We start from the raw sequence: 67,281 nt of genomic DNA on the forward strand, positions 1-67,281 counted from the left end.
TGGCAGTCCATTACCTATTTTGCCATGTTTCAGAGCCTTGTTAGCAGCAATGTGTAAAGGCGTGTCCCCTTTTTTGTCTTTCAAAAGGATGTCGGCTCCATTTTTCAACAAAAGCCGGAGGATGGCGTCATCACCAAGCGAGCAGGCCAGGTGCAGGGGAGTCCTGCGCTTTTTCCCCTGGGAGAAGTTGACGTCAAGGTCGGAGTGTTTCCGCAAGTATGACTTCAGCTTCATTAAATTGCCCTCTTCCACGTATCTTATCATCTTTTTCTGTGTACGAGTCACCATGACTTGCCTCCGTATGGTGATTTACTGTAATCTGCTATAACAACAATAGCTAGTAGTTTGCTAATTCAGCTACCCAAATTAGCTAGTCAACAACAAAAATAATAGTTAGCTATAGCTTGTCATAAAATACCAAAAATGGATGGCGTAATCCTATTACCCGTCTTTGGTGCATAAAGGCTTTTGCCAATTGATTAAACCAATGTCAATGGCTCGCATCCCCCAATAGTTGGCTAGTTTGCCGATTAACTGATGCTTGTAACCTCGACCAAATTTGAGGTAGCACGGACAAATAACAATGTAACACAAAGTCAATATCATGGGAAAATCTCAACTCGATTTCTTGCGTCCTCAAAATCCATTGGATAATAAAGCCAAAGATCCCGTCTCCCTGACCTTCTCTTCCAATGGGGGTTGAGAAAGACGCGAGGAGGATTCAATTGAGGTTCCTCCAATGTCCTATCGTTAACTCCCCCTGTATATTTCTTCCGAGTCATTCAGTTCCGGGTAGGTTGTAATTCTGTATTTAATCACTAAGTGGCGGTATACTGCTATAATCAAAACGTTAAATTACTGACTTTATGCACTGCACTTAATTGATATCATAATATCTTGCTCTGATTGCTCGTGTTTAAAGTTTATGCAATTTATTTCACCAAGTAGATTGGTAAACTAACGTCTGCTTTTAATCCAAGTGATCATACTTTTCGAGGTAGACCGCTTTAGCAGGGGGGAGCTGGTGATCCCCTGTGCTGCTTTAAATAGCAATGTGAATTTGTGTCATTGATTGATTGTGTGTAGGCAACTGATATAAATCTTAGCCATAAATTACATAACATATGATGTAGCTATAGAGCTGAAGTTTGTTGAGCAAGTGTATTTTTCTCTTTTTAATTGTTGGTTGGCCCCCTTACATCTTTATATTAAATTATTTTGGTCTGATCATCGTTTCTCATCTCAAGTTCCTCCTTTCCTCTCATTTGGGGGTTGATGCTCTGCCATGAATCTGTTCTGGAGGTCCTTTCAGTTTACCACCTGTCAGGAAGAGGAGACTATGTAGGCTATGAGAGAGCATCTGTCTGTATGTGTGTGGGTGTTGTGTGTGCGTAGGTGTGTTGGTGGGCAGCAGCTAGTTATTGTCACAGGCACCAACATCAATGGCTCCAGAAATAACAGAATAACATAACCAAAATGCAGAAATGTGGAACATCAGACTTAATCAGTTTTTTTTTACAAGAGTAATTTGTGTTTCAAGTTTCAACGTTTATTCGCCACGTGTACAGGATACAATGGGTGTAAAATAGTAGAGTGAAATTATTACTTTGAGAGCTCTTTCCAACAATGCAGTGATAATAATAATATTTTGTATCTGTGTGTGTGCATTTGAATGTGTGTGTGAGGGAATTTTGATAAACACAGATTCCACCACACATTTTAATGCCGTCTCCCATTTGTATTAATCATAACTCATCTGAAAATGTCTATAAATAGTAAACAATGCATACAGTGCATTCGAAAAGTATGCAGACCCCTTGACTTTTTCCACATGTTATTATGTTACAGCCTTATTCTAAAATGGATAAAATTGTCCCCCCCCATCAATCTACACACAATACCCCATATTGACAAAGCAAAAACAGGTTTTTAGAAAATGTTGCACATGTATTAAAATAAAAACTGAAATATAACATTTACATAAGTAATCAGACCCTTTACTCAGTACTTTGTTGAAGTACCTTTGGCAGCGATTACAGCCTTGAGTCTTCTTGGGTATGACGCTACAAGCTTAGCACATCTGTATTTGGTGAGTTTCTCCCATTCTTCTCTGCAGATCCTCTCAAGCTCTGTCAGGTTGGATGGGGGAGTCGTTGCACAGCTATTTTCAGGTCTCTCCAGAGATGTTTGATCGGGTTCAAGTCCGGGCTCTGGCTGGGACACTCAAGGTCATTCAGAGACTTGTCCCAAAGCCACTCCTGTGTTTTCTTGGCTTTGTGCTTAGGGTCGTTGTCCTATTGGAAGGTGAAACTTCGCCCCAGTCTGAGGTCCTTAGCACTCTGGAGCAGGTGTTCAACAAGGATCTCTCTCTACTTTGCTCCGTTCATCTTTCCCTTGATCCTGACTAGTCTCCCAGTCCCTGCCGCTGAAAAACATCCCCACAGCATGACGCTGCCACCACCATGCTTCACCGTAGGGATGGTGCAAGGCTTCCTCCAGACGTGACGCTTGGCATTTAGGCCAAAGAGTTCCATCTTGATTTCATCAGACCAGAGAATCTTGTTTCTCATGGTCAGAGAGTCTTTAGGTGCCTTTTGGCAAACTCCAAGCGGGCTGTCATGTGCCTTTTACTGGGGAGTGGCTTCCGTCTGGCCACTCTAACATAAAGGCATGATTGGTGGAATGCTGCAGAGATGGTTGTCCTTCTGGAAGGTTCTCCCATTTCCCCAGAGGAACTCTGGAGCACTGTCAGAGTGACCATTGGGTTCTTGGTCACCTCCCTGACCAAGGCCCTTCTCCCCCGATTGCTCAGTTTGCCTGGGCGGCCAGCTCTAGGAAGAGTCTTGCTGGTACCAAACTTTTTCCATTGAAGAATGATGGAGGCCATTGTGTTCTTGGGGACCTCCAATGCTGCAGAACTTTTGTGGTACCCTTCCCCAGATCTGTGCCTTGAAACAATCCTGTCTCGGAGTTCTACGAACAATTCATTTGATGGCATGGCTTGATTTTCACTCTGAATTGAATTGACCACAGGTGGACTCCAAGTTGTAGAAACATCTCAAGGATGATCTATGGAAACAGGATGCACCTGAGCTCAATTTCTAGTCTCATTGCAAAGGGTCTGAAATACTTTATAAATAAGTTATTTCTGTTTATTTTATACATTTGCAAAATTTGTAAAAACTGTTTTTGATTTCTCATTATGGGATATTTTCTGTAGATGAATGAGGGAAAAAAGTAATGTAATCAATTTTAGAATAACACTGTAACGTAACGTGGAAAAAGTCAAGGTGTCTGAATACTTTCCGAATGCTGTATTTGTATTACAAACTTACCCTGTGGTCAAATAAGGATGGAATCAGCTGAGCTAACTCTTGTCCTAAAGTGCAGCAAACTTCACACATTTGTATCTGTCTGTCTGTCTGTCTGTCTGTCTGTCTGTCTGTCTGTCTGTCTGTCTGTCTGTCTGTCTGTCTGTCTGTCTGTCTGTCTGTCTGTCTGTCTGTCTGTCTGTCTGTCTGTCTGTCTGTCTGTCTGTCTGTCTCTGAGATGCAGTAATGTTATGCTCATAGGGCTTGAATGAGTCCAGCTGAACTGCCTCTGTGCTGGGGCTGATGACAGGGGCTTCATTTAGCCCTCTGGTGGGTCTGAGGGAGGGAGAGGCCTTCTGTGCAGAGAGAGGGCTCCCTCACAATGGAGGGGATAGAGAAGGAGATGAAGGGGTGCTTTGTGCCCTGGAGAGGAGGATCTGTTCGGGATAATTCAGTTCCTCACACCCGTAGATCCGGAGCGGTCCCCCAGTCACAACCCCCTTCCACCCACATGGCTGTCGGAAACGACGTGACTCCTTTAACGATACCCCTCTTGTGTGAAAGCCTTTGAAATGTCAGAGAGAAGGCTCCACTCTGTCACCTCAGGTGATTGGGTCACGTGCTCACCTCAGGTGTTTGGGTCACATCCTTAATTCTTTGTAGAGACTGGGCTGAAAGCGATAGATGTGATTCTCACTGACAGTCTGTTTCAGCAAGATGAGCTCGATCACCTCCCCCCATACCATTGCCTCAGAGTGGGGTCATGTGACAGGTTTGATCAGATCACATCACAGTGTTACATAGCTGTTCCTGCTAACACCCTGAATTCCCATGGGGTTAGGCAGGGCATGCGTCTCCTGGGCCAGGGGAATGAAGCGGAGCGATACTGCTGAAAGACAGGATATCCCTGGACAGGAACCCTTACCTTGCCCCAGCCGCCTCTTGTCTGTCCTGCCTGGCCTGCTGACTCTATCCTGTCCACTGAGGTCCATCACCCTGCAGACGGGGAGGGGAATGGGGGAGGGGTAAGGCAGGCAGCAGGAAGGCGGGTCCTACAAGACGCTCCAAGGGTCATCTTCCCATACCGCCAAAGCACAGCCAGGTCTGGCCCCAGGTCCGGTTTGTGGCCTGGGCTACCTTCTCCCCATTGTTCAGATGGAAGAGAAACGTCCACACACTTCCTCTGGATCTGTCTTTGTCTTTTTTGCTATGATTTAGGACAGCTGGAGATATGTGTAATGTATGACATCCCTGTTTTAATAGCATTACTCCATTGTGAAAGTTGGCTGGAGTCACTCACAGCAGGTAGAGCAGTTGTGGAGGACTGTTGTGAGGGAAGGGTGTTTGTCTGAAATGGCACATCTCCTAAACAAGGGTTTGAAGAGGGCCATTTCAATTTCACCATTATTGGATGTCAAGGCGGTTTTCACACCTCACATGCAAACCACAGCCTTATATACAACTATTGTAAAAACACACTCCTGTTAACAACATGTCAACAAGGAATAAACTCTTATTTGACCCACAATGTGCTATGGTTGGTAAATATTCCTTGGAGTTTTCCTGGGTGTGGTAACACCTCCCATACAGTCTATCAGGGGCATGTCCACTGATGACAGCCATTAGGCTAAAGGAGATCATCACTAGGACACTACAATTCTACTACTCTCCCCTAGTCTAATGACATTCAGTGGTATATTCAAGCCTGACTATTTTCTAATGGTGAAAGGATTTATATGCTGTTTGACATTTTACTGTGAGGATGCCTTTGCAGCTGGTGTGTACTGTGTATTTGCCATAATTTGTAATCCATTGGAAATGGGTGAGTTGATATCGGTAAGGCAGAGTGGTCTTGCATTTACCACTCATACTGCTTGAAAACATTTAAAATAGTTCAAGTACCATTTGATGCTTGCCTTTACCCAGGTAGGGGCTACATTGGTCGTCTAGATGGCTCAGTGGGGTGTTGATGTGTTTATCTTGCAACAGGAGAAGGGGCAAACAAAAAAGATTAAAGATCAGTTACACCAGTGTCATTGCAGAGCTGTACCTGTATACCTTGATCAATAGCTACAATGTACAGTGTTCATTTTCTTGCCTGTCAGAAAAAAAACCGTTGTTCATACTGGCGCCACAATCTCAAATGAGTCTGTTTTCTACAGTGTCAGCAAAGCTATGTTGAGAACCCAAGACTAAGGCCTCTGTGGGTCTACAGTAGGGTGGCCATTTAACATTTGAGCTACAGCGGAGTAAGCAGCATCTATGTAAAAAAAATATGTTGAAAATCTTGCACATGCATAGAAGCTTCATACCTTTAGCTATTGGAAAGAGGGTTCCAGAGAATTCTGATCTGCAGCCATTACATTTGAGGTAATGCCCCTTTGAAAATAAAAACTCTACCACTGTCTTTCTCTCTTTGTTCGATTGAGATGTTTGTCTGTACAGTCATTTTGTGAACTTCTTTGTCATCCAATGCAAAGTCCATTAAGATAATCAAATGAGAGGGGTTTTGAATGGGAAATCCCCATGTTACGGCTGCTGCTGTCATAAATATAGGCCCACTTGAATCTCACACACTGTTATTACATAGGAATGTTGATTTGAAATCGCTTGTGTAATCTATTTTGAAAAGTACTCTACGACATACCATCTATGCCATCTCACACAGGGACCAGAGGGGTGCAGGGAACAGACACACAAATGCTTTTGATGTTACTATGGCTAAATGCCCTCTCTAGCTCAAAGAGAAACCATGTTGCCCAGCATATGCAAGGTTCCGGCCGTGAAATCTGTACAATATGATCAAATTACCTCCATAAAGCTTGAAAACCTCAGAGCATAATCTATTCAGATTCTTTCACACTTCTTTTTTTTTTTACCCTTCTTTGACCCTCCCGAGTGGTGCAGCGGACTAAGGCACTGCATCTCAGTACTAGAGGCGTCACTACAGACCCTGGTTTGATCCCGGGCTGCATCACAACCAGCCGTGATCAGGAGTCTCATAGTGCGGCGCATAATTGGTTCAGCGCTGTCCGGATTAAGGGAGGGTTTGGCCGGGGTAGGCCATCATTGTAAATAAGAATTTGTTCTTAACTGACTTGCCTAGTTAAATAAAGGTTAAATAAAATACAATTGTGGAGTCAGCAGATGGGGTCATATTTTTACATGGTGAGCGATGCCTGGTGTGTCTGATGTGGACCAGGACAGCTGCTGATGAGGAAGACATGGGGGCTTTGTGTGATGGGTGAAATCTCCTGTCTGATAAATGACCTAACCTGTATCAGACATGAGATTAGTTCATATTGTAGCAGTGATTTCAATATATTTGCCTGTGTTCCTTGCGATGGGTTTAGCATGCATGAGAAAGAGGCTGAATAAATGTGTTGGGCTTCAGAAACATGCAGAGAATTCCAACATGGTGGTATAATGACAGAGAGCATGTTTGGGTTGTAGATTTGAGACAGGGATGAGGTTTTCTAATTTGGAAGAGTTTTACTGGTGTCTGTACATTTGAGACGATGAGAAATAACTTCCAACTGGCCTCCAGGGCCACACTTTAACTGTTGAATCAGGTTCAGGCTCCACCAAGCCCAATCTATCCTGTCAACAAAGGCCAATATTGTCTCACAGGAGGAGTGTGGTGTCCATAAGTGACCCAGGATTAGTAGCCCACTCCTCCTGTCCCCCCTACTGTCACTGATTATATCCTGAAGCTCATTACAGCCAAATCAGTTAATCATGGTGATCGTCTCTTACAGGTCAATGACCCGCTGTACGCACCACGTTTGTTTGCAAATGTCTCGTACAGTATTTACATTATCGTTATTGGCTTGAACTGGATTCAGTGCAAAGCATCCCAACAATGGAACATGATAATAGTACACTACAATATTGGCACTTTCAAACAAGGAGTGAATCTTACATTTTATTTTCAAAGAAGCTACTGAAGCGTACGTGTTGCTTGAGGGAGTGAGGGAGAGATGTGGTAGCATGGTTGCAGTGGTTTACATAATTAACATGTAAGTTCTCTGAGAAGATTGTCCTCTGTGAGTTTATACTGTATGTCCAACAAATCTTCAACAAATTTCTGTTAATCGTCTAAGGGGAAAAACTGCCGCAAAGGAGCAAAGAAATAAACAAGTTGGAGGGGGAAATAGAACTCAAACATGTATTTCCTTTAGACAGCTTTGATTATGGTCTGACTGCACACAATGGGAGGGAGACTGCCACCCTTCAACCTTGTGTGCTAACAGGAAAAAGCACATTCTACTGAATAGTGTTTCCATGACATCATAACCAGCAACGGAGTGACATGAAGATTTTAGTTAAAAAGAAACCTTTTTTATTAGAAATCACACACATAAAAGCATTATACAGCATGTATTCACTTCTTTGTCAAATAAAGACAAGTTAATTCATGCCTTTTCCAATTCTAATTCAATAAACACACATACACACTAAAATGTAATCTGTCAGAGCAGTCACCTATTAGTTAGCCCTTCTCCCCCTCAACAACATTTGTCAGCTGCCATCTGTCCGTCTGGAACCCCCACTCGCCATGCCCTTGTCTCCCCTTCCAACCCTTTAATCAAGCGGCAACACCTTTCTTTGACTGGCTGACTGGGGCAGATAAGACAAAGACAGTCTGGACGATAGGGTCTCACCTCTTTCCAATTAGCAAGTGCTTACAAAATAAAAACACGAACAGCATGGTACAAAGGCATGAATAATACATTCCACCAGTGTTAAAAGCCAGAGCCTTGGGACCCCCATCCAAGAGCTTGCCTTAAGTCCACACAGGACACCAGCAGAACAATATGAGCTGCTTGTCCTTTTGAAATACATTCAACTCTGTCCAAAATGTCTGGGGTCTGGTTTGCATCAGCCTAGTATGGAGCTTGGTCCCCTGTATCAAGCAGTTCAAGGGATTTGTACAAACTTCCCAGTCACTGAGAGTGGGCTTGGAGGATGTTAGTGAGTCTATCAGTTTCTCACTCACTCTGTCTGCAGTCCACATGAATGGGGCAGGCAGATGATGACACCCCCAGGATCTGACTGATAGGTAATTATGTCATGCACCTCTGAAGTCTTAGATGTACCTGCAGTGTTCAGGTGGAGGCAGGACAGGGCAGCTGGGGACCCATTCCCTCTGGCTGGCTTCCCTCTCCTATGCCCTGACCACAGCACAAACATCACATCTTAGTGGCCAGCGATTGGGCCTCTGTCTTCTGGGAGGACAGGGAGCTATTTGGGCTGGCGTGCATGGCCTTCTTCAGGTTGAGCAGACAAAGGCACTGGGAGCGGAAGCGCAGGTCGAAGAAGGCGTACAGGAATGGATTGAGGCAGCTGTTGACGTAGGCCAGGCAGGTAGCGTAAGGGTGGGCCAGCAGGAGGAAGCGGAGGAAAGCACAGGTGTTTGGAGCCAGGTTCAGGTAGGAGAGGGCATCAGCGCTCTTCAGCATGTGGAAGGGCATCCAGCAGGCAGCAAACACAAGCACCAGGGTGGTGATAATTTTCAGTAGACGCCGCTTCCTCTGGTCCTCCTTACGCAGACTGTTGAAGTGGCGTGTCACGGTGCAGCCGATGAAGCAGTAGCACACCATCATGGCCAGGAAGGGCAGGAGGAAGCCCAGGGCAGAGGAGGAGATGCTGAGCCCTGCGATCCACATGAACTCCTGCTGCTTCAATATATTTGATTGATTGATTGTTTGATTGTCACCCAACACCAGGCTGAAGTCCATGCCACAGGAGATGCGGTCACTGTTCTCGTCGTACTTGGTGGTGCGGAAGATGAGGGTGGGGGCTGCCAGCAGGCCGGAGAGGAGCCAGATGGCCGTCAGGGAGGACTGCAAGTGGACACGGGTACACAGCTGGGTGCTGGACAGAGAGTGCACGATAGCTAGGTAGCGGTCAAAGCTCATGGCGGTGAGGCAGAAGACGCTGGCGTACATGTTGAGCAGCACCACGTAACTGCTGATCTTGCAGAGGGCCACACCGAAGGGCCAGTGGTAGCCTAGCGCAGTGTACACTGCCCACAGTGGCAGAGTCAGCACGAAGGTCAGGTCAGCCATGGCCAGGTTGCCTATGTAGATGTCTGCTGTCCGGCGCTTGGCCTGAGACCTCCACACAGTGAAGATGACCACGCCATTGCCAGAGAGACCCAGGATGAAGATGAGCATGTAGAGGACTGGGATGACTGAGTAGGACGGCTCCCACTCAGAGTAGTCACACATGGTGCTGTTCTCCTGCTCTTCATAGTCATAGTCATAGTAGTCAGGGCTCTCAGCGGTTGTCCATGGCTCCATTCTTTCTTCTCAGAGTATCCTTTCCTTTTCTTCTTTCAAAGTTTCTATTATTTGATCAGTTTAAATAATTTGATCTAATGTATTAATAAAATGTACAAAGCAATTAGAAACCTAGTCCAAATCTGTGTGCAAGAAGTTCAGAAAAAGCACATGAGTTTCAAAATAGTTCCTGCTCAGTCGAGGGCAATTTTAGGTCTGGTGTCACAGTTTCGGGGCAGGCTGCCTTTTTAAACCTAGGCAGTTCTGCACACACCCCTCTGTCCCCTCCTCCCAGGCCGATCCCAGCACTCCCAACCCCCCTTACCCATACGCGCTCGCTCTTTCACCAGCACTCATTCCCCCCGTGACTCCCTCACATGCCCTTGTGAAGATAACTCTCCAATAGCCGGTAAGCAGGGCTCAATTTAAAAGCGAAACCGTAATGAAAATACAAATTGGGCATGAAAAGAAACACTATTGCACCTCTTATGAAGCACACTTTTACGATCTTCGAGACTGTAGCTTATTTGTGAAAGCGCATCTTGTGGATCTGCCACACATTTTACAGCCTTCAGAAGTCATAAGAAGTAGATTTAATTAATATTGAATTGATTTTAACACCATTCGTTTTCTTGCCTGTCTCGGCAAGCCAGGGCAAGCCGCTAGTCTAAAATTAGACAATTACAATAATAAAGTGATGGCATTTGAGGGGAAACCACTGATAATCTGGCAATTGTACACCCAAATTAGAATATACACTACCGGTCAAAAGTTTTAGAACACATACTCATTTAAGAGTTTTTCTTTATAATAGTGTAGACATCAGAATGATGAAATAACATATATAGAATCATGTAGTAACCAAAAAAGTGTTAAAAAAAATCTAAATATATTTTATATTTGAGATTCTTCAAATAGCCACCCTTTGCCTTAATGACAGCTTTGCACACTCTTGTCATTCTCTCAACCAGCTTCACCTGGAATGCCTTTCCAACAGTCTTGAAGAAGTTCTCACAAATGCTGAGCACTTATAGGCTGCTTTTCCTTAACTCTGCGGTTCGGCTCATCCCAAATCATCTCAATTTGGTTGAGGTCGGGGGATTGTGGAGGCCAAGTCATCTGATGCAGCACTCCATCAATCTCATTCTTGGTAAAATAGCCCTTACACAGCCTGGAGGTGTGTTTGGTCATTGTCCTGTTGAAAAACAAATGACAGTCCCACTAAGCACAAACCAGATGGGATGGCGTATCGCTGCGTAATGCTGTGGTAGCCATGCTGGTTAAGTGTGCCTTGAATTCTAAATAAATCACAGACAGTGTCACCAGCAAAGCACCCCCACACCATAATACCTCCTCCTCCATACTTTACGGTGGGAAATGCACATACAGAGATCATCCGTTCACCTACTCTGCGTCTCACAAAGACACGGCGGTTGGAACCAAAAATCTCCAATTTGGACACCAGACCAAAGGACAAATTTCCTCCGGTCTAATGTCCATTGCTCATGTTTCTTGGCCCAAGCAAGTCTCTTCTTATTATTAGTGTCCTTTACTAGTGGTTTATTTGTAGCAATTCGACCATGAAGGCCTGATTCACACAGTCTCCTCTGAACAGTTGATGTTGAGATGTCTGTTACTTGTACTCTATGAAGCATTTATTTGGGCTTCAATTTCTGAGGCTGGTAACTCTAATACACTTATCCTTTCCAGCAAAGGTAACTCTGGGTCTTCCTTTCCTGTGGCGGTCCTCATGAGAGCCAGTTTCATCATAGCGCTTGATGGTTTTTGCGACTGCACTTGAAGAAACTTGAAAAGTTCTTGAAATGTTCTGTATTGACTGACCTTCATGTCTTAAAGTAATGATGGACTGTTGTTTCTCTTTGCTTTTTGAGCTGTTCTTGCCATAATATGGACCTGGTCTTTTACCAAATAGGGCTATCTTCTGTATACCCCCCTTACCTTGTCACAACACAACTGATTGGCTCAAACACATTAAGAAGTGGAGAAATTCCACAAATTAACTTTTAAGAAGGCACACCTGTTAATTGAAATACATTCCAGGTGACTACCTCATGAAGCTGGTTATAATGCCGAGAGTGTGCAAAGCTGTCATGAAGGAAATGGGTGGCTATTTGAAGAATCTCAAATAAACATATCAAAATATATTTTATATTACTTTTTTTGGTTACTACATGATTCCATGATGTGTTATTTCATAGTTTTGATGTCTTCACTATTATTCTACAATGTAGAAAATAGTAAAAAAAACTAAAAAAAAACCTTGAATGAGTAGGTGTTCTAAAACTTTTGACCAGTAGTTTATATCTCCATGTCAATGATCACACAATAGCGGAGGTGCATAAAGTTGGTGGCCCCCATGCACTTACCACAAATTCCTTGTTTTTCTAGTTCGCTGTATTGTACATTGCTCTCCGTTAGTGTTTTTTATGTAAGGTCATTAGCAGATTATACATGATCCCAATTTTAGTTTCAAGACGCTGCTGGCAATTAGAAAAACTGAAAAAGTAGATTATGCTGATTTATTGGCACATTGAACATATCGCTCGCCGTAGTCTTAAAACTCTTTGTGAATAGTGCTAAAACAATGACGTCAAATCGGAATTTTGCCACCTTTATGCACATTCGCCATTACAAAGGTCTGCTTGTTCAAACATGTTGCTTGTATCGTGTGCAATGTATCAAATGAAATATTCTGTTATTACTGCAGTGCTATATGAGTATAACACAGTATTTAACATAATAAATGTTAATAAATGATAAATTATCCTGGTCTAGCAAATAGACATTAATGGAGAAAATTAGCTCATAAAATATTATAAATATTATATTCTCTTTTAAATGGGAATTTGTTGTTCTGCATGAAATAAGACCGAAAAGGGTCTTTGCCCTTGTATTATGTACAGTAAATGTTTAGCTTACTGTTTTCTTATCTGACCATTAGATGTCTTTGCGTGGGGTCTACCCTATCAGAGTGGGGTCTGCCCTATGTTAGTCCTAAAGAACAAGAAAATATTATTTATTATAATTTACCTAAAAAACAACCCCATGAAGCACCATACTTTTTGGACATAGGTAGCCAGGAAGACTTGGTCTGCGAGGGCTCATCAGCTCAGACATATTCCCACATCGAGGACAATGTTATTGTTGGCCATCACTGCCTGATATCAAATTACACTACATGACCAAAAGCATGTGGACACTGCTCGTCGAACATCTCACTCCAAAATCATGGGCATTAATATGGAGTTGGTCCCCCTTTGCTGCTATAACATCCTCTACTCTTCTGGGAAGGCTTTCCACCAGATATTGGAACATTGCTGCGGGGACTTGCTTCCATTCAGCCACAAGAGCAATAGTGAGGTCGGGCACTGATGTTAGGCGATTAGACCTGCCTTGCAGTCGGCGTTCCAATTCATCCTTAAGGTGTTCGATGGGGTTGAGGTCAGGACTCTATGCAAGCCAGTCAAGTTCTTCCACACTGATCTCAACAAATAATTTCTGTATGGACCTTGCTTTGTGCACGGGGGCATTGTCATGTTGAAACAGGAAAGGGCCTTCCCCAAACTGTTTCCACAAAGTTGGAAGCACATAATCATCTAGAATGCATTGTATACTGTAGGTTTAATGACTTCCCTTCCCTGGAACTAAGGGGCCTAGCCCGAAACATGAAAAACAGCCCCAGACCATTATTCCTCCTCCACCAAACTTTACAGTTGGCACTATGCATTGGGGCAGGTAGCGTTCTCCTGGCATCCGCCAAACCCAGATCTGTCTGTTGGACTGCCAGATGAAGCGTGATTCATCACTCCAGAGAATGCCAATGGTGGCGACCTTTACACCACTCCAGCCGAGGCTTGGCATTGCACATGGGGATCTTAGGCTTATGTGCAGCTGATCAGCCATGGAAACCCATTTCATGAAGCTCCGGACGAACAGTTCTTGTGCTGATGTTGCTTCCAGAGGCAGTTTGGAATTCGGTAGCGAGTGTTGCAACCGAGGACAGACAATGCGGTACACACTTCAGCACTCGTCAGTCCCATTCTGTGAGCCTGTGTGGCCACTTCGCGGCTGAGCCATTGTTGCTCCTAGACATTTCCACTTCACAATAACAGCACTTACAGTTAACCGGGGCAGCTCTAGCAGGGCAGAAATTTGACGAACTGACTTCTTGGAAAAGTGCCATCCTAAAGGTGCCATCCTATGACGGTGCCACGTTGAAAGTCACTGAGCTCTTCAGTAAGGCCATTCTACTGCCAACGTGTGTCTATGGAGATTGCATGGCTGTGTGCTCAATTTTGTACAACTGTCAGCAATGGGTGTGGCTGAAATAGCCCAATCCATAAATTTGAATGGGTGTCCACATACTTCTGTGTATATATATATATATATATATCACAACAGACTTGCTCATCATAAAAAAAAAATCCCTGACTTATCTGGTGCTTTGGGGGGGGACAGTCAGACATACTTATTATCCTGTGGGTCAGTGTGTAACTGTGAGGTTGAGACCTGGCCTTGTATTTAAAATGATAAGTGCTCAATAGTTTGTCTTATATCCACTCAGAAAAATTATTTTGTCCAAATGGTTTAGTTGGTGAGAATCATCAGTTGACTGATGTAAAGTGAATCTGATCTAGTCGCTGTAGATCCACGTTGAAGGAGCCCAGGTGGGAAGGCTCATTCTCCACCCTCCTCTGTTTCTCAGTAGTGTGGCAGCAGTGGCGCCACAGCCCTGACCCTCTCAGACACAACTATCACTCAACAATCTGCTCAGCTGGTTCCCTCCTCCTCCATCCCCCTATTCCTGTCTCACCCACAGCTCTCTCTCGCTCTCCATCCCCCTACCCCTCTCCACCCATCTCTCTCTTCCTCTGACGACGAGCCAGAACCAGGATATGTGAAACTCTCTGGTTCTCGTCAGTACTAGTCTTCAAGCGTCACTTACCCTACATTGACCAGTTATTTTTGTTACTTATTTTAGTGGTTTGTGTGGTGAGTAACCTGGTCGAATTGTCTTTCTCCCTTTGCTCTGTCTCCTAACCCACTCTCTCTCCTTGGAGCTGTCTCCTGAGCTCTCTTGCAGCTCGGAGCAGGAAAGGAGCAGAGTGAGTTGAATCAAAGCAAGCTTCCCCTGTTCTAATGGGGCTCTATTTATATGTGAGGTTGTAATTTGTGCAGCATTGTAGGGGCGTTGGGAGGATATGCTGGTCAGGGCCGTGAAATCTAAAGTTAAATAAAAGATTACACCTAATCCCATTCACACCCACCCACCATTCAGCACCATAGACTTTATCAACCCTCTAACGAGCAGATAGGCTAATTTGACCGAGATCAGATATAAGAAACAGATGGCTAATGCTGATGATTAACATGAACGACACCTTCCAATCTTCCTACGTCCATTGCAATGTTGCCCGATGTGTCGACCCATGTTGCCCTGAGAGATTCACTGAAATCCAAAGGAATTCAAACTTTTCATTTTGTCAGTCAGTGTGAGCTTAGTTGTGTTTTTCCAACATTCCATTGGTGTTTTCGCTCTAAATTGCCCACCTGTTTTTTAATAGATTGTTTTTGCTACTGTGTGCTGTTTATTTAGCTCTCATCCTCTCCTGTGTGGCCTTAAATCATGCACAGGCAAGACACCATGAAGCTTCCGATACATGTGTTATGCTGTTGACCACATGACATCTCATGTCATCTCCTGTTCTCGCCCAAGGCCTTCATCTATAATCCGTTGGTCTACATAGCACGTTTTGAACAAGTTAAAAAACATTGCTATATTGAAAAAGAGAGAGAGATAAGAATGGAGACCACACACAACCAAACAAACGCATGCATACACTCACACACAAATTCAAGAATGTACAAACGTACACACACACACGCTACACATACAGACAGAGGGTCTACATATGTCTGCATGGCAGCTGAGAGCTCCTTTGATGTGTGTTTATGAGCCAGGGTTCTGTTGTGTTTTTTTTTCACCAAATGAGTAGGAGGTGATACGGCAGGGTGTGTGTGTTTTGTGTTTTGGTGCGATGTGTGTGTGTGTGTGACAGAGAGAGGGAGAGACAGTCAGACTGTGTGTGTGTGTGTGTGTGTGTGTGTGTGTGTGTGTGTGTGTGTGTGTGTGTGTGTGTGTGTGTGTGTGTGTGTGTGTGTGTGTGTGTGTGTGTGAAGTTGTCAGAGACCACATACATTTGCCCCCTGTAACTGACTGTGACAGCTGGCTCTGCGGGGATTGATTTGTGAGCTGACCAACACTGAGCCAGTCAGTCACTACTACAGACAGTGTCATACATATCTGTTTTATAAATTTATATTTACAGTGTACAAACACATAACAAACACTGAGGAAAATAATATTGAAGTCACACTAGTGAAGTACCATCAATGTCAAAATAAGATGGATATAGTGTACAGTCTCCAAGACTAACACCCCTTCTCGGTTGGAGTGCACGTCTGGGCACCTTTATGGTTCATCCACCTGTCCTCTCCACCTCCCTTCAACCAGGGGATGAGATGGTTCACACCAGCCTGTTAGGCACTGGGGCCACTGCTGGGGAGAGGAAGACCACGTCACGGAGAGTGTGACCGTCTGTTTGGACATGTAAACAATCATAATGCATGTGATTGATTGGACATGTCTCTGCTTCTGGGAGACCTCAGACTGCCTGATACCCTTGGCTGGTGTCGAATGTTCATGTGAGAAAATGTCATAACACTTGGATGTGGTCTACCACACAACACACACCCATATGACTTGCTGCTCAAAAGCTAGATGAGGAATAGGCCAGGCAGTGTCATGTCATGTCATATCATGTCTCATGTCTGCAAGGAACATGGGCTAGCTGGGAGAAACACTTGGACAACCCGGCCAGGACCTGTGTCTTGTTTCACTTGTTAGGAAAGAACCCATAAGATAGTCAAAGAGGGGGGATCCAATGAAATGTGAATAACTGACCTCATAACAGGCCTCCCTATTGAGTTCACCTCCAGGCTGCTTTGGAGGGTTTAAAAATGTTAATGAATGTGAAAAAACCTAGTTAAAATGAAATGTGCATAATTTCCTTATTTTCTTAACTGCTTCCTGCAGCCAGAGAGCTATACAGAAAGCTATGTTCTGTCCGAGATTTTGTCTTGTCCCACAGTGACCCAAGCGCTGAGAATACTGAATGAGCTTTTTGAGGCTCATCTCGTTTTTTTTTTCTCTGCTTCCTCTATATATAAAAACTTATGAAATCATTCTACTGCACCATGAGGATTTCCATTTCAGCCTTCCCCAGCAAGACTTTTTTGTGTGCCCTACACACTTTAAGGAGTAGCCATGCATTTAAGCCCCTCAACATCCCAAACACACACGTGTGGCTGGATGACCACACGCACCCAGACCTCCGGTCTTCATCGTCCTGATGACGGAGCACCGGTGATTAGAAATCTGCATGATTGGGCCTTTCCCTCTGTCAATTAGATGAGGTGAAAGATGGGAGCTCCCAGCTGCTGAGGAGGAAGCATGCAACCAGTGCTGTGTTTACTTAAATGCCCCTTATCAGCCCATGTCAGAGGACCTGCGACAAGGGTTGCAAAATTCCCCGGAACTTTCAATAAATTCACTGGTTTTCCCGAAATCATGGTTGGAGGATTCCCGGAATCAGGAGGGAATGAGCAGGAAAACCAGTGAATTTATTGAAAGTTGCTGGAATTTTGCAACCCCACCTGGGACAAACAGAGACGATAACGGGCCCAGAGCATGTCCCCTTACTACAAGATTTCCTCCCTTGCTTTTTATGGCATTCCATGTGCATAAGCGACATGCGAGTGGAAAGGGAAGTCCACTCTCAGTGGGTGCATACTTTCTTTGTCTCATACTGAAGCTTTCTTATGGCATACTTGAGAACAGAGAGGGTATGGTGGGAGTGACAGTTTAGCCAAGAACTTTCAGTGATCCTCAGTGAAAGTAGAGCAAATATACAGTAAGTGAAAGTAAGACACAACAACACTTAAATAAATATAGGCATACAGTATGTAGACATTGTTTATTTTGTACGTTACAATGATGTGAAACTAAACTGTACAAGTTAGTGCCAACATAACTGTAACTTTGTAAGGATATGCCATTTCTGCATTTGACAATACACCACAACCTTGTAGCATAAAGTTCACCCCTAAACGGTTTGAGCTTAGTTGTACAGACAAAGTTGTATAGACAAAGCTACCCAGACCCCTTTCTATGTCAGAAAACAACATAAAAAGACCCTCATAGAGTGTATCCACTGTAACCACTCTGTCACCCCAAGAATAAGGTTCACAAGGTGTTTTTCTGACCTCATTGCCCCCATGCCCACTTCCTGCCCTTTGGACAGACAAAACAGCGAGAGCTATCTTGAGCTTTGCTTTAAACCCTGGTTGACGGACCAGTGTCCGGTCTCTGTTTGTGGGCCACACTTCACGACGCTGGCTACCTTGTTCAGATTAATCATCTTCCTTTCACTCAGTTGTTGTCTTTATAAAGGGGGACTGTGTAATAAAAATATTTATAGCAAATGTGTGCACAACAGCGGAAATCCCGATTCATTGTTTCAATATTGGGTAAAAATAAATAGCTCACTGTTCAGGGTCAGCAGTGAGAGTGCAGCAACTAGCATGTGAAGATGGGGAGCCAATGTGTCTCTTATACAGTAGAGAAGGCAGAGTTTAGACCCGAGAGGGAAGAGGAGAGAGCGATTCAGAGCTAGTTGGCTATAACAATTGGGACAGCAAAGCAGCATCCCAACCTAGCTGGCCCACAGGTCTGTTAGCGCTGACAGACATGACCACAGCGGGGTCAAAGGTTCAATAGGGACTTCCTGTCTGGCACAGGATGTGGACCAGTGCTTTAGGAGATGATCTTTGTTTGGGTACAATAAGATGTTGTTTTTGGGGACTAGGTAAGGCCGTGTATAGCAATAGTCATGTAAACACTTTACTCTGCTTATCTTAATAAGCGTAAGGTCAAAATTGAACTAAGCATACGCAGATTAAAATACCTGGTTTTCTGAGTAATCTTTCAAATTATTAGGACATGTAAACAGCTTAATTGGCATTCCAGCTGTGTATTTGATCTGCGCATGTGCCAGTAGCGCAAGCCTCCCTCTTACACAAGAGTGAGTTCTGAAAAACTGAAAGTGTCTTAGAAATAGTTTTCACATACAAACTTCATATGTCCCAACTCAAATACGCATTACAAAAATAACATGGTCGCTGTGGTAAAACATTTATTTTGATTGCCGATTTTCTGCCTTTACCCTGGGAGTCACTTAAATGGCTATATTGGTTTGCTTAATTGTTTATCAGGGGCTTTGTGGAGATGTAACAATGAAGCATTGAGGCAACATACACACAGCAGACATTACGTTTTATTACCTGGTTGATCACAATGAGGATGCAAAGCACTGGCTGATTCCTTTGGATTTTATTTCATCTAGGAACCGGATTTGCATCCTAAATGGCACCCTATTCCCTTTATATTGTACTCCCATTTGACCAGGGCCCATAGGGAATTGGGTGTAATTTGCTACGCAACCTGGGTCAAGATAAAATATGACTCAGGGGGCATAGAGAAGAATAATCTAGAGTAGAATATGATGGACATTTTTCAACATTTCTAAATATTGTTTTGTTTTTTACTTTCCTAAAACAATAATTGTCCACCTCATGGTTCAGCTGTCAGAGATTTGAGCACTAAATGCGTCAGGGCATTGCATGCATAGACCTATAGGCGTCCACTGTATGATTTTAATATTTCAAATATAAATGCATTTCTTTACAGGCTACTTATCAGATAGGCTACTGCTATACAGATATAGGCAAACAGAAGGAGACTAATTCCAAAATGTTCAATCAGAATGTTTTATAAAGATAAGTATTATATTAGATTAAAGGAGTAACTCTGGTAGGCCTAAAATATTCTTCCTCGCCTCAAGTTCAACTGTGCGCACTGGAACCCTGGTGTGTACTGTCTTCATAGGCCTTCATAGCTAAGCCTAATAATAGCCATACTGCACCAAACCTTCACAAAAGTTTCTGAACTTTATTGGGGGTAATATCAAAAGTCAAGTCATTGTTTATAGGAAAAATATGAACAGGTTATTATATAGCTGCATTCAATTAAGTTTTGCATCTTGCCCTCTTTTGGTTTTTCATTTTCATGGTTTGAGTGTGAGTAGCCCTATAGGCCTACCGGTATTTCTAAATATATTGCGGCAAACACAACATGAACATAATTTGGACAAAGAATATGGATTGGCCTCTCGAGTGTCGCAGCGGTCTAAGGCACTGCATCGTAGTGTTTGAGGCATCACTACAGACCCGGGTTTGATCCCAAGCTGTGTCACAACCTGCCGTGACCGGGAATCCCATAGGGCGGCGCACAATTGTCCGGGTTAGGGGAGGGTTGGGCAGAGGGCTTTACTTGGACTCCTTGTAGTGCGTCGGGCGCCTGCAGGCTGACAACGGTTGTCAGTTAAATGGTGTTTCCTCCAACACATTGGTGCGGCTGGCTTCCGGGTTAAGCGGGCGGGTGTTAAGAAGCGCGGATTGGCGGGTCATGTTTTGGAGGACGCATGACTCGACCTTTGCCTCTCCCAAGCCAGTTGGGGAGTTGCAGCGATGAGACAAGATCGAAAAACTATAATAATAAAAAATGGATCAACAGAATGAAACAAAACACTTGTTCAAATCAAATCAAAGTTTATTTGTCACGTGCGCCGAATACAACAGGTGTAAACCTTACAGTGAAATGCTTACTTACAGGCTCTAACCAATAGTGCAAAAAAGGTATTAGGTGAACAATAGGAAGGTAAAGAAATAAAACAACAGTAAAAAGAAAGGCTATATACAGTAGCGAGGCTATAAAAGTAGCGAGGCTACATACAGACACCGGTTAGTCGGGCTGATTGAGGTTGTATGTACATGTAGATATGGTTAAAGTGACTATGCATATATGATGAACAGAGTAGCAGCAGTAGCGTAAAAGAGGGGTTGGCGGGTGGTGGGACACAATGCAGATAGCCCGGTTAGCCAATGTGCGGGAGCACTGGTTGGTCAGCCCAATTGAGGTAGTATGTACATGAATGTATAGTTAAAGTGACTATCCATATATTTACATTTTACATTTAAGTCATTTAGCAGACGCTCTTATCCAGAGCGACTTACAAATTGGTGCATTCACCTTAAGATATCCAGTGGAACAACCACTTTCCAATAGTACATCTATATCTTTTTTTAGGGGGGGGGGGGGGTAGAAGGATTACTATATCCTATCCCAGGTATTCCTTAAAGAGGTGGGGTTTCAGGTGTCTACGGAAGGTGGTGATTGACTCCGCTGTCCTGGCGTCGTGAGGGAGCTTGTTCCACCATTGGGGTGCCAGAGCAGCGAACAGTTTTGACTGGGCTGAGTGGGAACTGTGCTTCCGCAAAGGTAGGGGGGCCAGCAGGCCAGAGGTGGATGAACGCAGTGCCCTTGTTTGGGTGTATGGCCTGATCAGAGCCTGAAGGTACGGAGGTGCCGTTCCCCTCACAGCTCCGTAGGCAAGCACCATGGTCTTGTAGCAGATGCGAGCTTCAACTGGAAGCCAGTGGAGTGTGCGGAGGAGCGGGGTGAGGTGAGAGAACTTGGGAAGGTTGAACACCAGACGGGCTGCGGCATTCTGGATGAGTTGTAGGGGTTTAATGGCACAGGCAGGGAGCCCCGCCAACAGGGAGTTGCAGTAATCCAGACGGGAGATGACAAGTGCCTGGATTAGGACCTGCGCCGCTTCCTGTGTAAGGCAGGGTCGTACTCTGCGAATGTTGTATAGCATGAACCTACAGGATCGGTTCACCGCCTTGATGTTAGCGGAGAATGACAGGGTGTTGTCCAGGGTCACGCCGAGGCTTTTAGCACTCTGGGAGGAGGACACAATGGAGTTGTCCACCGTGATGGCGAGATCATGGAAAGGGCAGTCCTTCCCCGGGAGGAAGAGCAACTCTGTCTTGCCGAGGTTCAGCTTGAGGTGGTGATCCGTCATCCACACTGATATGTCTGCCAGACATGCAGAGATGCGATTCGCCACCTGGTTATCAGAAGGGGGAAAGAAGAAGATTAATTGTGTGTCATCTGCGTAGCAATGATAGGAGAGACCATGTGAGGATATGACTCGTTACTCACTATGACCAAGTGACTCTGGTGATTGCCATGGTAAACTGGAACAGACTGAGAGAGATGGAGAGAGACAGAAAGAGAAGGAGAGAGAGAGGGGTGAGAGAGACAGATTTTCCTCGCTACGATTATAAGAACATATAGGGAGCAGAGCAGCATCCATTTTTCAGTACTGCAGTAATATTCTATATTCAGTTCCGGAGCTCTGTCTGCTCTGTAAATTTCATAACCCGCCCTTCTGCCACTCCAGGCAGGCTAAAGCAATCGCCTGAAGGATTTGACTTTGAATATGATGTGAACCCAGGTCTCTGTATTTTTAATACATTTTGGCAAATGCATTAAAAATAAAAAACATACCTTATTTACATAATTATTCAGACCCTTTGCTATGAGAATCGAAATTGAGATCAGGTGCATCCTGTTTCCATTGATCATCCTTGAGATGTTTCTACAACTTGGAGTCCACCTGTGGTCAATTCAATTGATTGGACATGCTTTGGAAAGGCACACACCTGTCTATATAAGACCCCACAGTTGACAGTGCATGTCAGAGCAAAAACCAAGCCATGAGGTCGAAGAAATTGTTGTTAGAGGTCCGAGACAGGATTGTGTCGAGGCACAGATCTGGGGAAGGATAACAAAAACATTCTGCAGCATTGAAGGTCCCCAAGAACACAGTGACCTACATCATTCTTAAATGGAAGAAGTTTGGAACCACCAAGACTCTTCCTAGAGCTGGCCACCCGGCCAAACTGAGCAATCAGGGGAGAAGGGCCTTGGTCAGGGAGGTGACCAAGTTCCCGATGGTCACTCAGACATAGCTCTAGAATTCCTCTGTGGAGATGGGTGAACTTTCCAAAAGGACAACCATCTCTGCAGCACTCCACCAATCAGGCCTTTGTGGTAGAGTGGCCAGACGGAAGCCACTCCTCAGTAAAAAGGCACATGACAGCCCGCTTGGAGTTTGCCAAAAGGCACCTAAAGGACTCTCAGTCCATGAGAAACAAGATTCTCTGGTCTGATGAAACCAAGATTGAACTCTTTGGCCTGAATGCCAACCATCACGCCTGAAGGAAACCTGGCACCATCCTTACGGTGAAGCATCATGCTGTGGGGATGTTTATCAGAGGCAGGGACTGGGAGACTAGTCAGGATTGAGGGAAAGATGAACAGAGAAAAGTATAGAGAGATCCTTGATGAAAACTGGTCCAGAACGCTCAGGACCTCAGACTGGGGCGAAGGTTTACCTTCCAACAGGACAACGACCCTAAGCACACAGCCAAGACAATGCAGGAGTGTCTTCGGGACAAGTCTCTGAATGTCCTTGAGTGGCCCAGTCAGAGCCAGGACTTGAACCCAATCGAACATCTCTGGAGAGACCTGAAAACAGCTGTGCAGTGATGCTCCCCATCCAACCTGACAGAGCTTGAGAGGATATGCAGAGAAGAATTTGAGAAATTCTCCAAATACAGGCGTGCCAAGCTTGTAGCGTCATACCCAATAAGACTCGAGGCTGTAATCGCTGCCAAAGGTGCTTCAATAAAGTTCTGAGTAAAGGGTCTGAATCACTTTTTTTTTTTTTGACATTTGCAAACATTTCTACAACCTATTTTTGCTTTGTCATTATGGAGTATTGTGTGTATATGATGAGGGGGAAAAAACGACTTAATCCATTTCAGAATACGGCTGTAATGTAACAAAATGTGGTCAAGGGGTATGAATACTTTCCGAACGCACTGTAAGTGAGGGATGGGGAACGTATTGTTATCAAGCACAATTAAAAAGGCAAATAAACTTCCTGTCCTCGGTCTACTGTAAAAGCATCTGTTTGACCCCTGACCCCTACTAGTCTGAACCAGCTTCCTGTCCCACACGCTCAGGAGGAGACTACTGGAATCTGGTTTCATCAAAGCTGTTTCCCACAGACATGAAGGACGTGGAAACATCACATGACTGGGTTGGGGAACTCCATTTCATCTAGCGGCGGCATTGAGTCTCAACTGCTTGGTTTAGGTCAATCAGACGTTGACCAACAAAGTGACAGTTACAGTAAACTTACCCCCTCAGAGGGAGTGTTCCATTTGACATTTGTAAAGATAAAATAAGATAACCTTGAACTCTTTTGTGTGTGACAACTGCATTTATATGCTGCTGTGTTTTATGGCTGGTATACTGTATATAATTGAACATTTCAGAAAGCATTACAACGGTGGTGATCCTCACTACCAAGGCAAGAAAAAAGTGTCAGATGCTGCATGCTAGATCAACCAATAAAGACAATAAGATTGTCGTAATAATGTTGACCTGTGCCGTTGAACTCTAGCTTCTCTCTGCAGCCCTTCATGGGCAGTGAAACATTGGGCTAAGAAGGGGGTGACTGACTAGGATAATGGAAGAGGGAGACCCTCAGTCACCAAAAAGCTTTAGAGGAGCTTTAGGGCTCATTAAACCAGACTATAATCCCCCAGACGGACGCTGTCCACATATGGCCCTATGAGATCATCCCTCCACACCGCTATACATACATACATGCATACATACACACACGCCCTATAAAGTGTTATAATGCACAAACACATCATGGAAAGATGATGAGCAAGGGATTCATAACACAGGATCTTAACCTTATAAAACATGAGTGTACCGGTATCGATGCCTTGATTTACTGGGATATACTTTATTACTAGGAAATGTGGAGTGTCTGGCTAGTTTTATTATTTTTTTTATTTCACTTTTATTTAACCAGGTAGGCCAGTTGAGAACAAGTTCTCATTTACAACTGCGACCTGGCCAAGATAAAGCAAAGCAGTGCGACAAAAACAATAACACAGAGTTACACATGGAATAAACAATCGTACAGTCAATAACACAATAGAAAAATCTGTATTCAGTGTGTGCAAATGAAGCAAGGAGTTAAGGCAATAAATAGGCCAATAGTGGTGAAGTAATTACAATTTAGCAATTTACACTGGAGTGATATATGTGCAGATGAGGATGGGCAAGTGGAAATACTGGTGTGCAAAAGAGCAGAAAAACAAAAACAAATATGGGGATGAGGTAGGTAGTTGGTTGGATGGGCTATTTACAGATGGGCTGTGTACAGCTGCAGCGATCGGTAAGCTACTCTGACAGCTGACGCTTAAAGTTAGTGAGGGAGATAAAAGTCTCCAACTTCAGTGATTTTTGCAATTCGTTCCAGTCATTGGCAGCAGAGAACTGGAAGGAAAGGCGGCCGAAGAAGGTGTTGCTTTTGGGGATGACCAGTGAAATATACCTGCTGGAGCGCGTGCTACGGGTGGGTGTTGCTATGGTGACCAGTGAGCTGAGATAAGGCGGAGCTTTACCTAGCAAAGACTTATAGATGACCTGGAGCCAGTGGGTTTGGCAACGAATATGTGGCGAGGACCAGCCAACGAGAGCATACAGGTCGCAGTGGTGGGTAGTAGATGAGGCTTTGGTGATAAAACGAATGGCACTGTGATAGACTGCATCCAATTTGCTGAGTAAAGTGTTGGAGGCTATTTTGTAGATGACATCGCCGAAGTCAAGGATCAGTAGGATAGTCAGTTTTGGTGGCATGAGTGAAGGAGGCTTTGTTGCGAAATAGGAAGCCGATTCTAGATTTAACTTTGGATTGGAGATGCTTAATGTGAGTCTGGAAGGAGAGTTTACAGTCTAGCCAGACACCTACGTATTTATAGTTGTCCACATATTCTAAGTCAGAACCGTCCAGAGTAGTGATGCTCGTCGGGCGGGCAGGTGCGGGCAGCGATCAGTTGAAGAGCATGGATTTAGTTTTACTAGCATTTAAGAGCCGTTGGAGGCCACGGAATGAGTGTTGTATGGCATTGAAGCTCGTCTGGAGGTTTGTTAACACAGTGTCCAAAGAAGGGCCAGATGTATACAGAATGGCGTGGTCTGTGTAGAGGTGGATCAAAGAATCACCCGCGGCAAGAGCGACATCATTGTTATATACAGAGAAAAGTGTCGGCCCGAGATTTGAACCCTGTGGCACCCCCATAGAGAGTGCCAGAGGTCCGGACAACAGGCCCTCTGATTTGACACACTGAACTCTGTCTGAGAAGTAGTTAGTGAACCAGGCGAGGCAGTCATTTGAGAAACCAAGGCTGTTGAGTCTGCCGATAACAATACGGTGATTGACAGAGTCGAAAGCCTTGGCCAGGTCGATGAAGACGGCTGCACAGTACTGTCTTTTATCGATGGCGGTTATGATATCGTTTAGGACCTTGAGCATGGCTGAGGTGTACCCGTGACCAGCTCGGAAACCGGATTGCTGTGACAGTGTTGTGTTTCCAGTGTTTCCTAGTCTCAGTGCATTGGGCAGCTGGGAGGAGGTACTCTTATTCTCCATGGACTTTACAGTGTCCCAAAACTTTTTAGAATTAGTGCTGCAGGATGCTAATTCATTTTTGAAAAAGCTAGCCTTTGCTTTCCTAACTGACTGTGTGTATTGGTTCCTGACTTCCTTGAAAAGTTGCATATCGTTGGGGACTATTCGATGCTAGTGCAGTACGCCACATGGTGTTTTTTTGCTGGTCAAGGGCAGTCAAGTCTGGAATGAACCAAGGGCTATATCTGTTCTTAGTTCTAAATATTTTGAAGGGGGCACTTTTAAAGAACAACCAGGCATGCCCTACTGACGGGATGAGGTCAATATCCTTATAGGATACCCGGGCCAGGTCGATTAGACTCCTAATCCTGCCTGCAGAAGTGTTTTAGGAAGCATTTGACAGTGATGAGGGGTGGTCGTTTGACCGCGGACCCATTATGGACGCAGGCAATGAGGCAGTGATCGCTCAGATCCTGGTTGAAAACAGTAGAGGTGTATTTAGATGGCAAGTTGGTCAGGATGACATCTATGAGGGTGCCCATGTTTACTGATTTGGGGTTGTACCTGGTAGGTTCCTTGATCATTTGTGTGAGATTGAGGACATCTAGCTTAGATTGTAGGATGGCAGGGGTGTTAAGCATATCCCAATTTAGGTCACGTAGCAGTACGAACTCTGACGATAGATGGGGGGAAATCAATTCACATATGGGGTCCAGGGCACAGCTGGGAGCTGAGGGGGGTCTATAACAAGCGGCAACAGTGAGGGACTTATTTCTGGAGAGATGGATCTTTGAAAGTAGAATCTCGAACTGTTTGGGCATAGACCTGGACAGTATGACAGAACTCTGCAGGCTATCTCTACAGTAGATTGCAATTCTGCTCCCTTTAGCAGTTCTGTCTTGATGGAAAATGTTTTAATTGGGGATGGAAATTTCAGAATTTTTGGTGGCCTTCCTAAATCAAGATTCAGACACGGCTAGGACATCAGGGTTGGCGGGGTGTGCTAAAGCAGTGAATAAAGCAAACTTAGGGAGGAGGCTTCTGATGTTAACATGCATGAACCCAAGGCTTTTACGGTTGCAGAAGTCAACAAATGAGAGTGCCTGGGGACACACAGGGGCCTGGGTTAACCTCTACATCACCAGAGGAGCGTAGGATGAGGGTACGGCTAAAGGCTATAAGAACTGGTCGTCTAGTGCTTTGGGAACAGAATAAGAGGAGCAGATTTCTGGGCATGGTAGGATAGATTCAGGCCATAGTGTATAGACAAGGGTATGGTAGGGTGCGAGTACAGTGTGGGTAAACCTAGGCATTGAGTGACGATGAGAGAGGTTGCATCTCTGGAGGCACCAGTTAAGCTAGGTGCAGTCTCCGCATGTGTGGGGGGTGGGACAAGGGGGCTATCTAAGGCATGTTGAGCAGGACTTGGGGCTCCGCAGTAAAATAAAACAATGAGAACTGCCCTAAACAACAATATACAAGGCATATTGACATTAGAGAAAGGCATAAAGCAATCACAGGTGTTGATTGGGAGAGCTAAGACAACAACGGTGAGACAACAATGGGTAAATAGCTAAGACAACAACAACAACGGGTAAATGGAGATGAATGGGCAAAGTGGGTCAGTTAGCTACACACAGGGCCTGAGTTTGAGGCTGGAGCCGACAGATAAACATAATTAAGTACCGTGTTAATGAACAGTCCAGCAGGCATCAGCTGTGTAGCCGAGTGATCATAGGGTCCAATGAGCAGCAATAGATGAAACAGGGAGCCGCTCGGTAGTCTAACGGCTAGTGGTTACAGTGACCTACACTGTTACAGTATGTCCTGTAGGTTGGGTTGGTTCTAGAGGCATGTCTGGGTCGTTTCTTGTCCTCCACAGATCAGCTCTGATGCTATTCACTGGTCTCCAATTACACTCCTTGTAATCTGGGCCCATGTTTGAATGTCCCTGAGCAACAGAGGGGACAGGTGGAGAGCAGGAGATGCATTGTTTACCCCAGTAATCAGGAGAAAGGCCAAAAGGAGACAAGAGAAACCATGCAATAGCTTCCAATGACTGGTATTCTGTGATTGTTAGACACAATAATGGTGGCTCTGAGGGCGGCTTATCAATGCCAAACAGAGGAAAGAGAAAGAAACAGACTCCATCATCTGATCTGAAATTCAGATAGTCTTGTCTTCTGGCCGTCTGTGGAAGTGAGGACCCCTCTCTCCTTTCCCTAGGGGTATAGTAAATAAGTCTTCTCCTTCATCTTAACGGTGAACTGTTGGACTCCCAAGTGGCGCAGTGGTCTAAGACACTGCGTCACTGCAGTACCTGGTTCGAATCCAGGCTGCATCACATCCGGCTGTGATTGGGAGTCCCATAGGGCGGCGCACAATTCGGCCGGGGTAGGCCGTCATTGTAAATAACAATTTGTTCACAATAAAAATAATTCAAAAACGAAAGAAGCAATCCACAGAGGCCCTAAAATGTATTCTGTTACAAAGGATCGGAAGTGTGTGGAGAGGAGACACAACAAAATAAGGAGCAGATGTATATCTCTCAGGTCTGTGTTACCTTAAGTATCAGTGCATCTATGGCAGGGAGACGGCAACATCAAAGTCCTATAATATTTTTGGTACAGTATGTTTAGATGCAAATTATGTTGAAGAGAATAACCTGGCCTCAGGGCAATTAGTAGGATGTCGGACAGAGTGTGAAACGGCCTTTTCTGGTAATTATGACTGTCTAGATAAAATCATCAGAGTGAGGAACACGGCTATCCTTATTGTTTGGCCGTTGCACATTTAACAGGCCCTGCACATCCATTAACGGATGATGGGAAATAGTTGGGGCGAGGCGTGTTGTGGGAATCTACCGTCTTTGAGATGCAAATACCACTCAGAGCTGAAAGACCCAGAGAAACAGGTGTCCAAGGAAGTGCGCTAATGTGCGTATGTGAGGGTGGTTGGCTGATTGGGGGAGTATACGGAGATCACATTACCCTCTATCCAGTCGTCTTCTGTTCTGCCATCAGTCTCTTTTGCACCAAATGTTTTACTATATTGAATGAGAAACAGACATAACCGATTAGTCCAAGAGTATCACATTTTATTCATGTAAATGTGAGTGGCTTGGTTCATAAACAGCTGGTAGATACAAGGAGATGTAGTCTAATACGAAACTAAAATGGAGAGGAGTGCCTTTACTATCTCATCATCATCACTCATGGCCATGTGGAAAGTTGATAGCTATATTCTTCTGGTTCCTCCTAAGTATAACGTACAATGAGACCAACAAAATGCCTAATTTGTTAGCATTTAGGTTCCAAACATTGACAATTCTGCTTACAGATGAAGTTCCAGCAACAGAGAATCTTCCAAATGTTCTTAATCTATAATTGTTTTCCCATACGTACCCTCTATTCCCCAGAAATCCATGCACACTTAACGTGGTTGTAGAAATATGACCCAGGATTATTAGCACATTTCAGTAGGATTAGACCCATGCTAGAATTTCCTGTTTAACAAAGCTCAATGGTACCACCTACTGTACACAGCCGTATTTAAAGAGCTGAGATACCCTTCTGCACCGTTCACCTTCTATTGTGTCAGATTGTTGGTAAAATGTGTCAGAACTCACTCAGGTGGATATAGATTTCCCACTAATATATATATATATATATATATATATATATTCGGAAAGTATTCAGAAGCCTTAACTTTTTCCACATTTTGTTACATTTCAGCCTTATTCTAAAATGGATTAAAATTGTTTCCCCCCCTCATCAATCTACACACAATACCCCATAATGACAAAGCAAAAACTATTAAAAAAAAAAAAAAAAAAAAGGAAATATCACATTTACTTAAGTATTCAGACCCTTTACTCAGTACTTTGTTGAAGCACCTTTGGCAGCGATTACAGCCTCGAGTCTTCTTGGGTATGACGCTACAAGCGTGGCACACCTGTATTTGGGGAGTTTCTCCCATTCTTCTTTGCAGATCCTCTCAAGCTCTGTCAGGTTGGATGGGGAGCGTCGCTGCACAGCTATTTTCAGGTCTCTCCAGAGATGTTCGATTGGGTTCAAGTCCGGGCTCTGGCTGGACTTTCAGAGACTTGTCCCAAAGCCACTCTTGGCTGTGTGCTTAGGGTCATTGTCCTGTTGGAAGGTGAACCTTCGCCCAGTCTGAGGTCCTGAGCAGGTTTTCATCAAAGATCTGTCTGTACTTTGCTCCGTTCATCTTTCTCTCGATCCTGACTAGTCTCCCAGTCCCTGCTGCTGAAAAACATCCCCACAGCATGACGCTGCCACCACCATGCTTCACCGTAGGGATGGTGCCAGGTTTCCTCCAGATGTGATGCTTCGACCGCATGGCTTGGTTCTTTTCTCTGACATGAACCGTCAACTGTGGGACCTTATATAGACAGGTGTGTGCCTTTCCAAATTATGTCCAATCAATTGAATTTACCACAGGTAAACTCCAATCAAGTTGTAGAAACATCTCAAGGATGATTCATGGAAACAGGATGCACTTGAGCTCAATTTCAAATCTCATAGCAAAGGGTCTGAATAATTGTGAATAAGGTATGTTTTTTATTTTTTAATACATTTGCAAAAAAATTGAAAAACCTGTTTTCCCTTTGTCGTTACGGAGTATTCTGTGTGAACTGATGAGAAACAAAATCATAATTGAAACAATTTTATAATAAGGCTGTTGCATAACAAAATGTGGAAAAAGGGAAGAGCTCATAATACTTTCCAAATGCACTGTATACTAAAAAAAATATAAATGCAACTAGTGACAATTAGAAATATTTGACTGATTGTACATAAGGAAATAAATGTATTCATTAGGCCCTAATCTATTGATTTCACATGATTGTGCAGGGGTGCAGCCATGGGTGGGCATAGGCCCACCCACTTGGCAGCCAGTCCCAGCCAACCAGAATTAGCTTTTCCCTACAAAAGAGCTTTATTAGACAAAATACCCCTCCCACTCAGAGGATCCCACAGATGAAGCTAGACGTGGAGGTCTTGGGCTGGCATGGTTACACATGGTCTGTGGTTGAGGCCAGTTGGACATACTGCCAAATTCTCCAAAATGACATTGGAGGCAGCTTATGGTAGAGAAATAAACATTAAATTCTCTGGCAACAGCTCTGGTGGACATCCTGCAGTCAGCATGCCAACTGTACACTCCCTCAAAACTTGAGACGATTGTGGCATTGTGTTGTGTGACAAAACTGCACATTTTAAAGTGGCCTTTTATTGTCCCCAGCACAAGGTTCACCTGTGTAATGATCATGCGGTTTAATCAGCTTCTTAATATGCCACTGTCAGGTGGATGGATTATCTTGGCAAAGGAAAAATGCTCACTAAAAGGGATGTAAACAAATTTGTGCAAAAACAGAGAAATAAGCTTTTTGTGCGTATGGAACATTTCTGGGATTTTTTATTTCAGCTCATGAAACCAACACTTTACATGTTGTGTTTACATTTTTGTTCAGTGTGTATACACACACGGACAATCTTACAGAAGACAAACAAAATATTATTGTTAATTCTATTCTTAAAGGGAGTGACCAGGGACAAAGTGCTTCATCTTAGACAAATATAAAATCTATAGTATATTATGTTTTATACTATGTGCAAGTGTGAATCTACAGCAATTTTTATAGAAATCATCCTTTTACCATACAAAAATGTACAATCATTTTTTTACCCAGTTCTTTCATACAGATGTTCCCTTCAGAAACGTCAGCAATTGTAATCTTATCTACAGGTAAATATTTGACCGTGACACACATTTATGTGAAACATAGATGAATGTATACAAAGAAATTATGCCCAGTTAATAAACAGCTATACACAAATAGCTTATACTTCATCAAAACGGCTAGATGAAATCAACATGGCTGAGTATATGAGTGGTCCATCAACTGGCATTCTACCATGTTTCTCCCACTGCATGACACCACACACACACTCAACTCTGTTCTCTGGAGCTCAGCAAAGAATCAAAAACACACTCAGGAATAATTCAGACAGCATGGATCTTACAACACATACTGTATGTCAAAACATCAAATCAACAAGCTTTGGTCTAGTGACAGGAATTGTCCTGCAAATGTTCATTTCCTTATGAAGATGATATACAGATGATTGATTTTCCCTCAACCCGTCATTCAAGTTCTTTCATTGGTCAGGGCAGGAAAATGCCCCCACAGAGCGCTCTAGTGCTCACCAATATAACCTACAACCAGAGAGAAAGGATGCACCAATGAGTGAATGACAATAGCATTAATCTTTATACAGTATGTTGGCAACCTATGTGATTCAAAATATTCTGCTGGGATTACAATTTAACTGAATTGACATTCCCTGTGACTGAGAACTTAATCTAACAATGCTGGATTGGTGTGTGTTGGGAATGTAGTGTCTCATACTACAGTATATATATTAGGTGGAAAACGTAAATAGGCAGTGGTCCAGCCTCCGGATCCAGAACTCTTGGCTAAACAGACTTCATAGTTACGTCATCTGATATTGACTAAGTCTAAGACTTCTTCAGTGAGAAAAGATTGAAATAATCAACTGATATGATTATACAGCCTGCCGCTGAGATCAATTTACCCTCAGCCCAAGTACATGTATACCCGTATGGCCAACTAAACGAAGGTTAGTGCTGCACTCTCCCAACTGATTGAATTGTCATCTCGCATATATGTGTGAAAAACAACTACTACTTGGTCTATGCCAGAGGCTTCCAATTGTTTTAGTGTTTTGCTATGGATGCAAATGGCTATAATGGAAAGGGTCAGTCAAGAGGTAGTGGGACCTGATCATCAGGGCAGAGGTGGGGATGGGTCAGAGGGTAAAGGTATACTGGGGATATGGAGTCAGTGAGCAGTAAACAAGTGACACCTACCTGCTACAGGTAGGTGTCATGCTCTGTGCTGCTCAGGCTCTGATTGGAGCCCAGCAGGGCTGTGTCTTTGAGGAGGGGGGAGGGCTCGCTGGGTTCAAGGTAGGCTGCCACTGGGGTCGGAGAGCTGTTCTTCTTCCCATTCTTCTCCTCTTTGGTCTTTTTCCTTTCCTTGTCCTCCCCATTGCTCTTGGTTGCCAGGGGCGACTCGACAATGATGGTGGGGTTCTGTCTCAGGTCTTGGCGACTGGGCGGCTCGGCAGCCATGATGGCCTTGGCGCCGTGCATTCTGGGAAGGGACTTGCAGTGCAACTCACCCCGGGTCTCCTTCCAGCGCCGCACTGATGCCAGGTGCTCCTTCTCAATGTCCCGCTCTGACACTGGCAGCTCTAGAATCTGGGACAGAGCATAAGGAGTAGTGGTTAATCACATTGGTCTTAGCAGAAATCATGACTGTAATAGTGTTTTATTGAAGTATCACTAGGTGGCAGCATGGTATGTTTTTCAGTTTACACCATAGCCCTTAGCATGCAATGTGGCCATGACAGTCTCGTCATTCTCAAAGTGACAATAAAACATGACACTGAGCATTCTCCAGTATTTTAGGTTTCTGTTCTATAAGTATGGCTGTGGTTGTACCTCCCGTACTAGAAAGCCCTCCTGCATGTAGCGTGTATCTATGGTCTTGAGCAGCTCCATAGTCTCATACTGGCCCTGACACGTCTTCAGCTTGTCCTGGGAGCCCAGCATGCACTTCAACAACACCAGGCCCACCCGGAAGATGATCTTCACTCCTGGACGAACACACACCAGACAGCAGTGGTGTAAAGTGCTTAAGTAAAAATACTTTTAATATGAGCAATAATAATAATAAATATCGGTACTTTAGAATACATTTTTATTACAACTTTCACTTCACTACATTCCTAAAGAAAAAGTAACTTTTTATGCCATACATTTCCCCTGAAACTCAAAAGTTACATGTTGAATGCTTAGCAGGACAAGAAAATGGTCTAATTCACAAACTTATCAAGAGAACATCCCTGGTCATTCCTACCGCGGACTCACTAAACACATGCTTCGTTTGTAAATGATGTCAGTGTTGGAGCGTGCCCCTGGCTATCCGTAAATTAAAAATAATGTAAATGCTGCCGTCTGGTTTACTTAATATAAGGAATTTGAAATGTATATGAAATGTAATGTACTTTTACTTTTTATACTTAAGTATATTTTCACAATTACATTTACTTTTGATACTTAAAAATTATTTGTTTTGAAATCTACTTAGAATAACATCAAATCGATCAGAAATACAGTGTAGAAATTGTTAATGTTGTAAATGACTATTGTAGCTAGAAATGGCAGATTTTTTTATGGAATATCTACATTGGCGTACAGAGGCCCATTATCAGCAACCATCTCTCCTGTGTTCCAATGGCACATTGTGTTAACTAATCCAAGTTTATCATTTTAAAAGGCTAAGACAGAAGGCCAGCGTCCCGGAGTTGCCTCTTCACTGTTGACGTTGAGACTGGTGTTTTGCGGGTACTATTTAATGAAGCTGCCAGCTGAGGACCTGTGAGGTGTCTGTTTCTCAAACTAGACACGCTAATGTACTTGTCCTCTTGCTCAGTTGTGCACCGGGGCCTCCCACTCCTCTTTCTATTCTGGTTAGAGCCAGTTTGCGCTGTTCTGTGAAGGGAGTAGTACACAGCATTGTATGAGATCTTCAGTTTCTTGGCAATTTCTCGCATGGAATAGCCTTCATTTCTTAGAACAAGAAGAGACTGACGAGTTTCAGAAGAAAGTTCTTTGTTTCTGGCCATTTTGAGCCTGTAATCTAACCCACAAATGCTGATGCTCCAGATACTCAACTAGTCTAAAGAAGGCCAGTTTTATTGCTTCTTTAAATCAGAACAGTTTTGAGCTGTGCTAACATAATTACAAAAGGGTTTTCTAATGATCAATTAGCCTTTTTTAAATGGTAAACTTGGATTAGCTAACACAATGTGCCATTGGAACACAGGAGTGATGGTTGCTGATAAATGGGCCTCTGTACGCCCACGTAGATATTCTATAAAAATCTGCCGTTTCCAGCTACAATAGTCATTTACAAAATTAATGTCTACACTGTATTTCTGATCAATTTGATGTTATTTTAAAATGGACCAACAAAAAAAAAGTGCTTTTCTTTCAAAAAGAAGGACATTTCTAAGCGACCCCAAACATTTGAACGGTAGTGTATGTAATGATGAGTATGCCGGCGTGTGTGTGTCTGTCTAAAGAGCATGCCTCTCAGAGTGCTCTCATGTGGACATAATGTAATGTGTGTATGTTTACTGTGTGGAAAGTCTCTCACCCTCACAGAGGAACATGTCCCAGACACGCAGCACGGAGACCCAGGGCAGGGTTCTGGAGAAGGCACACATGAACCACTCCGTCATGTACAGGATGGGGTCCATCTTGTGCTTCTTCAGGTGGCGGTGGGCCAGAGGAGACACCCGCTTCAGCAGAGCAAACAGGATCTCTCCATCCAGCTGGATCGCCTCCTACAGGAGCACACAGGAACAACAGTCAGAAAGGAGAGCAGAGGGGGAGAGAGGCAGGGAGGGGTGAGCGGGAGAAAGAAAGTGTGTGAGAGTGTGAGGGGACACGAGAACAGACTCCTTCCTCTTTGTTAAATCTAATAGTTGCATTATCTGGACCACATTGTCTGGTCACCCGCTCATTCAGGGCATTATGTCATTAGCATGTCACCGTCACAGACAACACGCTACAGGTATGCAATGACAGCAGCACATGCCAGCTAGAGAGCTGGCCCAATAATATGACCTGCAAGCCTGCATTTCAACATGATTGTCACCTCAAATTGTACAGCTTTTATTTTCCAAGAAACAGGTGTTCCTGACAATGATAAACATGCTGAATGAATGTTTAATTTTATTTTAGTGACAGGTAAGCTCTTTGAGTTAACCCATTTAACTGTGTCCCGTATGCCTGATCTTTAAACCCTAGTAAAAGACCTCACCCTGTCACACCCGACAGTCAGCAAATTCTCTAAAGCACATGATCTTGGGTCATTGTATTTTTGTGTCTGTGTTCTTTTTGAGTATAAGTGTCAGTGAAGGAGAGAGAATGTGTATGTAGTTTGAAGTAACGTGCGTCTTACCAGCCCTGCACTGTAGTATCCAGGAAGATACTTCTCACAGATCTGGACCAGACCCCAGAATGCATCCTGTCAGTAAAGCACAAACATAAATTAAACATGACGGTTGGCATATGTATGCGAACTTTATCAGAAAACATTGTCGTGTGAGTAACAGTATGTGTGTGTAGGCTCACCTCAGCAGGCATGTGCATTAGCAGCACAGCAGCAATGGGAGCCTGGGCTTGGCAGTAACCCTCCTCTGGCCGGTGCAGAGTATAGGCCTTCAGGACACGGTACAGGTCCTGCTGCCTAAATACACAGTAAGCGCAATTCAGTTACTAAAAAACAGAGAAAAATACTGAGACAAAGGCACAAGTAACACCAACAGAAACAATGACAAACAACGTCCCATTCACATTGCTTACCCATGGCCTCCTCTTGCCACAAACATCTCATGGAAGGGGAACTGTCTGTGGAGGTCCCTCTCTATCACATCCACCCACTTAGGGTCTCCCGCCTGGCTGTCCAGCTCCTTAAAAAGAAACAGTTATTTACATGCTACACTATGTGTAAAAGTATGAGTGTTAAGTTTGTGTGTGTGTGAGAAACTGGTATTAACGGTGGAGGGTAGTGAGTAACCTCAAATTTGCCCTTGTGCTGCTCCCTCTTCACCTTTCCTCCAGACAGGTAGAGCCACGCCCGGCCTCGCAGAGAGGGGGGTATGCCCTTCTGACAGCGCAGCTTCATCTGGGGATAGAGATTTAGTGCTACGGTCACAGCCACTCATCATTATCATGCACGATTAGTTTAAAAATCATGGGAATTCCATCAGTGTAATAGATTAAAATATCAAGCAAGGGGGACAGGTTGTTCAAGTATGTGTTCAATAACTTTCCTTCTACAGTTCATGACCTAAGGACTTTTCTCCAGGCTGGTTTGTGTACACTGTGTGTGTGTAATAATAAATCAGCTGAGTTACACATTGCAAAACAGGTGGGCTGTGGTGACTGGATTGTGACCTGACAGGTGCATACTGTAGTATCCAAAGCAGTCACTCAACAGGAGTAAAAGGGGTGACACATAACAGCTTGCAAGGCTACCTTAACATGTTTCTAGAAAAGACCAACACAGGAATTTGCTGTTATCGTCAGCAAATGGGATTTGTGTAGATCAGCCAGTGTTTGACTGGCTTACCTTCTTGTGTCTCTTTGCCATCCACTTGTCCCAGTTGTTGAGCATGTCCAGCCATTTGGCCTCCCTCTGCCTCAGCACCTCAGGAGGGATGTTTTCAGCTCTGTGGGAGTCAGGGAGACAGACCGACCCAGGGTCACACTACAGACACATACATCTGTCTCTCTAAACAAACACTCAGGGATGTATTTAGACATGAAAAGCAAAAGGTAGTCAAATGGCCAACCAGATTATTTACATTGACCCCACATCCCTTTGTTTTTACACTGCTGCTACTTGCTGTTTATTATCTATGCAGTCACTTTACCCCTACCTACATGTACAAATTAACCCAACTAACCTGTACCCCCGCACATTGACTCGATACCGGTACTCCCTGTATATAGCCTCGTTATGGTTATGTAATCTTTTTACTTTTTGATTACATTTTTTTTACTTTATTGAGTAAATATTTTCTTAACTCTTTCTTTAACTGCATTGTTGGTTAAGGGCTTGTAAGCGTTTCATGGTAAGGTCTACACCTGTTGTATTCGGCGAATGTGACAAATACAATTTGACTTGATTGTCAACACAGACAACAGTGAAACAAGAGGAGAGTGAGGGAAGGAAGGGCCGGGGGCCAAACAGGAAGCGCCATCCATCACACAGGAAGTTGTCTTGGAGAAAAACAAAAATACAAGCTGCTTCCTGTTGCTTTTTAAAATCATTCGACCAGAGGAGCCTACATTGTTTCTCTTTCAGAAACAACTCTTTCGCTAGAAAACTTGAGCCATATGATCATAGTGTCTGTTGAAACAAGAGCGGAAATTGAAGAAAATATTTAAAAAAGACAAGGACAATGGCTGCCATTGTAGCGCCTCTCCAGATGAAAACAGGAGACTGAGGAGGAGAGCTGGGCTTGTGCTCCTTCCCTCGGAAGAGACAGAGCAGAGGATGGAGGCGAGGACAGTAGAGTCGAGGGCGGTTCAAAAAAGGACCCTCAAGAGGCTGCGTGTGTTTCAGAGGGCCTCTGAGAAAGAGCATCTTTATTGCATCCATCTGACAGACACACCCAGTAACCTGGAACGACTGTGGTCAAATTAGCCAAGGGGGATGGAGGAAGGAGGGGTGAACTGTGTAGATGGCACTGCAGTGGCAGTCTTACGGGCTCCTGACCAATTCTGCTATTTCGTGTTTTTTCCCACTAGTTGTTACTTTTTTTGTAGGTAATGTTTCCACCATCATTTCCAATGCGTGAAAACAGCTTCTGGACATTAGAACAGCAATCACTAACCTCGATTTAGATGAAAAATGTCTACTTCAACGAGTCGGCAGCTCTGGACGTTCTGCTTACTCCAAACCAGGCCCTAATTCCACGACTCGAAAGAAGAAGCGGCGACGAAAGAGGCAGGCGGCATCCTGACGAGACAGGCAAGCAAATAGACCGCCATTGTCCTCTGTTCTATTGGCGAACATGCAGTCACTGGAGAGCAAACGGGACCAGAAATTGTTTCTCAGGGCGGACACAGATAATATACAACGAGGACATGGATAATGTACATATCACTGGTTTTTCTATGCATCGTCAAGACCGGACGGCAGACTCGGGTAAGACGAAGGGCGTGTCTCTTTGCTAACATTAGAGATCGTGCACCAGCTGTTAAGAAACTCTCGAGTTTTTGCTTACCCGAGTTAGAATACCTCATGATAAGCTGCAGACCATACCATTTATTTTTCGTACCTGACAATTTACCAACACGAACCGATGCAGGCACTAAGACCGCACTGTATAGTGCCATAAGCAAACAAGAAAATGCACATCAACAGGGGGCGTTTCTCGTGGACGGTTATTTTAATGCAGGAAAAACAAAATCCTTTTTACCAAATGTTTTACAGCATGTCACCTGTGCAACTAGAAGCAACAAAACTCTAGATCACCTTTACTCCACACACAAACGCTTATAAAGGCCCTTCCTCACCCTTCATTTGGTAAATCAGACCATAACTTTATCCTCCTGCTTACAAGCAAAAACTCTAACAGGAAGTACCAGTGAAACACACACACAATACGGAAGTGGTCCGATGAAGCGGATGCTAAGCTACAGGACTGTTTCACTAGCACAGACTGGAATATGTTCTGGGATGCATCCGATAACATTGAGCTGTTTACCACATCAGTCACTGGCTTCAATAATAAAAGTGCATAGACGAAGTCATCCCCACAGTGACCGTACGTACATACCCCAACCAGAAGTCTTGGATTACAGGCAACAGCCGCACTTTACTAAAAGGCTAGAGCTGCTGCTTTCAAGGAGCGGGACACTAATCCGGACGCATATAAGAAATCCCGCTAAGACCGCCTACGAAACATAACAGGCCAAAAGTCAAGTCAATACAGGACTAAGATCAATTCCTACTACGCTGGCTCTGACGCTCGATGGATGTGGCAGGGCTTGCAAACTGTCACGGATTACAAAGGGAAACTCAGCCGCGAGCTGCCCAGCGACACGAACCTACCTACTAGAAGAGCTAAGTGCCTTCTATGCTTGCTTCGAGGCAAGCAACACTGAACCATGCATGAGAGCATCAACTGTTCCAGATCCTGTACTTCTATGTCAGGCAATGTCAGAGGAAGGTCCCAAAAAATTGTCAAAGACTCCACTGTTCTCCCTGCTACTGCATGGCAAGCGGTACCAAATCAAATTGTATTTATTCGTCACGTGCCAAATACAACAGGACCTTACCGTGAAATGATTAACCAACAATGCAGTTCAAGAAATTGAGTTAAAAAAAGATTTACTAAATAGTCAAAAAAAATAACGAGGCTATATACAGGAGGTACCGGTACAGAGTCAATGTGCGGGGGTACAGGTTAGTCAAGGTCATTTGTAAAGTGACTATGCAGATAATAAACAGCGAGCAGCAGCAGTGTATATCATCCAGGTGGCCATTTGATTGGTTTAGTTGTTCAGCAGTCTTATGGCTTGGGGGTAGAAGCTGTTACCCTAGTGAGGTTGTGGGACGCTAGCGTCCCACCCGCGGGACGCTAGCCAACAGCCAGTGAAATAGCAGGGCGCCAAATTCAAAACAACAAAAATATCATAATTCAAATTTCTCAACCATACAACTATTATACACCATTTTAAAGAAACTTCTCATTAATCTAACCACAGTGTCTAATTTCAAAAAGGCTTTACGGCGAAAGCATAGCATTAGATTATGTTAGGACAGCACCTAAACAAGAACCACACAGCCATTTTCCAAGCAAGGAGAGGCATCACAAAAACAAAGCTAAAATTAAGCACTAACCTTTGATGATCTTCATCAGATGGCACTCATAGGACTTCATGTTACACAATACATGCATGTTTTGCTCAATAAAGTTCATATTTATATCCAAAAAAACATTTTACATTGGCGTGTAATGTTCAGAAATGTTTTGCCTCCAAAAACTTCCGGTGAATGAGCACATCAATTTACAGAAATACTCATCATAAACGTTGATAAAATAAAAAAAAGCTGTTATTCAAAGAATTAAAGATAAACTTCTCCTTAATGCAACCGCTGTGTCAGATTCCAAAAAAGTTTTACGGCGAAAGCACACTTTGCAATAATCTGAGTACAGAGCTCAGCCATCAAAGCAAGCTATACAGTTACCCGCCAAGTTCTGGAGTCAACAAAACTCAGAAATAGTATTATAAATCTTCACTTACCTTTGCTGATCTTCGTCGGAATGCACTCCCAGGACTCCTACTTCCACAATAAATGTTTGTTTTGTTCGATAAACTCCATATTTGTGTCCAAATACCTCTGATTTGTTTGCGCGTTCAGATCACTATTCCAAAGGCATAATGCACGAGCGCAAAACCCTAGACGAAAAGTCAAAAAGTTCCATTACCGTTCGTAGAAACACGTCAAACGATGTTTAAAACCAATCCTTAGGGTCTTTTTATCATAAATGTTCGATAATATTCCAACCGGACAATAGCGTTTTCATTACAGTGGAAAAAGGAACGGTGCGCCTGCGTGACTGCGCAGTAAACAACTCATTGGCCTCAGGCAGTCCACTTGTTGAGTCAGCTCTTATTCTCTCCCCACTCACAGTAGAAGCATGAAACAACTTTCTAAAGACTGTTGACATCTAGTGGAAGCCTTAGGATGTGCAAAATGAACCCTAAGTCACTGTATACTGTATAGGCAACCACTTGAAAAACTACAAAGCTCAGATTTCCACACTTCCTGGTTAGATTTTTCTCAGGTTCTTGCCTGCCATATGAGTTCTGTTATACTCACAGACATCATTCAAACAGTTTTAGAAACTTCAGAGTGTTTTCTATCCAAATCTATTTTGGGCACGCTTTTCATCCATAATTCCAAATGCTGCCCCCTACCCTAGTGAAGTTTTAAGGAGCCTTCTGGTCCTAGACTTGGCACTCCAGTGCCGCTTGCCGTGCGGTAGCAGAGAGAACAGTCTATGACTTGGGTGACTGGAGTCTTTGACAATTTCTTGGTCCTTCCTCTGACACCGCCTAGTATACAGGTCCTGGATGTCAGGAAGCTTGGCCCCAGTGATGAACTGGGCCATATGCACTACCCTCTGTAGTGCTTTACGGTCAGATGCAGAGCAGTTGCCATACCAGGCTGTAATGCAACCGGTCAGGATGCTCTCAATGGTGCAGCTGTAGAACTTTGAGGATCTGGGACCCATGCCAAATCTTTTCAGTCTCCTGAGGGGGAAAAGTGTTGTAGTGCCCTCTTCACAACTGTCTTGGTGTGTTTGGACCATGACAGTTTGTTGGTGATGTGCACCAAGTCTGGAACCAACAGGACCCTGAACAGCTTCTACCCCAAGTAGTGATGGGAAGTTCAGCTCTTTTTACCGACCTTGATCTTTTTAGGTCGTTAGATCAAAATAATAAAATCATTCGACTACTGATTTTCAAATGAATGCCCAGAGCACGCAGGACCGCCTACCGGTGAACGATGAATTAAAAACTTGAGTCATGATTCTACAGGCCTCTCGTTCACTTGTCCTTCACCATAGCGGCTAATTTGTTCTGTCATTTGTAACTGACTTGTAAAAGTGTGCTTTAAACAATGTACATTTGTTGATTGCTAGGCATACAAATAAGATTATTTCTTGATACATTTGAGACGAGATCTAGTTGTGGCCGCAACCAGACTAGACTGTGAATGACACGCAATGCATAGCTTGACTGCCGTGAGAGTGATTCGCTCAATATCGTTTGTGAACTGCAGCCCCCCAAACGATTCGTTACCGAGTTTAAGTTTGTTGAGCAGAGGCTGTGTATGTTTTCGTTCTACAAAGTTGTGTCCATCATAACATTCAATAATAAATTAATTGCATTCATTTTTGCACCATGCGATCAATTATCAGTTCTAAACATGTATTTTTCTTCTCTATGCTGCCTGCAGCATGATCGATTTTCCCTAGCGGACATGATAGACAGTTGCTGGTCAGAGCAAGTCTCCAGAGGCGCTGAGCCGGACGACCATGTATTTATCCTGCTGCAGAATTAATTGCGGCCAAAATGAATGACTAAAATGAATGAATCACAGAGAAAAAACTAATCTTGACTCCCGAGTCAACAAAGAGTCGTTCAAAAACAACAAATCACTCGTGAACTGCACATCACTACCTCCAAACCATAAGACTTCTAAACAAGATTCCTAAAAAGCTACCACCATTTACCCTTTTTTGCACCAACTCTCAATGACTATGCGCACACACACTAGACTCTACCCACAAATATACTGTACTTACACCAGCACACAAAAGCTGAGACGATAAACTGAAAATGATCGACAACGACTATACCAACCACTTATCGGGGGCATTTTGCTGATATCGTTCACTACGATAAGTAGCCTATACTAGAGAAATATGGGTGACTTAAAGGGAAAATTGAAAGCTAAACATTCAAAGTAGTAGTTTAAAGGGTAAAAAAAAAACTGTAGTTTAGTTTACATTTAATGTTGTTCATTTATCGTTCAATTTATCATTATGGCATTAATTGTCAATTTATCGCAATATGGATTTTAGCTCCATATCGCCCAGATTCAACACACTTTTTTGGACTAACTCTCCTGCACTGACTATGCACACACACCCACACAATACGCGCACACATGCATATTGACACTACACACACACTTTCCACATTTGCTGTTGCTACTGTCTGTTATCTATCCTGTTGCCTAGTCACTTTACCCCTAACTATATGTACATATCTACCTCAATTACCTCGTACCCCGGCACATCTACTCTGTACTGGTACTCCCTGTATATAGCCATGTTATTTTGATTGTTATTCACTGTGTATTTATTCCTTGTGTGTCTATTTATACACTGCTCAAAAAAAAAATAAAGGGAACACTAAAATAACACATCCTAGATCTGAATGAATGAAATAATCTTAAATACTTTTTTCTTTACATAGTTGAATGTGCTGACAACAAAATCACACAAAATTATCAATGGAAATCCAATGTATCAACCCATGGAGGTCTGGATTTGGAGTCACACTCAAAATTAAAGTGGAAAACCACACTACAGGCTGATCCAACTTTGATGTAATGTCCTTAAAACAAGTCAAAATGAGGCTCAGTAGTGTGTGTGGCCTCCACGTGCCTGTATGACCTCCCTACAACGCCTGGGCATGCTCCTGATGAGGTGGCGGATGGTCTCCTGAGGGATCTCCTCCCAGACCTGGACTAAAGCATCCGCCATCTCCTGGACAGTCTGTGGTGCAACGTGGCGTTGGTGGATGGAGCGAGACATGATGTCCCAGATGTGCTCAATTGGATTCAGGTCTGGGGAACGGGCGGGCCAGTCCATAGCATCAATGCCTTCCTCTTGCAGGAACTGCTGACACTCCAGCCACATAAGGTCTAGCATTGTCTTGCATTAGGAGGAACCCAGGGCCAACCGCACCAGCATATGGTCTCACAAGGGGTCTGAGGATCTCATCTCGGTACCTAATGGCAGTCAGGCTACCTCTGGCGAGCACATGGAGGGCTGTGCGGCCCCCCCACAGCATGACTGACCCACCGCCAAACCGGTCATGCTGGAGGATGTTGCAGGCAGCAGAACGTTCTCCACGGCGTCTCCAGACTGTCACGTCTGTCACATGTGCTCAGTGTGAACCCGCTTTCATCTGTGAAGAGCACAGGGCGCCAGTGGCGAATTTGCCAATCTTGTTGTTCTCTTGCAAATGCCAATCGTCCTGCACGGTGTTGGGCTGTAAGCACAACCCCCACCTGTGGACGTCGGGCCCTCATACCACCCTCATGGAGTCTGTTTCTGACCATTTGAGCAGACACATGCACATTTGTGGCCTGCTGGAGGTCATTTTGCAGGGCTCTGGCAGTGCTCCTCCTTGCACAAAGGCGGAGGTAGCGGTCCTGCTCCTGGGTTGTTGCCCTCCTACGGCCTCCTCCACGTCTCCTGATGTACTGGCCTGTCTCCTGGTAGCGCCTCCATGCTCTGGACACTACGCTGACAGACACAGCAAACCTTCTTGCCACAGCTTGCATTGATGTGCCATCCTGGATGAGCTGCACTACCTGAGCCACTTGTGTGGGTTGTAGACTCCGTCTCATGCTACCACTAGAGTGAAAGCACCGCCAGCATTCAAAAGTGACCAAAACAGCAGAACCGCTATAATTTCCACCTGTTGTCTATTCCATTTGCACAACAGCATGTGAAATTTACTGTCAATCAGTGTTGCTTCCTAAGTGGACAGTTTGATTTCACAGAAGTGTGATTGACTTGGAGTTACATTGTGTTGTTTAAGTGTCCCCTTTATTTTTTTGAGCAGTGTATATATTTTTTTTATCTTTATCTCTGCATTCTTGGAAAAGGACCCTTAAGTAAGAATTTCCCTGTTACACCTTTGGTTTACAAAGCATGTGACAAATAAAATTAGATTTGGAATTATACTGTGTCATTGTCCTCATTATAAGCAGCCTCTGCTTTTTCTCAGCGATGAATGAAAATAGGCTACATAAATAAAATATAACCTAAGGAGAGGCACAGACCTCTGACATATCACGCATACAAGGCAATGGAACATACACAGATCCATGAACACACAGATACCACTGTTCTGTCACAGTGGCAGCAACTGTGGTAGCCATAGCATCATTAGTCAAAGGACAACATGCCCTTTCCCTTCCAATGGAGGAAACCAAAACAGCCAGAAAAGCCTGCTGCAGAATGCACAACAAAAAGACTTAACAATAATAATAAAAGACAGTTTGGACAGGCTAAAACTAACAAGCTCTTCGCCTAAGAGGCTCTGACAGGTCCACTTTGTTTTGACTTTTTACATTTATTCTAGGGACTGCCTTGCAGTCATTAGTCTACATCCAACAAAATGGGCAGAACACTTAGGCCTGCATTCTCTTTCAAACTCCAGCAGATCATATAACATGACAGATAGTAGGACATAAAAACCCCAGAGTGAAAGACAAGAGGTCACTCATGCCGTGCAAACAGCAGTGCCTCACACAAGCACCTGCTTTACAAGGTAGACAAATACCAGGTAGTACAAAGGGCTGAATGCAGCACACAGACAGTGATTGGCATTAGCCTGTCTGCACTAATTCAGACTATCAGATTACAGTCATCCCGGGTCGGGGGTGATCTCAGGAAGCTCTAGGTAAACAGGGACAGGTGCAGTCCAAATACTATCATTTTGAGCAATCGCTCTCAAATACAAAACACCATACAAACAGTTCAGTGCTGGGATGTGGCATGCTTTTTATCACATCCTGGCACTCTAGGGGGAGGGGCCTGTCATTGGTGGGGGAGGAGCAGCGTCTGATCTCTTCCTACTTCTCAAAGGAAATGAATCCTCAGACAAAACAGTGGAACACTTGCCACAGCCTGTGAAGGACAAAGAAAGCAGGTAGCTCTGAGAACATTCCCCTAGTTCTGTTCCCCCCCCACTCCTACTCCTGGTGCTTGTCAACCACTCACAGGGGACCTAAACACAAGAGAAATGCACATCACAATAGGTTGTATGTAGAGTCAGAAGACGTTTGTTTGGACCAAGTGGTGACACATCAGGCCGGTATTCTGTTTTGCAGGAAACCAGCGGCACATGTTGAACTCAGTGGCTAAAAGCCATAGTAGTGTAGAAAAGAAAATGGCTATGTCCGAATACCCATACTTGTGTTCTAAATAGTAGGCTTTTTGGGCATGCAGGAATTTTAATCTGATCCAAAAGTCTTCTTAGACTCAACAACTCTGAATCAATTATCAGCAGACAAAAAAAATTATCAATAAAAACAGAGACATTGTTAAAAAATTAACGCGGAGGAAAAACACCAGGAAAGGACGGCTTTCCCATAGAATTCCATTAAACATTTTGGGACAAAGTAGAGCCCCTTTTACACAAATGACAACACACGTCACTCAATTCAGTGCTTCCTAGTTACATGTATCAAACAGTTATTAAAGTTCTATTAAAACAAGGAAAATCTGGAGAGTCCTCTGCTGATTACAGACCCATAACTTTAATAACTTTTGACAAAATAATAACAAAGCTCATAAGCAATAGAATGGCAAAAGTATTACCCAGACTTGATACATATCAAACAGGGCATATTAAAAATAGACAAACAAATAATAGACAATAACATTTCAGTTTAATACAATATGCTACAAAACAAGGTATAGATTTATCAATAATGGCTGGTGAGGCCAAAAAAGGTTTTGACCGTATTGAATGGTCTTTGCTATTCGAAAAACATAACATTTTATATACATTTCAAAAATGTAGTATGCTTTAAAGGGTAACTCTCGACCCCAATTTCAGCATTTACCCAACCCCTTCAAGTAAAATAAAAAATGCATTCAGGTGAGAAGTTGTGGGTGGGGGGAATTGCTCATAAATATTAAGTTTGGGGGTGGGTAAACAGTTGTACCTGATCCCAACACTTTCTCACTAAATCATACCAGAAGTCCACCGGCACCCTCTGATAACCAAATTATGTGCATCGTGAGCAAATACAGCTTTGGACCATTACCACACATCTATTGCCACTTCTGGTGTAAGTTCAAATCCTTGAAAATGTGGACTCACGTGTATTGCGGAATTGTGTTTGGAAGTGCAATCATCACCTTAAATTAAAATTAGTGTCTCAAATCAATCCAACCTGCATTTCAGTACACAGTAGCTATTTTTCCAGTGGTCAAATTAACTCCGACTGATCTTGGGTACTGTTAAAATAATATATATACTACCAGGGTTACCCCTCTCGCAGGTAGACCTTCACTTTTCAGAATTAAAAGTGTTTGGGCACAGGATGAATATTGTAAATAATGGGATTAAAACTCACAACCATTGAATTAGTGGACTGCGCCACCAGTCGGGAAAAACATAAGACGAGTTGACATGACCACCACTGTCATCTATTTCTTTTTAAGATGGATGTAGCTACCACAGGAGGTAGGTGGCACCTTAATTGGGGAGAACGGGCTTGTGGTAATGACTGGAGTAGAATCAATGGAATGGTATCAAATACATCAAACGCATAGTTTCCAGGTGTTTGATGCCATTCCATTTGCTCCGTTCCGGACATTATTATTAGCCGCCGTTCAAAATTCCCAGTTATTCAATATTCACAGTTAAGAAGTTTCATGGTGTAGTTATTATAGGAATTATGATGCGTCTACTATTTCTCTCTATACCATTTGTATTTCATATACCTTTTGACTATTGGATGTTCTAATAGGCACTTTAGTATTGCCAGCATAATCTCAGGAGTTGATAGGCTTGAAGTTACAAACAGCGCTGTGATTCAAGCATTGCTAAGAGCTGCTGGCAAACGGAGTAAAGTTTGAATGAAAGCTCACAAGCCTGCTGCTGCCTACCACCGATCAGTCAGACTGCTCTATCAAATCATAGACTTAATTATAATAAACACATAAATTAGGAGCTTTTGGTCATTAATATGGTCAAATCCGGAAATTATCATTTAGAAAACAAAACGTTTATTCTTTCAATGAAATACGGAACCCTTCCATATTTTAATCGAACGGGTGGCAACCCTAAGTGTAAACATTGCTATTACATTGAAGGTTGTGCAATGTCATAATTATGTAAAATTCTGGCAAATTAGTTTGCAACGAGCCAAGCGGCCCAAACTGTTGCATATACCCTGACTCTGTGTGCAATGAACGCAAGAGAAGTGACACAATTTCCCTAGTTAATATTGCCTGCTAACATGAATTTCTTGTAAATAAATATGCAGGTTTAAAAATATATACTTCTGTGTATTGATTTTAAGAAAGGCATTGATGTTTATGGTTAGGTACAGTCGTGCAACGACTGTGCTTTTTTCGCAAATGAGCTTTTGTTAAATCATCAGCCATTTGGCGAAATAGGCTGTGATTCGATGATAAATTAACAGGCACCACACTGATTATATGCAACGCAGGACAAGCTAGTTAACCTAGTAATATCATCAACCAAGACGAAGCTGCTCTTCCTCCCGGGGAAGGACTGCCCGTTCCATGACCTCGCCATCACGGTTGACAACTCCCTTGTGTCCTCCTCCCAGAGTGCTAAGAACCTTGGCGTGATCCTGGACAACACCCTGTCGTTCTCCACTAACATCAAGGCGGTGACCCGATCCTGTAGGTTCATGCTCTACAACATTCGCAGAGTACGACCCTGCCTCACACAGGAAGCGGCGCAGGTCCTAATCCAGGCACTTGTCATCTCCCATCTGGATAACTGCAGCTCGCTGTTGGCTGGGCTCCCTGCCTGTGCCATTAAACCCCTACAACTCATCCAGAACGCCGCAGCCCGTCTGGTGTTCAAACCTTCCCAAGTTCTCTCACGTCACCCCGCTCCTCCGCTCTCTCCACTGGCTTCCAGTTGAAGCTCGCATCCGCTACAAGACCATGGTGATTGCCTATGGAGCTGTGAAGGGAACGGCACCTCCATACCTTCAGGCTCTGATCAGGCCCTACACCCAAACAAGGGCACTGCGTTCATCCACCTCTGGCCTGCTGGCCCCCCTACCTCTGAGGAAGCACAGTTCCCGCTCAGCCCAGTCAAAACTGTTCGCTGCTCTGGCACCCCAATGGTGGAACAAGCTCCCTCACGACGCCAGGACAGCGGAGTCAATCACCACCTTCCGGAGACACCTGAAACCCCACCTCTTTAAGGAATACCTAGGATAGGATAAAGTAATCCTTCTAACCCCCCCCTTAAAAGATTTAGATGCACTATTGTAAAGTGGTTGTTCCACTGGATATCATAAGGTGAATGCACCAATTTGTAAGTCGCTCTGGATAAGAGCGTCTGCTAAATGACTTAAATGTAATGTAAATGTAACCATGTGTAGTTAACTAGTGATTATGTGAAGATTGTTTTTTATAAGTGTAATGCTAGCTAGCAACTTACCTTGGCTCCTTGCTGCACTCGCATAACAGGTAGTTAGCCTGCCACACAGTTTCCTCGTGGAATGCAATGTAATCGGCGTCCAAAAATGCCGATTACCGATTGTTATAAAAACTTTAAAATCGGCCATGCCGATTAATCGGTTGACCTCTACTTTACAAGGCAGCAGTACCCAGCCGAACATAACACACATTGGTAAACAAAATGAGAAAGGGAAAATGCCATACAACACAAAGGCTGTCAAGTCTACATGGAAGCAGATTATGTACAATATGTTACAAATTCCAATTTGTTGTGGCTAACGCTAACTAGCTTTTGGAGTTAGGGGTTAGGGTTAAGATTAGGAGTTAGGTTAAAGGGTTTAGGTTAGGGAAAAGGTTAGCTAAAAAGGTTAGAAGATGGGTTCGCTAACATGCTAAGTTGTTGCAAAGTAGTAAATTGTTGTTAATTAGCTAAAATGCTAAAGTTATCCGTGAAGAGAATCGAACACGCAACATTTGGGTTACTAGACATTCGCGTTTTAGGTCTTAAATATGTAACCATACCAAACGTAACATAAGTTTATTATGTTACGTCTAGTCTATGAGACCAGCCTGGAGAGTAACACTGAGCAAGAGGAAGAAATGTTTACGTTGGCCTCCAGGGATAACAAATAACAGGCTACTGATTAAAATATGGATGGCATATTAGAAAATAACAAACAGTAAAGTGGTGTGTGAAGTCAGATGACAAGGGGTCAATCAGGTGACTAATCTGTAAGAAACTTGTTATGACAACGTCTTGACAATTTAGAACAGTTATGTCTGTCAGCAACAGACGAACGAGCTAGCTGGCGACGTCATTTTTTATGGAAAATTCTAAACAGATGGGTCATACTTACGAGTGTTCTGAATATTGTTGTGCACCCCCAATAAATCCATATTTATCCGTCTGTCTCTCACTGGTATAGGCATTTAGTTCCGAGTCCGAGCCGAAGGGGTTGCCTTCTCCATCTGTCAGTGCCAGACTTTCTGTCGTGCCCCGCAAACTTTTGTGGGACTCTGCTGACTTACGTCCATTTCCTGGTTCTATTTTTGCCATTTAAACCACTATCACTAGCTCCCTCTAGCTTACTTCTTCAAATACAATTAGTCAACTAAACCTCCCATTATTTAATTGTAACTTTAGCTAGGTAGCTAGTTTTCGGTAGTCCAACATCTTGTCATAAACTGACCATAGCATCGTTGCAGTTAAATCAGTAACCTAGCTAGCTAGCCTTAATCAAAGCAACTAGCGTATGCTAATAAACGTTAGCTCGCCAACCAATTAACGTTAACGAAAATAAAAACAGAAAGTCAGAATCAATGAATGGCAACTAGATAGCTAGCTAAACAAGCTAGCTGGCTATGTTAGCCGACCGCTAGCACTGCCAGTGAGAAGCATGCCACTAGCTGTTTAACAACAACAGCACCGCAAGTCAAATACAAAAATCGGTATACTTCCAATGACTGGTCAGCCCGATAAAACCATTGAAATCAAATGACAATCAATCTCTCACAGGACTGGCACGTCTAAAGAGTTGATGCACAGACAATAAAGATAACCCAGATATGTCACAGTTCTACACGTCTTCTTCTTCGGTGGGGTTTATCAGCGGTTGGCATCCAACGTTAGAGTGCATTACCGCCACTAACTGTACTGGAGTGTGGGCCAAAGACACGGAAATAATAAATCCTACCTGACAGCCCTGTTGCTATTAAAAAACACAACAACATATTTGAGACTATATCTAAGGAAGTTTTACTCAATAAATACTTTAAACTAATTCCCTGTATCCCTATCTTCCTCATACGAGATCTCATCCTCTCTCTTTACCTCTGATACTGCCCACACTGTAGCAACACATGCTCCACAGTATCTGTTTCCTGGCAATAATAACACTTTCCTGTTGGATACTTTCCTATCACATTTAAAGTCTTATTCAACCGGCTGTGTCCCACCATTAATCTTGTAAAAAAATAGTCTCCTCTCTTCTGTCCCATCCTGTACTTGAAATAAATGCCTGCCCTTAGTATCTCTACTCCACTGCTCCTGCCATCTCTGCACCATCACTGTCTATATCAGGCTTTTTGCCTCTGCCTTGCTCATTAAAACTACTAAGTGCTTGTTCAGCCAGTACATCAACTGCCTCGTTCCCCTCCACCCCCACATGGGCTGGGACCCAATCAATCTTATCTGCATACCCATTTGTCTAATCCTGCCATGGGTTTGTTGTACCTCATAAAGCAGGTCTTGTCTGCTACGTGTGCTAAAAGACTGCAGACTCATCAACACTGCACATGAATTAGAGCAAATAACTACTCTCTCTGGCTTGACTTCCTCCATCCACTGCAAGGCCAACAGTATAGCCATCAGCTTCACCAAATATACAGTGCCTTCAGAAAGTATTCAGACTCCTAGACTTTTTCCACATTTAGTTATATTACAGCCTTATTCTAAAATTGATTAAATAAATACAAAGCCTCAGCAAACTACACACAATTCCCCATCATGAGAAATCAAAAACAGGTTTTTATAAATGTTTTTATAAAAAACAGAAATACCTTACAAGTATTCAGACCCTTTGCTATGAGACCTTGAGATGTTTATACAACTTGATTGGAGTCCACCTGTGGTAAATTCAATTGATTGGACATTATTTGGAAAGGCACACACCTGTCCAAATAAGGTCCCACAGTTGACAGTGCATGTCAGAGCGAAAATCAAGCCATGAGGTCGAGGGAATTGTCTGTAGAGTGATTGTGAATAATGATGCCCGAAGGAGATGGCCGCCATTTTATGATCCCGTAACCAATTGTGCTATTGTTTATGTTTTTTCACGTTATTTGTAACTTATTTTGTACATAATATTTCTGCCACTGTGTCTTATGATCGAAAAGAGATTCTTGATATCAGGGCAGCGATTACTCACCCCGTACTGAAAGAATTCTTCTTCTTCAATGAGTCGGATGGGAAGGATTTACTCCAGACACCCGAATAGGCCCTCATCCCCGTCATTCACAGGAGGAAAAGATGGAGATATCGTGGACGATGGTCCGAGTGCCTTGTAAGGATCCGTCATCTAGAGGGTAATCTACCTTCCCCATCGATCCTATTAGCCAAAGTACAATCAATCGCTAATAAAATAGACAAACTACAAGCACGTATATCCTACCAACGGGACATTAAAAACTGTAATATCTTATGTTTCCCCGAGTCGGGGTTGAACGACGACATGATTAATATACAGCTGGCGGGTTTTAAGCTTTTTCGGCAGGATAGAACAGCGGCCTCTGGTAAGACAAGGGGCGGTGGCCTATGTATATGTGTAAACAACAGCTGGTGCACAAAATCTAAGGAAGTCTCGAGGGTTTGCTCTTCTGAGGTAGAGTATCTCATGATAAGCTGTAGACCACACTATTTACCAAGAGAGTTTACATCTATATTTTTCGTAGCTGTCTATATACCACCGCAGACCGATGCTGGCACTAAGACCACACTCAATTAGCTGTATACGGCCATAAGCAAACAGGAAAATGCTCATCCAGAGGCAATGCTCCTAGTGGTCGGGGACTTTAATGCAGGGAAACTCAAATCACTTTTACCTAATTTCTATCAGCATGTTAAATGTGCAACCAGAGGGAAAAACACTCTAGGCCACGTTTACTCCGCACACAGAGACACATACAAAGCTCTCCCTCACCCTCCATTTGGAAAATCTGACCATAATTCTATCCTCCTGATTCCTGCTGACAAACAAAAACTAAAGCAGGAAGCACCAGTGACTCGGTCAATAAAAAAGTGGTCAGATGAAGCAGATGCTAAGCCACAGGACTGTTTTGCTAGCACAGACTGGAATATGTTCCGGGATTCTTCCGATGGCATTGAGGAGTACACCACATCAGTCACTGGCTTCATCAATAAGTGCATCGATGACGTCGTCCCTACAGTGACCGTACGTACATACCACAACCAAAAGCCATGGATTACAGGCAACATCCTCACTGAGCTTTCAAGGAGCGGGACTAACTCGGAAGCTTATAAGAAATCCCGCTATGCCCTCCGACGAACCATCAAACAGGCAAAGCGTCAACACAGGACTAAGATAGAATGGTACTACACCGGCTCCGACGCTCGTCGGATGTGGCAGGGCTTGCAAACTATTACAGACTACAAAGGGAAAAACAGCCACGAGCTGCTCAGCGACACGAACCTACCAGACGAGCTAAATTACTTCTATGCTCGCTTCGGGGCAAGTAACACTGAAACATGAATGAGAGCACCAGCTGTTCCGGATGACTGTGTGATCACGCTCTCCGTAGCCAATGTGAGTAAAACCTTTAAACAGGTCAATATTCACAAGGCCGCAGGGCCAGATGGATTACCAGGACGTGTACTCCAAGCATGCACTGACCAACTGGCAAGTGTCTTCACTGACATTTTCAACCTGTCCCTGACTGTGTCTGTAATACCAACATGTTTCAAGCAGACCACCATAGTCCCTGTGACCAAGAACACTAAGGTAAACTGCCTAAATGACTACCGACCCGTAGCATGAAGTGCTTTGAAAGGCTGGTCATGGCTCACATCAGCATCATTATCCCAGAAACCCTAGACCCACGCCAATTTGAATACCGTCCCAACAGATCCACAGATGATGCAATCTATACTGCACTCAATACTGCCCATTCCCACCTGGACAAAAGGAACACCTATATGAGAATGTTCTTCATTGACTACAGCTAAGCTAAGGACCCTGGGACTAAACACCTCCCTCTGCAACTGGATCCTGGACTTCCTGACGGGCCGCCCCCAGGTGGTAAAGGTAGGGAACAACCCATCCACCACGCTGATCCTCAACAGCGGCCTCTCAGGGGCGCGTGCTCAGTCCCCTCCTGTACTCCCTGTTCACTCATGACTGCATGGTCAGGCATGACTCCAACACCATCATCAAGTTCGCCGATGACACAACAGTGGTACGCCTGATCACGGACAACGATGAGACAGCCTATGGGGAGGAGGTCAAAGACCTGGCCATGTTGTGCCAGGACAACAACCTCTCCCTCAACATATCAAGACAAAAGAGATGATTGTGGACTACAGGAAAGGAAGGACCGAGCACGCCCCCATTCCCATCTATGGGGCTGTTGTGGAACAGGTTGAGAGCTTCAAGTTCCTTGGTGTCCACATCACCAACAAACTATTATGGTCCAAACACACTAAGACAGTTGTGAAGAGGGCACGACAAAGCCTATTCCTCCTCAGAAGACTCAAAAGATTTGGCATGGGTCCTCAGATCCTCAAAAGGTTCTACAGCTGCACCATCGAGAGCATCCTGACTTGTTGCATCACTGCCTGGTATGGCAACTGCTCGGCTTCTGACCGCAAGGCACTACAGAGGGTAGTGCGTACGGCCCAGTACATCAAGTCAAGGTCCAAAAGGCTTCTTAACAGTTTCTACCCCCAAGCCATACGACTCCTGAACAGCTAATCAAAGGGCTACCCAGATCCCTCTTTTACTCTGCTGATACTCTCTGTTTATAATCTATGCATAGTCACTTTAACTCCACCTACATGTATATATTACCTCAATTACCTCAACTAACCTGTGCCCCCACACGTTGACTCTGTACCAGTACCCCTTGTATATAGCCTTGCTTGTTATTTTACTGCTGCTGTTTAATGATTTGTTACTTTTATTTACTTTTATTTTATTTTACTTATCTATTTTTTACCTAACACTTAAAAAAATCTTAACTTCTTAAAGCATTGTTGGTTAAGGGCTTAAAACGAAGCATTTCAATGTAAGGTCTACACCTTTTGTATTCGGCGTGTGTGACAAATACAATTTGATTTGATTTGATAGAGCTCCAAGACAGGATTGTGTCAAGGCACAGATGTGGGGAAGTGTACCAAAACATTTCTGCAGCATTGAAGGTCCCCAAGAACACAGTGGCCTCCATCATTCTTAAATGGAAGAAGTTTGGAACCACCAAGACTCTTTCTAGAGCTGGCCGCCCGGCTTTACTGAGCAATCGAGGGAGAAGGGCCTTGGTGAGGGATGTAACCAAGAACCCGATGGTCACTCTGACAGAGTTCTAGAGTTCCTCTTTGGAGATGGGAGAACCTTCCAGAAGGACAACCATCTCTGCAGCACTCCTTAGTAAGAGGCACATGGAGTTTGCCAAAAGGCACCTAAAGACTCTCAAACCATGAGAAACAAGATTCTCTGGGCTGATGAAACCAAGATTGAACTCTTTGGCCTCAATGCCAAGCGTCACGTCTGGAGGAAACTTGGCACCATCCCTACGGTGAAGCATGGTGGTGGCAGCATCATGCTGTGGGGATGTTTTTCAGAGGCAGGGACTGGGAGACTAGTCAGGATAGAGGCAAAGATGAACGGAGAACAGTCCAGAGAGATCCTTGATGAAAACCTGGTCCAGAACGTTCAGGACCTCAGACTGGGGTGACAGTTCACCTTCCAACAGGACAATGACCCTAAGCACACAGCCAAGACAACGCAGGAGTGGCTTCGGGACAAGTCTCTGAATGTCCTTGAGTGGCCCAGCCAGACCCCGGACTTGAACTCGATCGAACATCTCTGGAGAGACCTGAAAATAGCTGTGCAGCAACGCTCCCCATCCAACCTGACAGAGCTTGACAGGATCTGCAGAGAAGAATTTGAGAAACTCCCCAAACACAGGTGTGCCAAGCTTGTAGCGTCATACCCAAAAATACTCGAGGCTGTAATCGCTGCCAAAGGTGCTTCAACAAACTACTGAGTAAAGGGTCTGAATACTTATGTAAATGTGATATTTAGCTTTGTATTTTTAATAAATTAGCAAACATTTCTAAAAACCTGTTTTTGCCCTGTCATTATGGGGTATTTTGTGTAGATTGATGAGGGGAAGAAACAGTTTAATACATTTTTGAATAAGCCTGTACCCTAACAAAATGTGGAATAAGTCAAGGGGTCTGACTACTTTCCGAAGGCACTGTATACAACCAAATTATCTGTAATACGTTTCCTGACTGACACCCCACATTCCTGCACTACAAATGCTGACCCAGTGCATCCTGTCCTTGGATCTTTTGAACCATCTGCGTAAATGGCCACAAAATCCTGATACACAGTATCCAAACATCTCTTAAACAAATCAGATGGATCAACGCCCTTCCTATCTTTCTGTAGTCTCTCCAACACTTCTAGATCCACTACTGGAGGTGGGAGTAGCCATGGTGAATTTATAGGAATAGCTACCTTTGGACTAAACTCCCTTCCATAAGGTCCCATCTCTTTCGCCTAGGTATTACCCACCCACCCACCCACCCAAAGCTTGTGTTCTGTCCTCGCTGATGTTCCCAGCATGCCTGTATAATCCCTTTCACAGGATGAGACACCCCATGTCCATGTAGGTTGACCCAATATTCATGCCAGCTGCTGTCTTCTAATATGCAATGGCATATCCCCCATCTGCATCTGTAGTTCAGCCACTGGGGAGGTCCGAAATGACCCACTACATATTCTGAGTCCCTGTATGACATCTAGCCTTTCCAATGAGGTCCGGGCTGCCGAACCATACGCTATACTTCCATAGTCTATTACAGATCAGATCAAGGCAACATACATGGTCCTCAATGAGGAACACCCAGCCCCCCACTCCTTCCCCGTCAGACAGCGCATCAAATTTAGCACCTTCATACACTTTCCCACCCCTCTCTCAATGTGTTCTGCCCAGGTCAGTCTGGTGTTAAAGTATACCGCAAGGAACCTGAAGGCCCCCACCCTCTCCAAGTTTCTCCCATATAACCTCAAGCATACCTCATCTCCCACCTTCCTCCTGGTAAAGGACACTGTCTGAGTTTTCTCTACAGAGAACCTGAATCCCCACATTAATGCCCACCGCTCTACCTTATCAATTGCTTCCTGTACCTTCCTGACTATGTATGGCACATTTCTTCCCCTCTCCAATAAGGCCATATCATCTGCAAATAACGACCGCCCAATATCTGAGAGTTAACGTCACTGATCATGACTGAGAACAACAGAGGACTACTCACGCTTCCCTGCGGTGTACAGTTATCCAGCAGGTAGCTACATGACAGAGACTTCCCCACCCTCACCTGGATAGACTTTCCAAACAGGAAATCCTTTATCCAGTTGTATGTTCTTCCTCCTACCCCTATAATATCAAGCTTGATTAACAACCACTCCTACCACATCATATCATACGCCTTCTCCACCTCAGAAAAGACAGCTACAACAGTCTCCTTGTTCACCTGAGCCTTCCTGACCTCTGTTTCCAAGCAGAGCACTGGGTCCATAGTTCCCCTCCCCTTCCTGAACCCGCTCTGATGTGGCGATACTACCCCCCTGCTCTCCAGGAAGTAAGTTAGCCTCTCTGTAATCATGCGTTCGTTACATATACAATTGATGTTAAAGCTATTGGCCGATAGCTTGTTGGCCTCATTGGGTCCTTCCAGCTGCGTGGTAGTTTCCCCTCCTCCCACACTCAACACCAATAACTTATCCAGTGCCACTAAGATGGGCCAACATAACATAGCACACCTGATATTTCCCAGGGGAAGTTAACCCAGTCTTACCTATTGCCCTTTTCATCTCTGTCATTGTAAATCGTGCATTCAATGCATCATTTACAGTACATCCTCCCTCCTATCCAGCACTCCTAGGTGCTCCTCTCTTGTTCTCTCTCTCCCCCTCTAACCCTCCTCTGATAAATTTGGCATACTATGCACTTGGACAAACGCTTTGGCCATCATCTCTGCCTTCTCCTCATCTGTTACTGCCACATCCTCCCCACTCATCAGCACTGGATAATCCCACTCTCTTCTGACCCCACTCATCCTCTTAATCTTCCCCCACACTTCTTCCACAGGTGTCGCCTGTGGAACTGCTTATACTGAATCCGTTGGAAGTTATACGTCATTTTCAGTACTCTAAATGCCCTGTTCCTACTCCTCACCATTGCCCCACACTCCTCCGTCAACCGTGGGACGGCTTTCCTCCTCCTCCCTGAAGTTAGGTATAGCCTCAGTAGCTGCCCCACTAAAGCATTTCTCACCCAGTTATTCATACTATCCACATCCCCTCATATCCACCAGATCCCACTTTGCCCTTCCAAACGCCCACCTGCCTACTCCATCCACTGACACCTGCTCCTCCCTCCGGCCTACTGTGCATACTATGGGGTAATGATCACTCCCTACTGTCGTCGACTCTCATACCTCCCACTCACAGATTCCTGCCATCGCACAAGATACTAGAGTGAGGTCCAATACAGACTCTTTCCCTGTGGCTACATCAATCCTGGTCTCTCTGCCATCATTCAGGCACCAGATCTTTCATTTCTGTCACATATTCCCTCCCTTGGCCATTTCCATCAACCCGTTTCCCCCCCAGAGCGTGTTGTGGGCATTAAAATTCCCACACCACATTAACTTCTATCCTGGCCCTCCACCCTCTCCAGCACTTCCAAGTCCAATATCCGACAAGGATTAAAGTAGTTCACTACCACTAGCACCCCTCCTTTCAACAAAACCTCCACCACCACATATTCCTGTTCAATACCTTTGCCTAGCATCCTGTAAGGAAGTCCTTGCTTTATGAAGGTGGCACATTCCCCCCTCCCACTACATCTCTGTCCCTACGAACCACTACATATCCCTGTATGATAAACTCCACAGTCGGTTTGAGCTATGTTTCCTGCACAGAAATCACATCAGGCTTTGCTGTCATATCCTCAATGAACTGCTTGAACTCATGCCCATTAGTCAACAGGCTTGGAGCATTCCATTGTAGTACTACCACCATAACTAAGATCCAGTAATACATGACTCCACCGTTGGCTGATGGAGGTCATCTCGAACCTCTTCCCATGTCAACCCTCTCATAGTCAGATGTCTCCCAGCCACTTTCACTATTAGCTGAATCCTCTCTGTTTTAGGCTCTACTTTAGCAGTGCTTATGATAGCTCCTGCTATGAACGTCACCAGCTTTCTCTTATCCATGTGTGCCATATCTCCGCCCACCTGCCCCGTAATCCCCGGTCTAGATGCTCCTACCCATCTCTCCCATGAACCTGTATCTCCCTGGACCTGGACCACCCTCACTGCCTCAGCATATGGCACCCTTCTCTCCACTCTCACTTGTTGCACTTCCTCTGCCTGCTTCATTGCCTCATATCCAACATATGCCACACTATGAGCACCCCCACAGTTGCAGCACTTTGGTTGTCCACCATCCCCACACTTCCCATACTCATGCTCCCCTCCACACCTGGCACACCTCTTTTTCTCTTTACAGACTGTTGCACATGCCCAAACCTCTGGCAGTTCTAACACCTTAAAGGCTTCGGGATACACAGCCTCACATAATAACTCCTATATCCTATGGTTATTTTATATGTCAGTACCCTGTCCTTGAAGGGTAACAGAATAGAATTGCTACCCTAACTCTACCCCTTGTTGCTTGTAATCTTTGAACATTCACTAGAACTCCGCTCAAGTTGTTGCTGACCTCTTTAGTGCCAACACTCACAGGCACTCCTGTTATCACCCCTTTAATCCACTGCTTCCCTGTTTGATCAGTCCAAATGCTCGACACCACTCCTGTTATCATCCCTTTAATCCACTGCTTCCCTGTTTGATCAGTCCAGCTGCTCGACATCACCTTACACTTCCCTATTTGCTTCACTCAGAGCTTTTTCCTTCTGCGCCATGTCCTTACAGAACACCAATATGGTCCCATCTCTTAACACTTCAGCATTGACAACTTCCCCAATCAACTCTTTTGTCACAGCCGGCAACCTTATCGGACTCATCGCCCCAACTCCCCCTTCCTCCCTAAACTTCAGAATCACTTTATGCTCCTCCTCACCTTTGTGCTCCCCTCGCAAATTATCTCGCACTTCCTCTGCACTCTCTACCTCCGAACTGTTGCTAGCGTTTGGAAACTATGTTTCTCTCCTCAAACTTCATTTTCTGTCTTCTCTCTGCCTCCATAAACCTCTCTCTCCCCTTCAAACCCCAACTCCATTTCTCTCCTGCTTTCTTTTTCTCTTTCCTACTCCGCCTTTTATTTGTACCGCTATGCTCCATACTTGATTCACTTTCTTCTCCATCACTATCTCCTACCACAGCCGTGCCGAACCGCCTCTATACCGAGTAAAGTTTGCTTGTTAGTTTATCAATGATTGATACTGGAGCTCTGATCAACTCACGTCAACAACCATCGCCAGCAATTCACCTGTGTCCCAGAAAGCGTCACAGGGCTATAAAGCTGAAGCATCCTTTTAGAACATCTTCTCACCACCAAATATGGTAGTCAGAAGAAGTCCAGTCGCGGGTAGTGGGAGAGGATTGAACTAGGTGAAACTGGGCTGACATTCTGCTCATTTTCTCATCAATGAAACATCTGATCTCAATATGTTTTTCTGTTCCCAAAACTAAAATCTGTTATGAACACAGTGTAGTAAGTTTACAGACATAACACGTTGCAAACGTTTTTTTTAAATTGCATTGGTTAGAAGGAGTGCAAAGTTGAGTTGTCTTTATGCACATGCGCACTTCACAGAAGAGGCGTTCCCTAACGGAAATATACAAATACATGCTACAACGGCCAATAAGATCTCACTAGCTTGGCTTTAGTCACCTCCTTGCTTGTTCTGCCCACTATACTTCATTTGCTCTCATTGTAAACTATACTGATCTAGGGTTAGTTCTAAATATCTTCGGTGGATGTTTCAGAGCTGCTAGCGTCAGCTGACTGTCATGGAGGCAAAGACCTCGTTCAGGGTCATTTCTTATTTTGTAAAGTATGAAAAAGATTGGATACATTTAGTTCTCGGAAACCACATCAATATGGTAAAGAATTATTCTGCATATGATGTGCGCATTTCATATGGATGTGGTTCCGGACAAGCTAAACACTTGTCCTGAGGTTGTGCGATCTTCTGCGCAGCGCGATTAAAACAAAGATCAGCCGAAACGTGCCCATAAATCTAAACTGCTGGGTCAGCTGTTTTGTTCTTTGACTACCATGCTCTTACCTTATATTTGTTGCCACCTATCGATGCATTTAGCTAGCTACATGTCCCAAAGTACTGCTCCAAGAGATTGGCTAAAAGTAAAATACTAGACTTAATTGTGAATGCACTGGGGTAAATGGTTCCACAGAAATGTAATTATAACAAACTCATTGGATAATTCTCAAAATTGTGGTCTGGCTTCAATCCTTCCAAAATGACTGGTGCAGGTGGTAGGGGAAACCGTTTAGCCCAGGTTTGCCAAAGTATATGTCGTCTCCCTTACGAAAGAAATATGTAAATAATGCTGTGGCCATTTGGTTAATTGTTCAGCAGTCTTATTGCTTGGGGGTAGAAGCTGTTAAGGAGCCTTTTGGTCCTAGACTTCGCACTCCTGAACCGCTTGCTGTGCGGTAGCAGACAAAACAGTCTATGACTTGGGTGACTGGAGTCTTTGACAGGTACGTCAATAGACTCTTAAGAATTAAACCTCTTCTGTGCATGTGCAAATAGCTGACCTGATATTAACTAAAGCCCTCTTGGGCAAATATGGGATACACCTTCAAGGTTAATTATTGCAAAAACATCTTTGATAATGCCTGATGTAATAAAATAATGAAAATGCATTTTATTAATAAAGCTAATAATAGATCAATAATATTCATAATAAATCACTCCTAGCGCTCATGGCTGTCTGGCTAGAACATCACTAATCATCCTGGACACTGTCCCAGTTTAGATTACACACATCTCACTTATGAGGTTGAGATGTCTGTCTATAGTAGTGTGCAGGAGAGAAAACCCATGACATGGCTCTGGAACGTGTCCATCTGGTGGTTTAAGGGCACTCCTTTCACGCTCTGCCTCCACTGGCAGCATTGTTCATTATGTGGGTGGATATGGAAATAGGTTTGGCATCTATATTCAATACATAGCCTGCAGATATGGGCCTGTTTTGGTGGTGTCACACTAGAGTGTCCCAAGGTCACACAGGCTCATATGCCATATTGTCTGACATGTGTGGAAAAAGAGAGCGAGAGTGAGTGAGAGAGAGAGGAAGATCGAGATTAACTGAGAAAGAAGGGCATGGTGGAAATAGGATTACAAAAAAGGGATGCGCAAGACAATGACAGAGAGTGATAGCGGATGGTCTTTCTTGCAATTATGTGACCAAACAAGACACAAAAATAAAATTGTGACTAATCTGGACCAGTGGCTTTGGTAGACGGTCTTCCACGTAAAGGGAGATCGTCACACAATTGAGGGTCAGGTTAGCTCTTACATTAAGCCAAAATCCTTTGATGAATGCTTGGGAGGTATTCCAGCATATTGCAAGGGGTTGACAGCATGGGTTGAAAGGGGGACCAGCATTTGACCATGACAGTAAGGCAAACTCATTAAGCCCTTACCAATCAAGACAGGTCAGCTTCATAGAGCTGACCTCACCAGTGGAGGTTAATCTGCAGGCTGGGCAATGCTTCACACTGCCAGTGAAATTTGTTACATTTTTACTTTTCCCTGTTGCCACTTTACATATGCATCTATCTTTTTTAGAAGGATTACCTTTCTTTCTTAACAAAGGCAATGCCATCACATGGAATGCTGCAATCAACAGCAGTGCACAATCTCATGACTGTCGCATAGTGGTAAACACAGGGAACGTGCGCCTGTATAAAAACTGGGTTTTGTGGGAAACCGGTTTTAGCATCTACTCATAAAGGCATACTCACAAACATGTATTTTAGTACAAATACTAGATTCTTTATTTGAATATTTTACAACTTTGAAAACATATTTACAGAAACTAGTTCTGCATTATTACACTTAACACGCATGTAGCTTTCATACTGAAACATTGCTTGCTAGAGAAAAAAAAATAATTGTCTTGACTGCAGAAGCACCACCGAAAAACTCAGAATGGACAGAAAAAGAGGAGAGGGACATAATTGAACACTGAGCAACATACAAGTCGAAACGAGACTGGCTTGCATTGCCAGACAAGGCCTCTTGATAGGATGGTACAGATCTATTTGTTAAGGCGGAATCGGTCCTCACCATTATCAATAAACAGCACTACAACCTGCCCTGCCCTTCCTGGTTCAGCACATGTAACAGAAAAGTGTCCTTAAACATAGAGGATGACTTCATCTCAAAATCAGATCAGGTATTAAGCTAATTATTCATTAACACATACTGAACCCTCACTGTCAAAAAGAGTAAAAAAAAATGAGAGTTGTGTTACTAAAATTGCATGTTTAAGTGTTTGAAAGACAACCTTAAAATGAAGGTGAGCTAATCAGACAGACATTTGGAGGCGAGGCAAGCTGTGTGTGACAGGGGCACATTTGCAGGTAAGCAAATTCCAATAGTACAAATAGCTTGGACAAAGACAGCTTGACATGCAAAGACAGAATGCATAGGACAGATGAAATTCATGAAATTAAGTCTCAAAGGCTACCAAAAAAAAATACTTAAACCAAATTTAAATAGTATTTACTCCACAAACATAATGTAACAATTGATGTTCTTTTCAATTATTTGTATGCTAAAATAAGCTAGATCAATAGTGACAACATTGGTCTCCATTACACTGTTAGCCTGACTGCAGGGTTTAGATAAGAAGCTGTACCCTGGTCATGCTTGTGAAGCTATGGCTTTCCTTCTTTGGTTTCTTTAAGGATTCAAAAACCTGCATTGTTGTTTGTTTCTCATATACTACCTGTCACATAACTAGAGCCACACACACGATCAAACCCGTTCTGGTCACATTGCATTTTAGGCACTTCTAAAAAGACATCTAAGTGGTCTTCTGACTGTTTTGCACCGAAAATATGAGTGGCCATCGTTCTCCACAAGCAGAATGACGGTTTAACTGTCAAACTGATATGCTCTCAATTTTAAAATACATTTTATGTTACAGTATAGGTGCAGATATTTCTCCAAACCCAAATGAAATCATGAAAGAAAATACGTTTTCCTCTTTGGTACGCTGGCTTCATAACAGAGCAAACATTGGCTAACAATGCAGACGGGTGTGTATTCTGCTATTATGAAGAAGAACCAAAAGCATGCTAAGACCAGAACAGGAAGATCAACTTCTAGCTTTCATGAAATAATGAAATTGCACACACACACACACACACACATATATATATATATATATATATATACATAAATAATGTACAGTATTAAACACATTTAATTGACAAAATAAAAGCAGCAGGTAAATTGTTATTGGGAGACAGAACAAAAACTATTTTGAGATGACACCCACCACACAGAGACTGATTCTTGCTTAATAGTAAGATGGCATGATTCTTATTTGCCATCCATGGAGGAAAATATAGCTTCACAAAAGAATCACAGGGTGAATCCATATGTTGGATGACATTTCAACTGTCACATCAATGGCTATCAAACTAATAACATTAAGTTATAAAAATAAAACTTTGTTTAATAATTCATACCTGACCTAGCTGTTTCGGTTGAAAGCATTCCTAGATGCTACCATTAGCATTGCAAGTTAACACATATCAACAACAGACATTCAAACAAGAACCTACACACACTTTTTACACGCACACAATCATTTCATGGCCCTGGCACACTACTACCAAGTCAAACATGATCATGGTATGAACATGTCAACATCGTGGTTCTTTCGGCCCATGGAAGGGAGGGATTGAGAGTATTTACTTCAAGGTTCAACCCTTTATAGATTGTGAATGCCTGTGTACACATCTGGCACAACAGCAGGATAACCATCCTTATCAGTGACAAAGTGAAGACACTCTCTGCCTTGTTACGACACACACTATTTACAAACCCATGAGGAAGTGCGCACCAGCAGAACAGTTCAGACTAGCCTATAGGTGGCACTCTGGAGAGATCTCTGCTAGCTTAGCTAGTACATTATACTGGCCAGCTACCCCTTTATCCTAATCCAAGACCCTGACACGCTGATCTACATCCTTTCTGATCACAAGTCACTGTAACCTCTCTAAACCCCACAACAACCCAGCTCCTCTCAATTCCACAGTCTTAGAATTCATCCACACACACAGACGACTTGGAACAGATAGTCACACAGCTACAACACAGACAGACAATCAAAATGTATAGGCAACACAACCATATCTCCCCAACAACTCCAAAGCATGGCTTACTTGGTTTATTACACCACTGCTTGTTTCAGGGCTACCGAGCACAACTCCCTGCAAAAGCAAACTCGCCTACACTCAGGACTGCCATTCAGTCGTAGTCTGAATGTGAAGAACCAACATTCCGTTCTGCATCATGATCAACATGAGAAAGTCCTTGCAGCCTGCCTCCTCACTACAGTACCAAAACAAAATGGAAGAATAGAGATGGAGCCCAATTCTGTGGTGAGGAGTACGTGTTCTAATTTGTGGCTGTGAGATGGAAAGGTCAGTGAAGGGATGATGGGGGGGGGCGACCCAATCTGTCCGACAGGAAGCAATGCATTTGAGAAGGAGCCAGGTGGAAGACTGACAGAGGGAAGGAAGTGAACAGTTCCAATAAACATCACACACACTTAGTCTGTGTATTCTGCCACAATGGACAGCAGCACCGTGATGTCATCAGGCTTCCCCCCTGCAGGACACAAGACAAAAGAGAACGTATTAAAAATCAGCTTTCCAGAGTTCAAAGTCAACTTGGAATGGCCCAATCTTCAAGCTGACAGTGGACATAAAACAGCGGTGCTGGAGGTGTTATTAGGCTCTTAAAGGACTTCCCAAGAACCCGATACGTACCTCTTACATTCAGGCCATTGTCACAAGCAAACTGGGCGAAAGGGGACATGTAGTTGGGGTCATAGGCCAGTTCATGGGCTTGCTTTGCAATGCTCTGTGCGGTCTGCTGGATGCTGTCATAGTTGGTACTCTGAGAAATACAAGCATTAGCATTAGGACCGGAGAAATGTGTGCAGGTATTTACTAAAGTGAATGTGTAGATATAAGAGTGTGTGCCAGCAGTTATGATGTACTGTGATGTGTTACCTTGAGCTTTTTGAGCTCTTGCAGGATCATGTAGTCGGGCATGTTGTCGAAGAGGCCATCCGAGGCAGTCAGGATGATGTCACCCAGCTGGACGTCGAAGGAGGAGCTGTCAGCGGCCTCAGGGCTGGCCAAGAAAACACACAGGACAGGACTGTCAGTGTGGACCAGCTAGAGGGCACTAGAAAGCTGCTGCCAGACAGAGTAATAGTGCTCCTCACAAACAGAAATAGGATCAGGAGGAAGCAGGTCAAAAGTGACTGTGCGCCAGAGGGACAGCTGATGGCTGGGTAATAAGACACTCCATTCCTCCTGGAACACAGTGGAACCGTCGCTGCTCCAGCCACACACCCCCCCCCCCCGCCCAGCATGCTCACTGGCTT

The 67,281-nt window shown here is 43.9% G+C and overlaps 4 protein-coding genes across 5 annotated transcripts in view; all 4 read right to left on the minus strand.

Moving 5' to 3' along the window:
* The window catches only part of nfkbil1 (nuclear factor of kappa light polypeptide gene enhancer in B-cells inhibitor-like 1), a 2,432-nt gene extending 1,761 nt beyond the window's left edge, over positions 1-671 (minus strand). The window contains exon 1 of one of the 2 annotated variants that reach the window (XM_014128495.2): positions 15-671. In XM_014128495.2, the coding sequence (XP_013983970.2) occupies positions 15-288 (274 nt within the window). In that variant the 5' untranslated portion in view covers positions 289-671. The remainder of the gene's footprint in view (positions 1-14) is intronic. The other variant, XM_014128494.2, reaches the window with a different exon arrangement.
* A 6,959-nt stretch (positions 672-7,630) lies between these two features.
* Positions 7,631-9,827, minus strand: LOC106563182 (apelin receptor B). Its single transcript, XM_014128492.2, has one exon. The coding sequence runs from the start codon at positions 9,614-9,616 to the stop codon at positions 8,504-8,506; it is 1,113 nt and encodes a 370-aa protein (XP_013983967.1). The 5' UTR covers positions 9,617-9,827; the 3' UTR covers positions 7,631-8,503.
* Positions 9,828-31,555: 21,728 nt separating this feature from the next.
* Positions 31,556-51,814, minus strand: LOC106563181 (TBC1 domain family member 10A). Its single transcript, XM_014128491.2, has 10 exons — positions 50,699-51,814; positions 37,403-37,502; positions 36,848-36,955; positions 36,634-36,740; positions 36,403-36,517; positions 36,230-36,295; positions 35,420-35,609; positions 33,700-33,854; positions 33,064-33,456; positions 31,556-32,388 (listed from the first exon to the last, which is right to left on the minus strand). The coding sequence occupies exons 1-9, from the start codon at positions 50,896-50,898 to the stop codon at positions 33,067-33,069; spliced, it is 1,431 nt and encodes a 476-aa protein (XP_013983966.1). The 5' UTR covers positions 50,899-51,814; the 3' UTR covers positions 31,556-32,388; positions 33,064-33,066.
* Positions 51,815-63,619: 11,805 nt separating this feature from the next.
* Positions 63,620-67,281, minus strand: part of LOC106563180 (protein phosphatase PTC7 homolog) — an 18,729-nt gene continuing 15,067 nt past the window's right edge. Inside the window, exons 4-6 of the mRNA XM_014128489.2 lie at positions 66,902-67,025; positions 66,656-66,785; positions 63,620-66,494 (exon numbers count right to left, since the gene is read on the minus strand). Coding sequence (XP_013983964.1) covers positions 66,436-66,494; positions 66,656-66,785; positions 66,902-67,025 — 313 coding nt within the window. The 3' untranslated portion in view covers positions 63,620-66,435. The remainder of the gene's footprint in view (positions 66,495-66,655; positions 66,786-66,901; positions 67,026-67,281) is intronic.

This window comes from Salmo salar, chromosome ssa11 (assembly GCF_905237065.1).
Source record: "Salmo salar chromosome ssa11, Ssal_v3.1, whole genome shotgun sequence".
In the NCBI taxonomy this organism is placed as follows: domain Eukaryota; kingdom Metazoa; phylum Chordata; class Actinopteri; order Salmoniformes; family Salmonidae; genus Salmo; species Salmo salar.

What these genes read in the sequence shown, in the direction of transcription:
- LOC106563182 (XM_014128492.2), bottom strand. Translation starts at nt 9,616, where the DNA reads ATGGAGCCATGGACAACCGCTGAGAGCCCTGACTACTATGACTATGAC.
- LOC106563181 (XM_014128491.2), bottom strand. Translation starts at nt 50,898, where the DNA reads ATGGCAAAAATAGAACCAGGAAATGGACGTAAGTCAGCAGAGTCCCAC. An exon ending in CAACAATATTCAGAACACTC is followed by an intron (nt 37,503 to 50,698) that starts GTAAGTATGACC and finishes TGACTCCCACAG; the next exon opens with AGCTGAAAACATCCCTCCTG. An exon ending in AGGGCTTTCTAGTACGGGAG is followed by an intron (nt 33,457 to 33,699) that starts GTACAACCACAG and finishes GCTCTGTCCCAG; the next exon opens with ATTCTAGAGCTGCCAGTGTC.